At 41.5% G+C, this 64,376-nt stretch overlaps 4 protein-coding genes and 1 long non-coding RNA gene across 5 annotated transcripts; 2 read left to right on the forward strand and 3 right to left on the reverse strand.

Moving 5' to 3' along the window:
* Positions 5,505-7,284, forward strand: LOC8059570 (60S ribosomal protein L35-4). The gene is made up of 4 exons (XM_002452091.2): positions 5,505-5,663; positions 5,760-5,895; positions 5,990-6,146; positions 6,966-7,284. Exons 1-4 carry the CDS (start codon positions 5,660-5,662, stop codon positions 7,038-7,040), a joined length of 372 nt encoding a protein of 123 aa, XP_002452136.1. The 5' UTR covers positions 5,505-5,659; the 3' UTR covers positions 7,041-7,284.
* On the reverse strand, positions 8,841-13,957 carry LOC8056073 (3-oxoacyl-[acyl-carrier-protein] reductase 4). Its single transcript, XM_002453830.2, has 11 exons — positions 13,783-13,957; positions 13,241-13,383; positions 12,982-13,035; positions 11,454-11,534; positions 11,299-11,344; positions 11,123-11,217; positions 11,011-11,043; positions 10,773-10,907; positions 10,596-10,689; positions 9,250-9,332; positions 8,841-9,154 (listed from the first exon to the last, which is right to left on the reverse strand). The coding sequence occupies exons 1-11, from the start codon at positions 13,934-13,936 to the stop codon at positions 9,122-9,124; spliced, it is 951 nt and encodes a 316-aa protein (XP_002453875.1). The 5' UTR covers positions 13,937-13,957; the 3' UTR covers positions 8,841-9,121.
* Positions 42,217-46,094, reverse strand: LOC8059571 (leucine aminopeptidase 2, chloroplastic). The gene is made up of 10 exons (XM_002453831.2): positions 45,971-46,094; positions 45,389-45,818; positions 45,048-45,242; positions 44,665-44,893; positions 44,193-44,319; positions 43,997-44,092; positions 43,760-43,837; positions 43,225-43,285; positions 42,800-42,993; positions 42,217-42,659 (listed from the first exon to the last, which is right to left on the reverse strand). The coding sequence occupies exons 1-10, from the start codon at positions 46,040-46,042 to the stop codon at positions 42,528-42,530; spliced, it is 1,614 nt and encodes a 537-aa protein (XP_002453876.1). The 5' UTR covers positions 46,043-46,094; the 3' UTR covers positions 42,217-42,527.
* LOC110435089 lies at positions 49,692-50,696 on the reverse strand. Its single transcript, XR_002452752.1, has 2 exons — positions 50,149-50,696; positions 49,692-49,973 (listed from the first exon to the last, which is right to left on the reverse strand). It is a non-coding gene; the product is annotated as an uncharacterized LOC110435089 (long non-coding RNA).
* On the forward strand, positions 54,320-59,844 carry LOC110435088. The gene is made up of 7 exons (XM_021460455.1): positions 54,320-54,922; positions 55,039-55,228; positions 55,323-55,403; positions 56,432-56,539; positions 56,626-56,895; positions 57,237-57,320; positions 59,590-59,844. Exons 1-7 carry the CDS (start codon positions 54,405-54,407, stop codon positions 59,599-59,601), a joined length of 1,263 nt encoding a protein of 420 aa, XP_021316130.1. The 5' UTR covers positions 54,320-54,404; the 3' UTR covers positions 59,602-59,844.

The raw sequence follows: 64,376 nt of genomic DNA on the forward strand, positions 1-64,376 counted from the left end.
AAAGACATGCTCAAGAAGTTTGGTATGGATGATGCACAATCAATTAGCACACCAATGGGAACAAATGGAAGCTTAGATAATGATACAAGTGGAAATATGGTGGATCAAAAGTTGTATCGGTCTATGATTGATAGCCTACTCTATGTGACCGCATCAAGACCGGATGTCATGTTTAGTGTATGCATGTGTGCAAGATTCCAAGCCTCACCAAGAGAAAGTCATTTGAAGGCGACAAAGAGAATATTGAGGTACTTGAAGCTTACACAAAATGTTGGTTTGTGGTATCCCAAAGGTGCAAAGTTTGAACTTGTTGGATATTCCGACTCGGACTATGCGGGATGCAAAGTTGAGAGAAGAAGCACATCGGGCACATGCCCACTACTAGGTAGATCACTTGTCTCATGGTCATCCAAGAAGCAAAATAGTGTTGCATTATCAACCGCCGAAGCGGAGTACATTGCGGCCGGTAGTTGTTGTGCACAAATCCTATGGATGAAGGCAACTTTGAAGGACTTTGGAATCAACTTCAAGCAAGTGCCATTGCTATGTGACAATGAAAGTGCCGTGAAGCTCACCAACAATCCAGTTCAACACTCAAGAACAAAGCACATAGATGTCCGCCATCATTTCATAAGAGATCATCAACAAAAAGGGGACATTTGCATTGAGAGTATAGGCACCGATGATCAACTTGCCGATATATTCACCAAGCCACTTGATGAGAAGAGATTTTGCAAGCTAAGGAATGAATTGAACATACTTGACTTCTCAAATATGTGTTGATGCACCCTCACTATATGACATGCCTCTCCTTCGAGCAAAGCAAGGTAAAATTGATTGACATGTCATTCATCCTATGCTAAGGACTTGTTTAGTGCATCTAGTCATTCCTTACATGTCTTAGGCTCATTCATGAAAATCAAATGAATTTGATGCTTGTATGGTACCACTATTGCTTCTATGCTTGACTTGATCTAGTGGTAGCATATAACATGTTTGTGGGCTTGCAATCCTAGTGTTTGATCTAGAATATGAGCTATAAGTGTTTAACTCAACATGGTACAAGATAACCCTTATTTGGAGGTATGAAGAAGCTTGTCCTTGGATCAAACTGAGTTAAATATCTTAGGCAAGTAATCTAGATTGGACCAATTTGGGAAAATGATCTCAGTTCACATGGTTTCACACTAACCTATCTAAAAATTGAGCTCACCTTTTGTGGTCATTGATGACAAAGGGGGAGAGAATTTCCCAAAGATTTGCTAAAGGGGGAGAGAAATCACAAAGAAATACAAAGATAGGGAAGTAACATGATAAAAGAAGGGGATCAATTAAAATTTTTGAATCACACAAGTAGGGGGAGCAAGCTCATAAACTTGCATGTTGCATTTGAATGTGCATCACATATGTTTGCTTGCATTTGCATTAGCTTTAGAAGCTTTCTCTCAAATACCTTGCTTGTGTGGTGTTTGCTAGTTATAGGCTTGTTTGATGAAATGAAGAACTAGCATGCATAGGTAGTGCAACTAGACAATTATTTGTTTCACAAGTGGTACTAGAACCTTGTTTATAATGTTGATCTCACGGGGTGTTCTAGTTTTGTGAATGTCTAGTTACTAATGGTACTAAGGATGGTGTATATTGGCAACTCTGATTGGTATCACGCTTCAAAGGTCCATTTTTTTACACCTTAGCATCATTTGGTAAAAATTGACTCCTATATTTCCTATTCAAGCATATATGCAAGCTTTCAAACCCAAACTCTTAGCCATATGTAGGGGGAGCAATTGCTACCAATTTGGGTTTATGAAACTTGTCCATAACCTTTGCACATGGTAAAATGCTTGGGCAAGCAACATGAATCTAAGAAATTTTTTATTGAAAATCTTTGTAAAAAGGGTTGTCATCAATTACCAAAAAGGGGGAGATTGAAAGCCCTAGCTTGGTTTTGGACAATTGATGAAACCCTAGTACTAACCTCTATACTAAGTGTGTGTAGACTTAATGAGGTTGGTACATGCCAAGTGATGGAGCAAGTGATGATCATGGTGAAGATGGTGATGACCACAAGGTGATCAAGTGCTCAACTTGGAAAAGAAGAAAGAGAAAAACAAAACCCTATGGAGTTCAAGGCAAAGGTATTGCTTAGGGTTTTGGTTTTGGTGATCAAGACACCATAGAGGGTGTGATCACATTAGGATAGATAGCCGTACTATTAAGAGGGGTAATCTCGTTGTGAAAACGGTTATCTAAGTGCCACTAGGTGATTGGATTCCTTGCATATGCATTAGGACCTAGTGAACTAATCAATTAGCCCTTGAAAATGTTTTTGAAAAATGCTAACACACGTGCACAAGTGTTGAGACACTTTGGTGTTGGCACATGGAAGCAAGGGAAGAAAGTGTAGAGCGTTTAGTTGAAAAACAGTTTTCTGTGAGGTCAGACGCGTCCGGTATGAGGTCGGACGTGTCTGAGGTGAGCGTCCGGTGTGAGCTCAGTTTGCCGGACTCTTTGTGTTTGAGTCCGGTGTAAACAGTCCCTGAAAACACTATCTCGAGTAGCTCTCTGAGTTTGCATTCGGTGCATACCGGACGTGTCTGATGTGACACCGGACACGTCCGAGTTAGCGTCCGGCGCAAACTCATCTTGCAGAGTTCTCTGAGTTTTGGTCCAGTGCATACCGGATGCGTCCAGTGTGACACCGGACACGTCCGATGTATGAGTCCGGTGTGGCATCCGGTGTTGACTCAATTTGCAGAGCTCCCTGAGTTTTCGTCCGGTCTCACCCGAGATCATCCGGTGCATCAAAAAGTGAGAGTTTGATGCCTTGTCAGCGTTGAAGGCAACGAATAGTTTTTTTAATGGTCAGGAGCACCGGACACTGGTCTGGTCAATACCGGACGCGTCCGGTGTGAACTAGGACGCGTTCGGTGTGGACCCAGACAGTGGGGTAAGTGGCCAACGACTATTTGATGCTTGGGGCTTCTATATATGTGCATTGGCCGGTTCATGCTCATGCTCTTGACTCTCTAACTTGTTGATACATCTTGTGAGCATACTCCCACACATCCCACTCACCTTGTTCAAGATTTGTTCATCCAAAGTGAGATTGGGAGAGATCCTAGTTGTTTTTGCTTAGAGTTTGAGCATCTAGTGGCACTAGTGATCGTTGAGCAGCGGATTTGCTTGTTACTCTTGGTGGTTGCCGCCACCTAGAAGGCTTGGAGCTACGGAGGAGCTTTGGCACGAGTTGGTGATTGTTCATGGCCATCTCCTGGTGATTGTAAGGGGTTTGTGCCTACCTCGGCGGAGAGCCAAAGGCAACATTAGTGGATTGCTCGTGTCATTGAGCTACCTCACTTGTGGGTAGGTTCTTGTGGTGTCCTAGTGAGGACGAGGTTCGTGCTACACCTCTTAGCCACCGAACCACCAAGTGTTGGTCGACACAACGGGGACGTAGCGTGCCAGCAAGCACGTGAACCTTGGGAGAAAATCGTGTGTCTCCATTGTGATTGTTCTTTGGATTTCTCCCAGTGATTGGTCTTCATATTATTGTGATTGGTTCATCCCCTACACTGCGGTATAAATATCTCTTCCTCTCCTTTTACTTACCGCAAAGTAGTGTAACTAGCTTAGTTGCTAGTCTTGCCGTGTGTAGCTTAGTTCACTAGTGTAGCTTGTAGTGACATAGCTCTTCTGTGCCTAGTGATCATATCAACTAGAGTTGTTGGATAGGTGGCTTGCAATCACCCCTCTAGAGCTAGAGCAAAAAACTTCGCTTTGTTATTTACTAACCTCTTGCTCTAGTGAGTTTGTAGAATTTTTAAATAGGCTATTCACCCCCCCTCTAGCCATATTAGGACCTTTCACTCTCTCACGAGCTGCAGGCTGGGCTTTGGCGGCTTGGGCCGTAGGTGGAGGAGGCGCAAGCGGCCACGCTAGGTCAGACGGGGGTGCGACTAGGCCATGAGAGAGATTCGGGTATGTGGCCAACGCCACTCGGTAGCTGGGCCAAGAGGGGAGAAGGGGCTAGGCTAAGAGAAGGAGGGAGAGAAAAGGAGGGTTCTCGACCTAAGAGAGGAGAAAATAGTTTTTCTATTTATGAATTAAGGAATTTAGGATCGGGTCAAAAGGAGATTGAAAAGAAGTTGCTACAGATTTATGCACTCCAAAATTCGAACAACTCAAGCACAAGACTGACTCAAGAGCCTAGGCACTCTCCTACAAACAATTCTATATGTATGCGATGCTTTGTTAGCGGTTTAGACTTAGGTTTAACCTAAAAACTATATGCTTCGCATAATTACATGAAAATTTAAAAAAAGCTCGTATTTTTGGTTTACACAAAAACTTGGGATGTTATATATACTTCCAGAAGAAGCAATACTATTTCAATAGAAGTCCACAAACTTTGAGTGGATTGCAAGGGAAGTTAACAAGAAATTAATTTATTAGTCACAATGCACGTTTAATGTAGATGGCAGCCTGTAAATTTTAATTTAAACATAGCATCGTATCATTGCATTTTAAGTCATTTTCTTTGCTTTACTCTTGTCTTTCCGGCAATGTTTGGGGAGCGCCAAAAGAAAACAACAAGAAGAAGAAAGAAGAGGAAACCAAAGTATTTTATTTAAGAGGTCACTTGCTACAATTGAAGCTTACCTCCCTGGAGACTTCTTCAGTCTCCTTTGAAGATCGGGTATAATTCACCAAGACCTGCAGTTTAATCACAACTTTCATAAAATTTTGAATATAAAACTATTTTCTCTATAGAAATGCTCGATTTCTATGTTTTTCTAGAGCCTAGCTGCAAGAGGAATCTTGCATGAAGAGAGCCTGGTCCAACAGATACATCAACCAAACAAACTCTTATTCTCGCATATGGAGAGCCTGGCCGAGATGGTAGATGCAGGTAACTAAACACCCCCTAAGCAGCAACAGTGAAATCTTTTTAAAATCTATCTATGGAGGTGTGGCGCATCGCAAGCTGCCGTATGCTCGGCAGTCAACCAAAGACAAATGCTAGGCACAGTGAGTTGTGGCACGTTTTGGACGAGAACCAAACAATGCCCTTAGAGACATCTATGCTGAAATAGCTAATCAAGGTTTAACCCGGTAAAATGTTTTTAAAATCTCCAATGTTTAGATGCGTAGTTCAATTTTCGTCTGAAATTTCACTAGTAAGATCACAAGTCTACTCAAGCAATGAAAAGTTGATAATGGAGGACAGTTCAAAAATCTAACCAAAAAAGGAGACTATAAAATTAAATAATTATCACTGATGCTGCAACTCATGGACACATCATAAACCCGTCTATTATTCAAGAGGAGAGAGCATTGTACAAGATACAACCTCGTGCAAATTTAAAATGAAGAAGAACACGGTCTCAAAAAATCAAAATTGTTCGTTAATAAAAATAATATAAAAGGGGAAAAAGGAAAACTCTTATTGATTCGACGCAATTTAGCCCAGTCGCGTCCCCTTGAGCACAATTAAGCCCAGTCAGCCCACGCTATTCAGCCTAGGGTTTTGTCTCCGCCCCCCACACGCTCCCCTCTCTTATATAAAATCCTCCGCCGCCACCACCGATTCAGCTCGCGCACCGCTCCTCCTCACCCCGCCGCCGCAGCCGTCGCAGCCGCAACTGCCACCGTCGCCATGGGTAAGCCGCCGCCAGGGTTCCATCCTTCGTTGGGATTATCCTCCTTATCTTCGCGCCGATCTGACACCCCTTTTGTTGTATGGCGATGACCGGCAGCCCGGATCAAGGTGCACGAGCTCCGGGGGAAGAGCAAGACGGACCTGCAGGCGCAGCTCAAGGAGCTCAAGTCTGAGCTCTCCCTCCTCCGCGTAGCCAAGGTCACCGGCGGCGCACCCAACAAGCTCTCCAAGATGTGCGTATACCAGCAATCTCTTTTCTCCTGCTATTCTCTGGTCTTCACTGGACTGATCGAATCGAATTGTACCCGCTCCCCTGTGATTCTTCAGTAAGGTGGTGCGCACTTCGATCGCGCGCGTGCTCACGGTGATCTCGCAGAAGCAGAAGTCGGCGCTGCGGGAGGCGTACAAGAAGAAGAAGCTGCTCCCCCTCGACCTCCGCCCCAAGAAGACCCGTGCCATCCGCCGCCGCCTGACCAAGCACCAGGTATACACTGCCGCTCCTAGTGGTTGCACGCCTTTGCTCTTCGTTTTAATTGAGACACTTTAAGATGTTCTGCTGCTACTTTCATTATATACTAACATCATGACTTATTGAAATGAGGTGGAACCTTGAGTATATATTTTTCCAGGGCGCATATTTCTGATAATCTGTTGAGTCGTCAATGTGTGATTTGATTGGTTTATTTGTATATAAGTTGTATTTTCTAGTGGCACTTATTTCTGACAATCTATTGTGCCGTCAATGTGTGATTTGATTGCCTTGTTTGTATATAAGTTTGGTTATATGTTCCTTCCTTGCTGGATATAAATCATTAATTGAGTAACTGATGTTTTCTTTTGAACTTCCTCTTGAGCTACTTGAGCTAATAGATCTTTCAGTATGCAACTTTAGAAAGTGAATTAAGTTTCTTGACTGAATCAAGATGTAGCAGACACGTGCTTTTGTGGTTCATGATGTTTTTCCTTCAATTTGTTCACACATGATATTAGGATGTTTCTTGCTAGAATGTCTTGGTTTAGGTTTTAGGGTTATTAGGTGCCTGCACGCATTAGCCAGTTGTGTGATCTTTCAATTGCTATGACACAGCAGAAATGCAGGTATACAATCAGTTCCTGAAGGTGTGACATGTGAGAGTGTCAATTGAAACACCAACCTGTTTAAAATGTGACACTGCAGTGCCAATCCTTTGATATTCTGTTATCCGTCATCACCTGTTTGTAGCAGAAATTTTGCAGTCGATAATTATTTGAGTTGGGTTTTTAATCATAGATGTCCTGACATTTTGCTCTATTTGTCCTGCAGCTTTCTCTGAAGACGGAGAGGGAAAAGAAGCGTGAGAAGTACTTCCCCATGAGGAAGTATGCTATCAAGGCCTAGGTCAGAACTGTGAGATGCTGTGCTTAGCATATCATCGGCTGTTCCTTTCCCTAGGAAGTGTTTTAAGTTTTGATTTGTATGGACACATGCTGTGGTCGAAAGTAAGATCTGTTTGCTCTGTAACCACAAATGCCTAGATTGGTTTGACTGGCAATTCGTATCGGCTCTCATATTTGGTGTTAATTTCTCTTGGTCAACAATCTTATCGCAAGATGTTTAACGGTCATTATATCTGTGTGACTGACCCAATTGTACTCATGCTGTAATGTTTTTGCCCCTACTGTGACAATCCCGTAGTTGGTAACGCTATCAGAGTGCACGATGCTAGCACATGTCAAGACATCCACCATGGAAGCAGATTATACCAGAGTGAACGGATTTAGTATTTTTCTCTCTTTTAATAAAAGCTTTATATCTTGAACTATAGCAGCACTGTTTATATGAGCTATTTTGCTCTCTTTTGGTAAAATAAAAGCCTCCTGCACCTCATAGTAGTAGAGGTGAAATAGTCTTTTGGCAAAATAAAAGACAGGTGAAATGGTCTTTTAACTTGTTCACTTAGATTGTCTGAGTTAGTTATTTAGTAGTATTTTTCTCTTACAACAAATTAGTGAAGCCATGGCTTGTTCTAAGCAAACAGGCTGTTGGTAAAATGAAAGCCTCTTGCAACTTGTACTATATAGCAGTACTGTTTCTCTCTTTTTGGAAAAATAAAAGACAGGTGAAACGGGTTCATCTCTGGATGAGCAGACTTATGTTCTGCGTGGGCATCGCGTTTGTTGCTCGCTTCAAATTTTGTTCGAACCGAGTAAGGCTGCGTTCGGTTGCCATGGTTTTGGTTAGAAACTATTCCAGCTTATCAAAACTATGTAAATTAATGAAGCAAATCCATCCGGAATCATTCCAGAGACCCAAACCGGATCAACCTAACGAGCCCTAACAGTTCTGCGTGTGCTTCTGAGGCCTGGTTTATATCTAAATTATTTTTTAGATTTTGATATCGTTTGTATTTTATAATTATTGTCCAACCATGAGCTAACTAGACTTAAATTCGTCTTGCAAATTACAGGCAAACTGTATAATTAGTTATTTTTTATCTATATTTAATGCTCTATATATATGCATTAAGATTCAATGTGATGAGGTGGATTTTATGGTGAACTAAACAAGGCCTGAATCTGATTCATGTAGACTTGGCAGGTATTGAGTTAGGCCCTCTTTAGTTTCTAAATTTTTTTCTTTCCGTCCCATACGCATGCATGAAGCATTAACTATAAATAAAAAATTTAACTAATTATACAGTTTGTATGAAAACTGTAAGACGATTTTTTAAAGTCTAATTAGTCAATAATTGGACACTAATTATCAAATACAACGAAAATACTACGCTAAATCTAAAAATTTTCGCGTGTTCGATGCAATCCTCGTGCTGCTGCCGCGGCACCAAATGGGGGGGTGGGGGAACTAGTCTGCCGCAGCAATCTGGTTGCCGGACAATGGTTATCTTCGAGCGTATTTTGTTCAGATCCAACCTAACTCTTGCACAGGTTCAGGTATGAATCTCGTCAGGCTGTCTTCATGAAACTATAAACACGGAGCGAATTGAAAATGTAGAACCAAAATGAAACGAACCCAAGAGAGTAGGGGATGAGTTATGAAAACGAGAAGGGATGTGTGCAAAGCCTACACTGATCTGTGAGACTATGTACCTCGTTCCAAAGTGTTTTCCAAAAGAGCACTTCCTAGTTCAAACTTCAATCTTTGAGCAAGGCGAAGGCAAGTAGGTCCATTACCGGCGGATGCGATATATCAAGGACTTTTTCCAGAAGAAGAAAAGGCATGCCGATATACCAGAAAACATGGCTGGAGCTGGAAGCAATCTGCCAATCGCTCAGAAAGAAAGCTAAATATACGTCTATAAATTTCTAGTATTATCTCTTACAACTGTCCCTTCGAACTAGATAATACAGATCGTTGCACACAAAAGATGACCCGCAAAACTGAATCACATTTTTTTTGACGACACATAATAGAGGCCCGCAGAGGCACAAATTTGAAGCCTGAAGAGTTTACCAAAGCCTTTACATTACCATCCCTCCATCGATGGTGAGGACCTGCATGTTACAACACAAGGCAAAGGAGCTCGGTGAGAACGCTTCAGAAGTTTCAAGGACCAAGAAAAGATAACGCACACCATCTGTAACCAGACCTGTCCAGTGATGTAGCTTGCAGCTGGGCTGAGGGCTAAGAATTCCACCAGACCTGCTACATCCTCTGGCCGACCATATCGCCCTAGGAATTTGTATACACCAATTAGTTCCGGAGAGTGATGCAATGAGATAATATCTCTATTTGTTTCATAAATTCACAAAACTGCATTATCCAACACTCATGTAATCATGTTTATTCATAGATCAGAGCCCTACTAACTAAGCTTGTCAAAGGTGAGCACTACACAGGAACTTGCTATATGGTGAGTCGATCCAATCAGTCACCTTGTTTTCACAATCAGCATGTACTGTAAAATAACTGGAAGGTGGACATAGTGAATCCAGCCACAGAAATCCTCAGTTCCACCATGGGTTCATGACACAATATTTGAATCTGTAGCTGACTTTAATAATGGTGTGTTTCAATTACTTTTCAAGAGAACAAACTATTTTTTTTTTCAAAAAGAGAACAAACTACAGCTAGTAAGCAATGTCGATACATGTTCTTTTGGGCCTTGTTGCTGCTTTCTCTATATACATCTCACTTATCTGCTGTTGCTGATGAACTACATAGTAAATAAATCATCAAAATGACTTTCAACGTGCAAATTTTGTAACTCGCTGGTAAATAAAATTCATAGATACACTTGGACAAGCCTGTTCCCCTCTCCAACTTCAACTGAAGTTGCAGCTTGAAACCTAGCTTATCTAAGGGCTAAAACAAGCCAGTCAGGATTCACTTTGATCCCAAAAGGGCCTACCTATTCAAAATGTTTTAGAAAGTCCAGTATCACTGACATGTACACTTGGACCTTGAACCTATTAAAAAGTTTTAAAAACTCCAGTATGACTGACATGACACTTGGACCTTCCACCTAGCAGTAACAACAATGGATTCTTTGAGATCAAGGTTCAATATTTAGAAAGAGTTTTTTTTTTGTTTGTATGTGTTTCCTATCCTTAATGCTTGAATATGGCACAATGTATGAAGAATGCACGCAGTCAATAACTAATAACCACACTGAAAGTATTTAGCAATAACTAATTAATTAATTATATTGTCATCATCTGTACTATGAAATAATATAAAAACACAAATTTGGCTGACACAGCCTATGTCCCTACATTTTCATAAAACAAATCAAAGGCAGTTAACATGAACTTCACACATGCACTGACTAGTAATAACAAGAAACAATTAAAAAAATACAGACCACATTGCCCAAAAGGAGTGAAAGCAGTAAGGAATGAACAGATTAATGAATGAAGAAACTAACCACATTGAATAGGCACTAAGGAATATTTGGTTACAGCTGAGGATGTGAACATGTAAGTAATATTATACCTAAGGGAATAGCTGACAGAATTTTCTTCTCTAGCTCTTCTCCAAGTTCAGCAGTCATATCTGATGCAATAAAGCCAGGAGCGATAACGTTTGCCTAAATAGAGAAGTTCAGAAATAGTTCACTAACTGCAAAACAGGATGAAAGCTTTGAGATGATGAATCAAAAGGTGTGCTCACATTAATATTTCTGCTGGCATACTCCCTAGCAACTGTTTTCGTGAACCCAATAACCCCAGCCTTGGCAGCAGCGTAATTAGCCTGTCCAGCATTGCCGGTTAAACCAACAACCGATGCTATGTTGATAATTCTTCCCTGCATTGCAGTATAAAAATAAGAGTCTGGTATACAAAGTGAGATATATGCATAATAACAAAAACCAGAAACTATCAGTCTGACAATGAAAAACATTGCCCACCTTTTTCTTCTTCATCATTACTTTTGTTGCAGCCTGCAAAGTGTATGTTGATGTGAGATAGAAAGGATAACTGTTGCAGCAAAATGGGGGGAGAGAGGGGGGGGGGGGGTACCTGCGTGCAAAGGAAAACGCCTGTAAGATTCAAATCAATCACATCTTGCCATTGCGATTTCTTCATTCTCATCAACAATGTGTCCCGTGTGATTCCTATTATCAGTTTTTTGTTCCAATTGTTGGAAGTGAAACAAATGGGAGTAGTTGCAAAACAAAAAATAGATTTGGCAGTACCTGCGTTGTTTACTAGCACATCAATGGTTCCCCATGTATCAACAGCCTGAAAGTGCAAGATTTGCACATGTATATTTGTCAGAATCGAAAAGGAGAAGAATTGATGTAAGAAATAACAAATGGGTAACTCAAAAATTCACTCCCAACTTACCTACCATTTTTATCATAGATTCAACATCAGCCTCTTTGGAAACATCTCCTCCAAAGGTAATGGCCTGGCCTCCGGATGCTTCAATCTGTAAAATATAGAAATATTAGTATGTGTTTAAGTTTGATATAGTTTGGTGTAAAATTAGAGTGAAAAAAAATCTGCTCCCAAAAAAACAAGAAATGAGTTCTCCGTTCAAATAGTACATTCATTGACAATCCCTTGAAACACCAACAGATGTCAATCTATAGTTTACGAATATATGATGGTACGCAGATCTCCTGTGTGTTCAAGAAAAATAGTTTATTAAATATATTTATCTTGTCAACGACCAAAGGATATCGGGCTATATTTGAACTGTGACATCTGAATAAAAAAAGTCTCATTCATACTCCTTATTATTCCCCTAGGACCTGGCACTTGTCCTAATGCCAGATCAGCTACAAGAAATTGATTGGAGTAGATATTGATTATATAAGTAAATATTGAAACATGACCCATACCAATGAAATATTCCATTTTGGTAATTGACAAAAACTCATAAATTACATGCATCAATATGTGTGTATCTTGACATTAGAGGTGGAATGTTATTTATAATTGAGAGAATGCTGAGACATACGGATTGGATAACAGTTGCCCTAATAAAATACATTACTGACATGACATTGTCATCTTAAATGTGTTGGAGATGGAAGAGAAACTAAGGATAACTTTTAGAATGACAGTAGGATCAACGATGTTTAGTGGAATGCAACCGCTATATTAGTGGGGTCTTTTTCTGAGTCGTGGCCTCGTGGGTAATAATTGATCATCAAGCAAACTCATCTACACATGTATTTACGGATAACCTACCATGCAGAAGAGAAAAGAAAATGAGCAGTGAGGTCTCTATTGGTTATTTTTCCATATTAAAGCACTAGTATAGTCAACAATCCTATATCATATATACTTATTTCCTAATGGAAATGTTTGAATGATTTGCTCTAAGAGAAACATAAGGGATAATTCCGGAAGAAGCAGTAAATATTTCAATAGAAGTCCACAAATTTTGAGTGGATTGGAAAGAAACTTAACGAGAAATTAATTTATCAGCCACAATATACATTCAATATAGATGGCAGCCTGGCAAAATTTAATTTAAACATAGCATCCTGCCATTGCATTTTAAGTCTGTTTTCTCTGCTTAGGCCTTGTTTAGTTTCCCATCCAAAAACTTTTCACCCATGACATCGAATCTTTGGACACATGCATGGAGCATTAAATGTAGACGAAAACAAAACTAATTGCACAGTTTGCCTGTAAATCGCAAGAAAAATCTTTTAAGCCTAATTAGTCCATGATTGGACACTAATTGCCAAATAAAACGAAATGCTACAGTAGCCAAATCCAAAAAAACTTTTTCGGAACTAAACAAGGACTTACTCTTATCTTTCAAGCATTGCTTGGGGAGCTCAAAAAGAAAACAACAAGAAGAATAAAGAAGAGGAAACCAAAGTTTATTTAAGACGCCACTTGCCACAATTCAAACTTACCTCCTTTGAGACTTCTTCGGCCTCCTTTGAAGATCGGGCATAATTCACCAAGACCTGCAGTTTAATCACAGCTTTCATAAAATTCTGAAGATAAAACCATTTATCCATTATGCATAGTGGTCCATTTAAATTTACAATCTAACAGCTTGCTCTAGCAATGGCCATTATGGGCTTGAGGCTTCTGCAGAGTTTAAGAGAAGCACCATACACATTCGATAAACTTCTATATATTTATAAACAGATTACTTAAACTGCTAACCTTGCAGCCTGCTTTTCCAAGAGCCAATGCAGTGGCTTTTCCAATCCCCCTGGAAGCACCAGTAACAACAACCACAGGACCTTCCAACTTTGTCTCCCCTTGTACAATAACTTGATCAACAGCCGTAACATGAGTTCTTACACCTGTAAATACAGTTTATTACTTAGTAAAAAAAAGAAAATATGAATTATATTATATGTTGACAAAAAGGAATTGAAATGACGTCATGATCAAACTTCAGTGTTTCCCTATGAATGACCAGGCGAGGGCATCATCATATATGCCTTGGTCACACAAGTAGACCAAATCTACACTCAAATTTGTTACAAAGTAATGATATAGGAAGTTAGGAACGCCGAGGAAGAAGAACGCATTCGCAAGAGCAGGAACCCATTGTTCACCCAAGCTGGTCCAAATTCCAATACTGCCTTAGGTGGAACTTAAAGAGAAATATCGAGGAATCCTTTCAATACTAATCGACAGCAGCTTCCCAAACCACTCCGCACTTCTATCACTCTAGAGGTGGGGTCGGCACGCCGTACCAGGGAGGGCGACGGCGCGGGAGATGCGGTCGGGGCCGGAGCGGAGCGCAGGGGCGAAGCTGACGAGGCCGCGGCGCACCGGCGATGCGCGGATGGCCGCCGGGGAGGCGAGCGCGACGGCGGCGGCGGTGGCAGTGGCAGTGGCAGCGGCCATGAGGGATCGGAGGGCGGCGGTGGGGAGGAGTCGGGGAGCCAGCGAGAGAGCCGTTTGTAGAGGAGGGGGGGTTTGGCACGTTTGGGTGTGCCTGCCTGCGGTTTGCTCGCTTTTGGCTAATTGGCTGCTCCGATGGCGACCGGATGGCTTCTTTTTTGAAACGAACCGGATGGCTTCTGGCGGAAGGCCACGATGTCGATGATGGATGGGAGATCAGGGAAACATGGATTAGCAAAATATATTTGCGTGTCCTAACAGAACGTATAATTTGTTATGCGATGCTTGTAAGGCCTCCCAAAATTTTTCAAGATTCTCTGTCACATCGAATCTTACAACACATGCATGAAGCATTAAATATAGACGAAAATAAAAACTAATTCTACAGTTTATCTGTAAATCGCGAGACGAATCTTTTGATCATAGTTAGTCTATGATTGGATAATATTTGCCACAAACAAACGAAAGTGCTACAGTAGCGAAATCCAAAATTTTTCTCAATCTAAACAAGGCCTAAGTTGTACCAAACTTAACGACCTAGCTATTTTTTGTTGAATCTAATTAGGTTTGGTCTAACCTTAATAAATCAAATAATTCAAGGCTCATGATAAATGCCAATGCAATAAACGATTAATCTCAAATGAGAGATTGACAGAAGATAGACTCAACTTAATGACTTTTGTGTGTGCTTTTATGAGAGTTCAATAAAGGTGGAAAGCCATGCACATGGGCTCGAACGGTCCGGCCATGATGATATGAGTGGTGTGACAGTAACAAAAAAAATTTAGATTTAAACTCAAACAATAAGGTCAAGAGTGAGAGATGACATATTGAGGGTGAAAGATGGAAAAATGTTTTTTAATTTTAGGCATAATTACACGAGATTAATTGTTTATACTAATATAAATTGTCATATGTTCTGTTATATATGCTCTTGTTAGGGTTTTGTGGAGACTTGATTCTCTTGTAAGCCGCCATAAGCGTGTAACCCAAAACTCTTGAGATAGTAAGATTGTTGTCGGTTGGTGCCCGTGGTTTTTCCCCTTCGCATTGAAAGGGGTTTCCACGTAAATCGTGTGTCTTAACTGCGATTGATTTCGTTTACTTCATACTCCTATACGTCGTTCATAACACATTTCCTGCAGTTGTAGGACTAGATTGTAGGCACTCCTCACAGAAAACCCATGTCTTCTCTGAATGTCATGCCAAATAGTCATTCGAGGATCTTGTAAGAAGCTTTAAAGAACCTTTTAGAATGCAGGAATGAGAAAACACAAAAATAAGAAATATAATAGTAATGTAGGAATGCATATGCTAAGAAATTGAATACATAGGAATTATGTAGGATTATGCGTTTAGCTAGGTACAAGAAAAGGTAAGGAATTCTAAAGGAGTCTCATGAACAAATTCATGTTACTTATTTATTCACCTAGGTATCCTGTCTTATTAATCTCTTGCTTGTCCTTGTTCCTTGTGCATAGAAAATTTTGCATGAGGTATAAGTGGATTCTTTTTTCCTGTGATTTTCCTACATAGAATCAAGAGAAGAATTTTTCCTTTAGTTCAATGCAAAAAGTTTTGGCTCTTGTGTTTTTATATGAAAAATAAATTGATTTCTACGAAATTCTTGTGTTCCAAAGGACCCTTAGTTTTATTGTGACCTATTCCTATAAAACAAATGCTGCTGCAGGAACTAAGTCCTTAGGAATCAGAATGCTACATTTTTCATGCGTTTCTCCTCCATTCAATAGCATCAACATTTACAGGGTTAAAAAGACCAACCCTAGAGGACCCTTTCATTAACAATGAAATTGAGGTGATTTTATATGACATTACATAGAATAATAGACCTGAAATCTTTCGTAGACTTCTAATTGGCATGAAATCTTTCACTACTGCAGAATGAGGCATTGGTCGATGCCCAAAATAGCAAAAAACTTCGGCCTTTTTACGGCCCGGGGCTAAAGGCCCCTTTAACACCGGTTCGTAACACGAACCGGTGCTAAAGGGTCCTGCCCAACGGCTACTGACAGGTGCTGTCAGGGCAAGGACCCTTTAGCACCGGTTCGTGTTACCAACCGGTGCTAAAGGGTCCTCTTTAGCACCGGCCAGTGCCATGGGCCGAGGCAAAGCCTTTAGCATCGGTTTGGCACACAAACCGGTGCTAAAGGGTGACCCTTTGGCACCGGTTTTTGCCCTGAACCGGTGCTAAAGCTCCGGTTTATAGGCCCGCCCCCTCCTCCCCTCTGCCCATTTGAAACCGAGAGCACCATTGTTGTTCTTGGAGCTTCTTCTTGCTTGTTCTTCATTTCCGACGCCCATCGTTGATATTCTTCGACTCCGTCATCGTCTCTTCGTGCTTGGAGGTGACTAACTTCAGCATTTCTTGTCTTTTTCATGTTGTTTTTGGCTTGTGATGTTCTCATCATTTTTAGCTCAAATCCACTTTGTTATTTTGAATCATTCACATGAATTAGTATCCATATATATATATATATCATATTTCATGGTTGATCTAGTATTAATGTAGTTTGCAAGAATGAATTATAGTATCTTTTTATGATCTTAGAAAGTAGGATAGTTCAAATTAATTGGTTTGTTAATATCACTTGATTTATTTTTATTACTACATAATGTCTATTGTATAATTTAGAAGATTTGTTGAAGTAACTAGACAAATAAAGGATATTATTAGGTTCTTCTTTAATCATACATGTTTACTAGTAAATATGGAATTTATAATTGTTTAAAAATTGAGTATGGATAGTAGATGGCAACCGTGACCGGGTCTTCGGTCTCTCAACGGGTTCAAAAGCGATACCGGCCGGAACTTCCTCTCATTACTTGTGGCAAGTGTGGGCAGAAGATTGTGATGGAGTACAAAGTGTCGAAAGAGGGAGTAAACAAGGGTCGTATATTCTACAAGTGTCTGGATCGTAATGTGAGTTATTTCCAGACATTTGCTTATATATGTGTATATTTTTTTAAATGATATTAATTAAACTTTTGATTCTCTCTTTTAATTTTAGTGGGATGGTACCAGTGGATGTACAGGTTGGTACAGGAAGGAAGAATACATTGAACACATGTTGATGCAAAACTGATCTGCAAACACAAAGGGCTAATACCCGATTCAAACGTTAAGGCGTGCCAGCCGATTTGACCTTGCTATCGGCAAAGGTGATAACTCGAATACTTTAGTCCTGACAACAGCGATGCGCCCGGATGTCACGGCTAAGAGGTACTCACGCGGAACTTGAGAACACGCCGAGCTTAAGTCGACGAATTCCTAAGAACTCGTAACAAAAGGAAAAAGTATGACGAAGTCGTCGAAAAGTAAATGCTGGAATATGAGTAAAAACGTGTGTTTGATTGATTTCTTTCTATTACAAGGCCCTAGGGTCTATATTTATACCCTGCTCAAAGAGCTACAACCAGACACGATTAGAATTCGAATTCCAAATTACACGGAATCCGTATACAAAACGATGCAAATAATTAAGGAAATAACAAAACTATCCCTCGTGACAAACCGAAACTCCTCCACATAACGACCGGCAGCTTCCAGACTCCTCCTTCGCATCATCGGCAGATCCTTTGCCATAGTCATCGGCAGACTTTCTTATCTAGCCATCGGCACCATATTACTACCTGTGGACTTAGTCACATTCAACTTCTCCCTCATCGGCAACCATCCTCATCGGCAACCCGCTTTGTAAACATCGTACTGCCACCTTATCCTGCCATCCTAGACACTCGCCCAAAAACGGTGTCAACACATGCCCCCCAGTTTCGGAGTATAAAACTATTAATGCTCCGAAATTCTCTGCAGTAATGATGCTTCCTCCCGCAATCAATGCTCCTAATCTGGTAACCGACAACCTCAATCTGGACAACTCTGATCCTAATCCTCCGCAGATTCCTCGAAATCCCCAACTTCCTAAACGGGCATTTTTCTCAGTCGTACATCGGCAACAATACCGTTACAAAGATCTGCCGATGTTCTGACCAGGATATTCGCAAAAACGGTTACTTCCCCTCTATCCGCCCATCGGCAATATGACCGTTATAGAATATCGCCGATGGACCGACCAGGAGATCTCGCACAGTAAAATATCTTCAGATAATGACCGCTTCCCGTCAAATCACCGTGCGAACAGTTACCATATCCACCTGAGTACCCTCGGATTTCTCGGATGCGGCAAAGAGATAAGTCGGATTTGCCCTTGCCCATCTTGTCCTATAAATAGTTCCTTCTTGGGTACTCCTTCCCCATCACACCATTCTACTATCCAACTTTACTTTTCCAGCGGCGGCGCCACCAAAAACTCCTAAGGTCTCTGACAAGTACCCCTCTTCATCAACTCTGGCGCCTTCACACGCTTCCTTCGCAGCAAGATGGCCGTCGGGTTCGTCGTCCCTGAGGTTAAATCTCCACCCCGTCTTCTGTATTTTTCTTCATATCCCTGTTCACTCACAATTCATTTTACTGAACATCTTCCTTTTCTTTCCTTTTTGTATTTCTTTTTACGCCCAAAATCACTAGGAATTGTCCAACAAAATTGTCATCCCCACCGATCAACCACACCTTCAATGCCTCGGCCCTCTAGGGGACCCAGATCCAACTGACCTTATCAACGCAGAAACCAACAGGATCCCCTTCAGAGCCGAAAATTTTTCCTTAGATCTGTGGAAGGACACCTTCCGCTCTTGGCCCAGCCCAACTGTAGGGTGGAAAGACTGGTTCTTGAGGGTCAGCAACTCTAATGAAGTTCAGTGGGGTGAAAGGAATCTAGCCCAATGCATTAGATTGTCCATTACCGATATGCATAGGAACGAGTCACTGCTGATAGCTGCATCCTACTTTTGGTCAGACACCCTCAATGCTTTTGCCTTTGGCCACGGCCCCGCTTCTCCTACTCTTGCCGATGTAGCCATGCTTACTGGTCTAGATATATCTTCTGCCGATAGCACCCACTTTTTTGATACTGCCCCTAGTGCCAAAGTGGAGACTCGCGCTATCGGCGGTTGGTCGGGGTACATTCAGAAGTACCGTGGGAAAGGATCTGTCACCATAAAGGAACAAACCACCTTTCTGAATATGTGGCTGGACAAGTTTGTATTCTGTGGTCGATCGGCAGGACCGACTTCTGTCTACCTATCGGCAGCAGAAAGACTGGCTAACGGTGGCCGATTCCCTCTCGGCCGATACTTGCTTGGCGCTGCTTACCACCTTCTCCATCAAGTAGCCCAGAAACTTCTGCTCGGCCAATCCATTGGCAACTTGGGAGGCCCCTGGTGGTTTGTCAACATGTGGCTCAATCTGCATCTGCACAAGCGTCTCAACTTCAACCTGTTCACACAGCGTTTCCCAAGAGATATAGCTGAAAACCATGTATTGGGTGAAGAGGAATCGGCAACACGCGCCCCCTTAAACTTTGGCGAAGCTGTCATAGTTCTGCCTGGTTCAGGGGGTAATCCAGATCAGATCGGCCGATTCTTCCAGACTCTGTATGAGGGTTTGACCAGAGACGAACGACCATGGTTGGCTTATGATGACCCAGATAGCATGCTCCCTCTGACCTTCAATCCATTTGATGAAGCCCTCGACAGGGACAATGAGGTGATGATGGCAATTGTGACTCCCAGAATCATTCCAGTGAATTTCTTTGGTAGCACAAAAACCTCCCCTCAAACTTACGAATTTTACAATCCATCGGCATTAGCTCGCCAGTTAGCTTTCGGCCAGTTGCCGATTGCACTTCCTTATGCCGATGTGATAAAACCCAGAGAAACTATCAACAACCTTCTTGAGTGGACTCGAGCAGCCCAACTACCACCAAACGCCGATATAGATGTAAATCTGTCAGAATGGGTTCCGGCTGCTTTTATCACTCAGGCATACAAGTTATGGTGGGCAGAATAGAAAGAGCATCTATTCTGCAGATCGACACTTTCATACCGCGGCATGATTGACTCCGAATACGAAGTTCCCGATGACACTGTAAGTAACTCAAACCAACGTTTCATTTTCTCAATATTACCCCCATCGGCAGCTTACCCTTGTATTCCTTTTGCAGGTTGACAATATTCCTCCATCGGTTAGCAGGAGTGGCAGGCCGATCGACTTGTTTCCATCAGGCCCGATTTCCTCAATCGGCCACAATGCTCCCACTCTAGCTTCCATCGTGCATCGGGGTGTACGCCTCAGGAAAGTCACCACCAGAAGAACTCAGACATCACCAACGGTTGCTGCTCCCACTCTTGCGCGGGCTTTCAAGGCAATCTGTCAAATCTTTTCCTTTATGCTGACTATCTTTATATCGGCTATATTTATGCTTATAAACTCTTGTTCATTATTGCAGCAAACCGGCGCATCGGCGAAAGCCAGGTGTGAGAGTACCGATGCCCCCCAGTCTAGCCAACCCAAGAGAAAGGGCACCATGGGTGCTAAGACTGGAACAAAGCGCCAGAAGGTAGCAACTCCCCCTCATCCTCCGGTATCTCCAATTCCGGTGGAGTCTTCTCCTTCTTCTCCAGAAGCCCAGCCACAGCAAGCACCATCTCCCCCACCTATGCAGGAAGCACCACAGATAGAAGAACCCCAACAGGAAGGATCTCAAACAGAAGATACATCAGCTGACACGGGCGAACAAACAACTGGCCCGGTGGGTCCAGTTATACCATCGGCAGTTCTCCCGATTCAGACAACCGTTGTCCCTCCTCCAGGTAACATACTTTAACAATATCGCTACCGATGAACTTATTCTTATCTAGCCTCATAACTCCTTTTGTCTTCTTTCAGTTGATATCGTTTCATCGGCAGTCTCAGCCGATCAACCTGTAGCTCCATCGGCATCTTTCAGTCAAGGACAAGAGATCGCCTTGAAGCAAGTAAGTCACCGTTTACCGTTAGCACTATTTGCCGATTCTCTAAGTATGAGCTAATTTTGCTTTCCCTCCCAGGAACAAGATTCTCCTGATAGCTTGTTCTCCTTCGCCATTGATCTCTCTGAAGAAGAAGGTGAAGAAGCAAGCACTTCTCAGACGGTTGGCATCACATCGGCAGAGGTCAGGGTCAGGCTGGAAGAATTGTCAGCTCTTCTTCACCAGGACACAGCGCAATTGGTTGATGATTCCGACCCTACCAAGACCCTGTTCAGAACTCTCAGAGGCCAAATCCCAGCCGATGTTGAAGAAATCCTGTTCCAAGCCGCTCATCTGGAGAGTCGCCAGCTGCAGTACCAAAGAGCTTCTCGGCGGCTTGCCGATAGAGCCGCTCAGACTCAACTCTCCGATGAAATGAGGAAAGAGAAGCTTTTCACCGATGAGAAGCACAAGAACATCGGTATCCTGAGATCTTCTGGAGACGCGCTGAAGCAGAAGATATCCGATCTATCGGCAAGAAAAGAGTCCCTGTTGGCGGAGCTCAAGGAAGTAGAGAACGCTCTGTCCCAAGCCCAACAGGAGGAGAGCCAATTGCCAGAGACCATCAGGCTTCTTGAGCGCGAGCGAAATGCTCATGGTCGCAAAGCACTCCAACTGAAGAAGAAGCTGAAGCCGATAGAAGGTTCTGGCGATGATGACATCAAAGAGATAGAAGCAGCCAACCAAATTCGGCTACGCGCTATATCGGCAATCCAGACGCTGCTTAACACATAGAGTTTCCATCGGCATTGTATCTGCGCTTTCCTGCTTCCTCAGCTTTTAGTCTAGCCGATAGGACTCTTATCGGCGCCTAAACTTTTGAAACACCAAGTCTTGTCCCCAAGCATTTGGATCCAGCCGATAGGAGTGTTATCGGCACCTAAACTTCTATGCATCGACCCATATACTGGGGTAGTACTTCTTTAAATATTTGCCGTTTAATGCTCTGGGAAATTCAATTCCTTCGAGGGTTTCTAGAATGTAGGCATTACCAGGAACCGATCGACTTATCCGATAAGGACCCTCCCAATTAGGAGACCACTTTCCAAACTTCGAACTTTTGGTCCCAATTGGTAAAATTAATTTCCATACCAAATCCCCATCGGCAAACTCTTTAGCCTTCACCTTCTTATCATACCATCTAGCAACTCTCTTCTTATTTTCTTCTATACTCATTAAAGCTTTTAACCGATGCCCTGCTAGATCGTCCAATTCATCGGTCATCAAAGTGGCATAACCATCGGAAGTTAATTGATCTTGAAAAGATAATCGCCTAGATCCAGCCTTAATTTCCCAAGGCAACACTGCATCATGTCCATACACCAATTGATAGGGTGATACCTTGGTCGATCCATGACAAGCCATTCGATAAGACCACAATGCTTCATTTAATAATGTATGCCACCGCTTAGGATTTTCTTCAATCTTTCATTTAATAAGCTTGATAATTCCTTTGTTAGACGCTTCGGCCTGCCCATTGGCTTGAGCATAATAAGGAGAAGAATTCAACACTTTAATTCCCATACCGATTGCGAATTCATCGAACTCCCCCGATGTGAACATGGTGCCCTGATCGGTAGTAATCGTTTGGGGAATCCCAAATCGGTAAATAATATGCTCCTTCACAAAATCAATCATATTGGCCGATGTGACTTTCTTCAAAGGAATAGCTTCAACCCACTTAGTGAAATAGTCAGTGGCAACTAGAATGAACTTATGCCCTTTGCTAGATGGTGGATAAATCTGGCCGATCAGATCGATGGCCCATCCCCGGAACGGCCAAGGCTTTATTATAGGATTCATAGCCGATGCGGGTGCTCTCTGGATATTACCAAACTTTTGACAACCTTGACATCCCTTGAAATATTTAAAACAATCTTCAAGTATGGTTGGCCAAAAATATCCATTCCTTCGAATCATCCACTTCATCTTAAAAGCTGACTGATGCGCTCCACACACTCCTTCATGGATTTCCCCCATCAAACTTCTAGCTTCATCATCACCCAAGCATCGGAGAAGAATTCCGTCGATAGTTCGATAATACAATTCATTTTCAAGGAGCACATACTTGGTTGCTTGAAATCGAACCCGTCTTTCAACTTTTTTGGATGGATCTTTTAGATAGTCAATAATTTCTTTCCTCCAATCACCGGCACCGACTGCCGATGTCGCATTAATCATTGGCTGATATCCCGAGGCATGCTGAGCTAACCGATTAGCGTCTTCATTATACAATCGGGGAACATGCTCCAATTGGAAATCCTTGAATTCCTTTAACAGTTGCATACTTCTCTCGAAATAAGTTATGAGAACTTCACTTCGGCATTCATAGCTTCCGGCCAATTGATTTATAACCAACATAGAAACTCCGAATATTTCAACAGCATCAGCACGAACTTCTCTTAACAACTCCAATCCCTTGATCAGAGCCTGATTATTTGTTGATGTGGCAACAATCGGCAAGGAAAACTCATACTTCCTCCCCTTAGGGGAAACTAATACAATGCTGATTCCTGCCCCCCGGTCACAGGTAGATCCATCAAAGAAGAGCGTCCAGGGTACAATTTCCAAGGTTTCCACTAGACCGCAATGCTGAGTCACAAAATCGGCCATAATCTGCCCTTTGACTGCCTTAGCCGATTCGTAACGCAAATCAAACTCCGATAGCGCTAAAATCCATTTACCGATCCTACCACTCATAATCGGCATAGATAGCATGTATCGGACCACGTCATCTTTGCAAACAACAGTGCATTCGGCCGATAACAGGTAATGTCTCAGCTTGATACATGAAAAATATAAGCATAAGCATAGTTTCTCAATGGCCGAATACCTGGTTTCAGCATCAATCAACCTCCTACTCAAATAATAAATTACCCTTTCTTTCCCTTCAAATTCTTGAACTAAAGCTGAACCGATAACCGATCCATCGGTAGATAAATACAATCTGAAGGGCTTCCCTTGTTGAGGTGGAACTAGAACTGGAGGATTTACTAGATACTTCTTGATTTCATCCAGAGCCAACTGCTGTTCTTCTCCCCAAATAAACTCTTGATCGGCTTTCAATTTAAGAAGAGGACTGAAAGCACGAATCCTACCAGACAAATTCGATATAAATCTCCTGATAAAATTTACCTTGCCGATCAAGGATTGGAGCTCGGTTTTGTTGGTAGGGGCCACTATTTTATTGATGGCATCAATAGATCTTCGACTAATTTCAATACCCCTCTGATGTACCATGAAACCAAGAAACTGCCCTGCCGATACACCAAATGCACACTTGTTGGGATTCATCTTCAATCCATGCTTCCTTGTGCACTCTAACACTTTTTGTAAATCGGCAAGATGCTTTGAGAAATCTCCAGACTTAACCACCACATCATCAATATAAATCTCTACGAGCTTGCCGATGAACTCATGAAATATAAAATTCATAGCCCTTTGATAAGTAGCACCAGCATTCTTCAACCCAAAAGTCATGACTATCCATTCAAATAGCCCAACATGACCGGGACACCTGAATGCGGTTTTTGGAATATCTTCCTCCGCCATGAATATTTGATTGTAACCTGCATTACCATCCATGAAGCTGATGACCTGATGACCAGCCGAAGCATCAACCAGTAGATCGGCGACAGGCATTGGGTATCCATCCATCGGCGTAGCTTTATTGAGATTCCTGAAATCAATGCACACCCGAAGCTTCCCGTTCTTCTTGTAAACTGGAACAACATTGGAAATCCACTCGGCATACCGACACTGCCGAATAAACTTGGCTTCAATAAGTTTGGTGATTTCGGCCTTAATATCAGGTAGAATGTTAGGATTGCATCGGCGGGCTGGTTGCTGATGTGGCCGAAATCCAGACTTGATGGGTAACCGATGTTCAACAATTGATCGGTCTAAACCAGGCATCTCGGTATAATCCCAAGCAAAGCAATCTTTATATTCCTTTAACAAACTAGTCAATTGTTGCTTACTCTCAGGATCTAATTTAGCACTAATAAAAGTAGGCCTAGGCTTATCACCACTACCTATATCTATTTCTACCAAATCATCGGCCGATGTGAATCCCTGGCCTAATTTTCCATCATCGGCGAATCTATCCATTAAAAACCGTCGTCAGAACCGACTGCTTGGATCGGTGGAATCTCATAATCGGCAACTTTGAGAAAATCTTTCTCCCAAACTTCTCCTGAAATGCACCTGGTCCTTTCGTAAGTATCCGCTTCTACCGATGCGATAACATAAGAAGAATCTCCTGGGACAATCTCAATCTTGTCACCTACCCACTGAACCAAGCATTGATGCATTGTAGATGGGATACAACAATTGGCATGAATCCAATCTCTTCCCAATAATAAGTTGTAAGCACCTTTTTCGCTGATCACGAAAAAAGTTGTCGGCAAGGTTTTGCTGCCGATGGTCAACTCTGCACATATCGCCCCCTTGACTGGAGACACGTTTCCTTCAAAGTCTTTGAGCATCATATCGGTCTTGGTCAAATCTTGATCCCCTTTCCCAAGCTTCCGATATACTGCATACGGCATAATATTAATAGCAGCTCCACCATCAACTAGGATCTTGGTCATTGGCTGCCCATCAACCCTTCCTTTGAGGAACAGAGCTTTAAGATGCTGCCTCTCGTCATCGGCAGGTTTCTCAAAGATAGCCGTCATCGGATCCAGAGCCAACTGAGCTATCTGATCAGAAAATTCCAACTCATCATCACTGGCTGGTGCAAGAAACTCCATCGGCAACATGAAGACCATGTTGACGCCTGCCGATGGACCTTCCCTCTTAGTGTCTGACGGCTGCCGACTTCCAGAGTTCTCTCCCTTGTTTAGCTCTTCTTGCCTTTCACGTTGCAATCTCCTTTTCTGTGTCTTGGTTAATCCTCCAGGGCACCATGGAGGAAGTGGCCTTTGCCTTGCCGTCGGGCGTCGGTTCTCCCTTGACTCCATACGATGCGTGTTAGCATCCCTACAAAATATGAATTCATCGGGAACCCGCGCATCAGCCATTCCCTCGAGCTCTTCTTGGTTCCTGGGAAAATACTGGACACGGTCACTAAGTCTGTCGTGCCCGCTATATCTGCCCCCCAGCCGGTCATGAACTGACACCCTTCCTCTGATCGGCCCATTAAATCGCCGTTCATCATTATGATAATGCCGATCGATCCTATCGTACCGATCATAGCCGTTGCACTCAGGGCAGTCTCTGACAGTAGAAAGCTTGATATTTTCCTCCCAACAATGGATGAAGAATGGACAATTCCAATGATCCCTGTGCCGATTCCACTCCTGTCGGCGTCTTTCTTCTTCCCGTCGATAATCTTCCTGCTGGCGCCGATACCGATCTTCCCGTTGTTGCCATTTTTCTCGAGGCCTTCTATGAGTTATGACGATACCAGATCGAGGAAGCCTTCCTGAGCTAGTTCCTTCCTGGACCAAGCCCTTACTTCTTGCATCGGCAGTAGTAACTTGATGCTGAGGATCTACCGATGCACTCTTCTCAGCTGTCTCCGATGTTAAGACCTTAGCCTTCCCCTTAGCATCCAACATGTTTGTCGGGAAAGGATGTTGGTCTATCTTCATCGGCTTCTGGGCTTTGGAACTGTCAAACTTGATTCTCCCTGACTCTGTAGCCGATTGCAGCTGCTGTTTGAATACTTTGCACTCGTTGGTGTCATGGGAAGTTGCATTATGCCACTTGCAATATCTCATCCTCTTCAACTCTTCTGCCGATGGGATCACATGGTTAGGTGACAGTTTGATCTGACCTTCCTGAAGTAGAAAGTCAAATATCCTATCAGCCTTAGCGGTGTCAAAAGCAAACTTCTCTGGTTCCTTCTGCCCAAAAGGACAAGACATCGGCTTCTTGTTTTTTACCCACTCTGCCAAACCGATTACTGGTTCTTCATCAGAATCTGAGCTTGTTGCTTCATCAACAAATGACACTTTCTTATTCCATGCTCTCTTAGGCTCGAAAGGCTTGATGTCTTGATCAGAAATCCTCTGCACCAAATGACTTAAACTTTCGAACTCCTGAGAGGCATACTTATCCCTGATATGTGGCAACAAACCCTGGAAAGCCAAATCGGCTAGCTGCCGATCATCCAGAACCAGGCTATAGCATTTATTCTTGACCTCTCGTATCCTCTGCACAAATCCCTCAACCGACTCATCATTACGTTGCCTCAACTTGACCAAGTCGGTGATCTTCTTCTCATGAACCCCCGAGAAGAAGTATTTGTGGAATTGCTTCTCTAGATCGGCCCAAGTAATTACTGAGTTGGGAGGTAACGATATGAACCAAGTAAAGGCCGATCCAGACAATGATGACGAAAATAGACGAACCCTCAATTCGTCCCTGCTACCAGCCTCTCCACATTGAATAATGAACCTGTTGACATGCTCCATGGTTGACGTGTCGTCCTGTCCGGAAAACTTTGTAAAATCCGGTACCTTGTACCGATATGGAAGCGGGATCAAATCATACGCGGGAGGATACGGTGTCCGATAAGAATAAGTGTTGACTTTGGGTTTTATCCCAAATTGTTCCCTCATTACTTCAGCAATCTTATCGGCCCAATATGCATCGGCATCTTGCCGATGAGGCGGCTGCGGATCTGGCACTTGGTGGCGAACCTCCACGTGTCTGTTCGGGACGTGATCTGCACGGAACATTGTATTGATCACCTGTCCTCCAATCTGCGGACCACCAAACTGCTGTCCACCGATTGGCTGTCCTCCGAGTTGCTGTCCAAAATTCATTGGCTGGTTGGGAATCCCCTGACCTTGGAACCCGGGATAGACCTGCCCTTGCTGGAACCCTGTAGTCTGGTAACTCTGCTGGGGCGATTGTGGAAAGGCTTGCTGTCCAAGCCATCCATTATTAGCGTTCATCGGCATAGGTGCTGCCGATGATTGGTAATTGGGTACCGTCGTTGAATTGACATACCCCGACTGGGCCATAGGCCTCTGTTGCATCAGCATTGACTCTGCTGATGCGTTGGGCATCTGGAACATTGAATCTTGAGGATTTCCAGTGTGAGGCCTTGCAGTAGTAGTTGTGGTATACCGAGGACTCTGGTTCACCGGCGCATTGGGAGGTGCCGATGTCATAGGAGTTTTGCCCCTCATGTCAGTTATTTGTGATGTTCCCGGCGTCAACTCTGGAGGCATACCGTAACCCCACCAGTTGGGAGGAAGAGTCAACCCTGACATTGCCGATGCCAACATATCTGTTGTCAGTTTATGCTGCCCAACTGAAATTTGTGGGTTGGTTGCCATCGGCATAGATAGTGCACCAGTAGTCCCCGATGTACTTGAAGGGACTGCAGATTGTGCACTTGCATTCGTCAAGGCAGCCGATGGAGCCGTGACCTCTGGTGCCGTTGGCTGATGATGGGAGGGGCCCACATAATCTGGTGGGATTTGTCCTTCCTTGAAAGTTCTTGCCACGGCATTGAAAACCGTATTAGACAGTACACCAGCTTGGTTAATCAACGCTCGATTGATGGCATTGTCAACCATATCTTGAAGCTTGCCAGGATTGGCGTCAAAGGTAACCTGCCGTGGTGCCGGCAGTGCATCTTTCTGGACCACTTCGCCGCTCCTGTTTATGCTGAAAGACCTCAGGCATTGCTGCTTGAACTCTTCCATGGCTTGGGCAATAGCTTGCTTCTGCTCATCCTTGAGGTTGGCCTCCGTCACGGGGATGACGTTCTCTTGATCGAGGTCAGAGATCGACATGTTGATCTTGATCTTGAATCTGGTCCCACCGGGCGTGCCAAAAGATGTGTTGATGCAAAACTGATCTGCAAACACAAAGGGCTAATACCCGATTCAAACGTTAAGGCGTGCGAGCCGATTTGACCTTGCTATCGGCAAAGGTGATAACTCGAATACTTTAGTCCTGACAACAGCGATGCGCCCGGATGTCACGGCTAAGAGGTACTCACGCGGAACTTGAGAACACGCCGAGCTTAAGTCGACGAATTCCTAAGAACTCGTAACAAAAGGAAAAAGTATGACGAAGTCGTTGAAAAGTAAATGCTGGAATATGAGTAAAAACGTGTGTTTGATTGATTTCTTTCTATTACAAGGCCCTAGGGTCTATATTTATACCCTGCTCAAAGAGCTACAACCAGACACGATTAGAATTCGAATTCCAAATTACACGGAATCCGTATACAAAACGATGCAAATAATTAAGGAAATAACAAAACTATCCATCGTGACAAACCGAAACTCCTCCACATAACGACCGGCAGCTTCCAGACTCCTCCTTCGCATCATCGGCAGATCCTTTGCCATAGTCATCGGCAGACTTTCTTATCTAGCCATCGGCACCATATTACTGTCTGTGGACTTAGTCACATTCAACTTCTCCCTCATCGGCAACCATCCTCATCGGCAACCCGCTTTGTAAACATCGTACTGCCACCTTATCCTGCCATCTTAGACACGCGCCCAAAAACGGTGTCAACAACACATTAATAAATCTTTTGCACAGCTGGTTGAAGCTGAAGGTGGTGAGGCAGTGAGCCGACAAAAGGAGTTCAATGATGTTGATCAAGCGAATGATCTATCTATTATAGTTGGGATCGGACGCGAACTAATTATGTTGCTTAAGTGCATTTTAATTTTGGTTTTTTTAGTGCTAGTTGCGATTGTATTTGTTGTAGCCAAGCTTTTCTGAATTAATCAACTATGTATCTTAGACATGTTGTGCAATAAGATGAGAAACTATATGTGTGCATGGTTTTTATAATATATATGTTATATTTAATGCAGATGGTAACACGTAATTGGATGTATAATGCCGATCGGCGCTCCGAAGAGTTCATTAATGGCGTGCACTATTTCTTAAGTGTGGCCAAGACAAATAAGAGTGACGGTTTCATGTGCTGTCCATGTGCCGTGTGCAAGAATTTGACGGAATATTCTAACTCAAGAACTCTTCATTCGCACTTATTAAAGTCTGGTTTCGTACCAAACTATATTTGTTGGACCAAACATGGAGAAAGCGGGATTATAATGGATGAAGGTGAAGAAGAAGAAGAAGAAGAAGAAGAAGAAGAAGAAGAAGAATTAGACCATGCCAATATTATTGCTCAGTACGGTGGCTTCAATGATGTTGCAATGGGAGAAGATAATGAAGAAGAGTTAGCGGCAGAAGATGATCGGAGCGATGATGCTTTTGGTGATGCCATCCGTGATGCACAAAGAGAATGTGAAAGTGATAAATAGAAAGCCAAGTTCGAGCGCATGCTAGAGGACCACAGGAAATCGCTATATCCCACCGCTGAAGAGGGGCAAAAAAAGCTGGGTACCACATTGGAATTGCTGCAATGGAATGCAAAGAATGGTACATCTGACAAGGCATTTGGGCAGTTATTGAAGATCATAAAAAGATGCTTCCGAAAGGGAACGAATTGCCCACCACTATGTATGAAGCAAAACATGTTGTTTGCCCTTTGGGATTAGAAATCCAGAAGATACACGCATGTCCTAATGACCGCATCCTCTACCGTGGGGAGGAATACGAGAATTTGGATGCATGTCCAGTATGTAAAGCATCACGGTATAAGATTAGACGAGATGATCCTGGCGATGTTGAGGGTGAAGAACGTCATAGGAAGAAAATTCCTGCCAAGGTTATGTGGTATGCTCCTATAATACCACGATTAAAACATCTGTTCAGAAATAAGGACAATGCAAAGTTGTTGCGGTGGCATAAAGAAGACCGTAAGATAGACAATATGCTGAGACACCCTGCCGATGGATCCCAGTAGAGAGCGATAGACAGAGAATTCCTAGATTTTGCAGATGATGCTAGAAACTTGCGGTTCGCCTTAAGTACAGATGGTATGAATCCTTTCGGTGAGCAGAGCAGTAGTCACAGCACTTGGCCAGTTACTCTATGTATCTACAATCTTCCTCCATGGCTATGCATGAAAGCGGAAGTTTATTATGATGCCGGTGCTTATCCAAGGACCGAAGCAACCTGGCAATGACATAGATGTCTACCTAAGGCCATTAGTTGAGGAACTTCAACTTTTATGGAGCAAACCAGGAGTTTGCGTGTGGGATGAGTACAAACAAGAGCACTTTGACCTGCGAGCATTGCTGTTTGTAACAATCAATGATTGACCAGCTCTGAGTAATCATTCAGGCTAGTCAAACAAGGGATATAATGCATGCACACATTGTTATGAAGACCTTGACTGTGTATTTTTGAAAAAATATCGAAAGGTCGTGTATCTTGGCTACACTCTGAGCAAAGAAGAGAAGGAAAGCATGTTTGAATGTCTTAGCAGCATCAAGGTCCCATCTGGATTCTCCTCCAATATCAAGGGAATAATTAATGTGCCAGAGAAGAAATTCCTAAACTTGAAGTCCCATGACTGTCACGTTCTAATGACGCAATTGCTGCCGGTGGTTTTAAGAGGAATTTTACCTCCACACGTACGTCTAGCCACCGTAAAGCTATGTGCATTCCTCAATGCAATTTCTCAGAAGGCAATCAATCCAGAGCAACTAGCTACTCTGCAGAATGATGTCGTTCAATGTCTCGTCAGCTTTGAGTTGGTGTTCCCTCCATCCTTCTTCGATATCATGACACACCTCTTAGTTCATCTGATCAAAGAGATTCGTATTCTCGGTCCTGTGTTTACACAACATGTTCCCCTTCGAGAGATTCATGGGTGTCCTAAAGAAATATGTCTATAGTCGTTCTCGGCCAGAAGGAAGCATTGCCAACGGCTACGGAACAGAGGAGGTCATAGAGTTCTGTGTTGACTTTATTCCAGACCTTGACCCAATTGGCATTTCTGAATCTCGACACGAGGGCAGACTCAGCGGAAAGGGAACACTTGGGAAGAAAACATATATTGGTACGGGAGATGATTACTTCAATAAAGCACACTACACAGTTCTCCAGAACTCCTCATTGGTGGAACCATATGTTGAGGTACACAAAGATTTCCTACGGTCCCAGTGGCCCGGGAAGAATGAAGCTTGGATAATGCGTCAGCACATGGAAACTTTTTGCGATTGGTTGCGTAAAAAATGTCAAGGTGATGAAAACATTGATGAGCAGCTTTATTTGTTGGTCAGGCAACCATCATGGCATGTCCTCACGTACAAAGGGTACGAGATAAATGGTAACACATTTTACACAGTTGGCCAAGATAAAAGGAGCACCAACCAAAATAGTGGTGTACGCGTGGATGCCACGGATCCAAATGGGAACAGACAAACATACTATGGACGCATAGAAGACATATGAGAACTAGTCTATGCAGCTAATTTTTAAAGTTCCTTTGTTCCGGTGCCAATGGGTGAAGATGACCGGAGGTGGGGTAACAGTCGACAAGGAGTATGGGATGACAACCGTGGACCTTAACAATAGTGGGTTCAAAGACGAACCATTCGTCCTTGCTGCAGACGTGAGTCAGGTGTTCTGTGTCAAAGATATGTCTACGAAACCAAAGAGAGGAAAAAATGATGACCACTCAATCATCAATGAGCCAAAGCGCCACATTGTCCTTTCTGGGAAAAGAAACATTGTCGGAATTGAGGACAAGTCAGACATGTCAGGCGATTACGAAAGGGATGATCGAATTCCGCCCTTCATAGTCAACAAAGACCCAAGCATTCTGTTAAACAATGAGGATACTCCATGGTTACGGCAGGATCATAACCAAGAGTCATACGTCAAGAAGAAGTTCATTGTTGTGTCCGCTTGACTTTTTATGAAACTATATTTGAAAATTGTGAATTTTGATGAGTGTAACAAACTTTGTATTCATGACTTTTCCATTTGGGGCCATCTAGAGTTCGGTCAAAGAGTGTTTTTCTAAAAACCATTGCTTTGACTTTGGTCAAACTTGGTCAAATGATAAACTAAATTACTTAAAATGAAAAACTTTTGAACACCAAGTTGTTAGATATCATCAAGATCTAAACTTTTTATATACACAAATTTTCCATTTGAGAAAGTTTAAGTTAACAATACCCACCAAATCTTGAATCTCACACAAACTATATGAAACTATATGTGTTAATTGTGGATTTTCAACTACACCTTTCCAAAACTTTGTCAAATGCAAAAATGGTCTATATATGAAATGTAGATTTTGATGAGTGGAACAATATTGGTATTCATGACTTTTCCATTCGAGACCATCTAGGGTTCTGAAACCGCTGCGTGGCTATGAATTCTCTGAAAATTTAAAATTCAGTGGTTCAAACTGTTCCAAAAGAAAAGTTGACCATTAGACAAAATGTAGAACTTGATGAGTGTAACAAACTTTGTATTCATGACTTTTCCATTTGGGACAATCTAGGGTTCGGTCAAAGGGTGTTTTTGTAAAAACCAATGCTGTGACTTTGGTCAAACTTGATCAAATGGCCCATTTGATGACTTAAAATGAAAAAAATTTGAATAAAAAGTTGTTAGAGATCATCAAGATCTACATTTTATATATTGTCCATTTTTCCATTTGGATAATTTTGAGCCAATCCTAATCACATTTCTATAAAATCCAAGACGGGTTTTGGTCAAACTTGGTCAAATGACAAACTAAATTACTTAAAATGAAAAAATTTTAATACCAAGTTGTTAGATATCATCAAGATCTAAACTTTTTATATACATAACTTTTCCATTTGAGAAAGTTTAAGTTAACAATATCCACCAATTCTTGAATCTCACACAAACTATATGAAACTCTATGTGTCAATTGTGGATTTTCAACTACACCTTTCCAAAACTTTATCAAATGCAAAAATGGTCTATATATGAAATGTAGATTTTGATGAGTGGAACAATATTGGTATTCATGAAAAATTTTCATGTGTACATTAAAAAAAATTACAATATATGTCACTGTTTAAAAAATATTATGCAAAATATTTAATTTACTATACAATTTATAATATAAACTGTATATATAAACAATTGAAAAACCCTAAAGTAAAAAACAGGGCCTTTAGCACCGGCCCATAGTGGGAACCAGTGCTAAAGGGTCCTAAAAATTTTCAGGACCCCGCCCGAGCCCGCCTAGGACCCTTTAGCACCGATCCGTGGGTGGAACCGGTGCTAAAGGGTCCCTTTAACACCGGCTAGTGTTACGCGCCGGTGTTAAAGGGTCACCCTTTAACACCGGCTCGTGTTACCAGCCGGTGTTAAAGACCCTTTAGCACCGGTTCCAGCCACAGACCGGTGCTAAAGGGTCCGTCCCTATATAAGCCACATATGCCTTGGATCTGAGCAGTTGCCTTCGTCTTCGTCGAGAGTTGAGCCGCCGCCTTCGTCTCCATCAGCGCCACCGCCGTTTCATCTTCGTGCTCGCGTCGTCGTCCAGCGCCGCCGTTCGATCTCCAGCGCCGCCGCCGCCGTCTCCAGCGCCGCCGCACCGGCCATCTCCACCAGCGCCGGCCGCCACCATCTCCACCGATCGAACTCCGGCCAGCCATCTACATCCTCTACGTATACTAAATCGATCTATATGAATGCCAACAGTTTATATATATAATCTACAAAATGATGAATGAATGTATATTAGTTTTTAGTATAATATATATATATATATATATATATATATATATATATATATATATATATATATATTAGTTTTTAGTATATTAGTATAAGTGTAGGGTTGACCTGTTATAAATTATATTATGCTAATATATATTTGTAATATATTGATTTTATTCTTGTATTATTTTTTAGTATATTATTTGTTGTAGTATTTTTTAGTATATATTTGTAGTATATTATTCTTGTATTATTCTTGTATCATATTTTATTTTCTAGTGTTTTGTATATATTATTGTTTGTACTATTATTCTAGTATTGTTTTTAGTATATTATTCTAGTGTATTACTTGGCTTAAAAGATTCTAGTATTATTTTTAGAGCACTCCAACATTTTCATTTGTAGTAGTATATAAGTCTCTAATATATATTCTAGTAGTGTTTACCCACCAAATTTATTCTAGTAGTGTTTTGTACATATTATTGTTTGTACTATTATTCTAGTATTGTTTTTTAGTATATTATTCTAGTGTATTACTTGGCTTAAAAGATTCTAGTATTATTTTTAGAGCACTCCAACACTTTCATTTGTAGTAGTATATAAGTCTCTAATATATATTCTAGTAGTGTTTACCCACCAAATTTATTCTAGTAGTGTTTTGTATATATTATTGTTTGTATTATTATTCTAGTATTGTTTTTAGTATATTACTCTAGTGTATTACTTGGCTTAAAAGATTCTAGTATTATTTTTAGAGCACTCCAACACTTTCATTTGTAGTAGTACTAGTAGTAGTATATAAGTCTCTAATATATATTCTAGTAGTGTTTACCCACCAAATTTATTCTAGTAGTGTTTTGTATATATTATTGTTTGTACTATTATTCTAGTATTGTTTTTAGTATATTATTCTAGTGTATTTGTTATCTTATATAGAATATATATATATATATATGTATGGTTGCAGACATAGAAATGGCTGACCGTCCTCATGATGATCCTGATTATATGAAAGATGTCATTCAAAATATGATCGACGACGGTAGTCAGTACTTTATTAATTACCACGAGATCATGCAAGGTAATCCGACTGAGCAACAAGAGGGCAATGCATCTGAGCAACAACTTGTCTTGCAACAAGAAGAAAATACTAGCGAGGTATGTAAATGTAAACATATATAATTAATGCATCTCTTACATTAGGTTTTAGACTTACTTGGTTATTAATTTAGTATTTTTGTTTCTATATCTACGTGTAGCCTTCTGGATCGACCTCTACGGGGAGAAGCGTACCTCCACGAGGGCCAAAGTAGCCGTTGGAGGGCCACTATGTAATCTCTGAGTTTGAGATAGCTACAGGCAGACCACTTGGTGAACATGCAAATAAATATGTTAGTCACTGTGGATATCTTGTGAGAGATCAAATACCGATTAGTGCTCGTGAATGGAGAGAGAAGCGAGGTGCTCCTGAGATCAGTTTTGTCTCTGATCGTGACAAGGAGTTAGTTTGGAAAGCCGTCACAGACGTTTTCACCTTCGACACCAACGATGAAGAGTTGAAGGTGCGAATTTATGACTGGACTATGAAGAAGATGGCAGTACTGTTCCAGAATTGGAAGAAGACTTTATACAATAAATTTGTCAAGAAAAATGAGACTCTAAATTTCAACCTCAAGCAATATGTAAAGCTGAGGGCCTTCTGGGATGACTTCGTGCAGTACAAAACATCAGAAGAGGGCGAGGAGCGAGCCATTAGAAACAAAGAGAATGCAAGTAAAAAGACATACCACCATCATATGGGATCAGGTGGTTATAAGAGTGTTGTTCCCAAGTGGGACCGAATGGAACAGGAGATGCTTGCTAGGGGGTCACACCCGAGATAATAGCAAAGAATTGGAGCGTGCGCTCCAAGTATTGGTTCTACGGTCATGGAGGAAGCGTGGACCCAGACACCGGGGCGCTAGTTTGGGGCCAAGAAATATCTAGAGCAGCAGAGAGACTAGTCCGTGCACGAGAGGCGATTCAGTCTGGTGAGTTCAGGCCTAACAGGGAGAAGGATGAACTCACCTATGCGCTTGAAAATCCTAAGCACGGTGGGAGTACGAGAGGCTATGGGGCAGTTCCGTGGCTGCAATCATTCCAAGCCGATCAAGATACCTACAGAAGCCGCCAGAGAAAGAAGGATGAGGAGGCTGAGCGGATCCGCCGCCTGGAAGCTTTTGTTCTGCAATCAGAAGAGCGCGAGAAAGCTCGTGAAGAATGGATGCAGGCGGAGATTCAAAGGCAAGTGCAAGCAGCACTTAGTCAAATGATGAAAGGGCAAGGTACATCACAGCCTGAGGTCAACGTTAGCCCCCCAGGCCAGTTGAAAAGCAGCTGCGTATCCACAGAAGTACCAACCATTCAGGATGACACGAAGCTACACTTCCCCGTGGATGATGTCACAGAGGCTTTTACTACCTGTGAGCTGCATGTACCAGATGGGAATGCAACAAAAAAGGTGGCTATCGCTGTTGTCAACCCTATCGACCGAACGAGAACTCCAAAAATCCATAATCGACCAGTACCTGGTGGATATGCTAGCGTCTCGGTTGATAGGGTTGACAAAGGTTGTGGCAATGTGCCTCTAGACATAGAAGGGGGAGACGGAGAGAAGACCTCAGGTGAAGCTGAGAAGACATTTATTTGTTGGCGCAAGCGCTTCATAATTATTCCTCAACATAGGTTTGTGTGTGATTTTACTTCTTATATTATTTATTATGTATTGAAATTAAAAAAAGTTTGCTCACAAAACTTGTAATTGTTTTCTTTGCAGGACTCCTCCAACCTAAGTCCAGTTCTCTTCCCAGCGCATCATAGTGCTGCGGGCGGTGACAATGCTGGATCTCCTCCAACACCTACGGCGGCCACACCGACTCTGCCACCGCCTCCACCACGGTCTCCAACTCCTCCGCCGAGGTCTCCAACTCCTCCACCGCGTTCTCCAACACCGAAAAGATTGGCCCCACCGCCACCACCGCCTGCACCGCCCTCTCCAAAGAGTACACGGTCGGTCCCCTCGCCTCCAAAGCGAGTTAGTCAGAAGCGGTCCGCCCAAGAACGACCGAAGTCATCGGTCCCACCTCTAAAGAAGGCTGCCTCAGCAAAGAGAGCTAAGACACCAGAAAAATTACCTTACGAAAAGAGTGAAGAGGAGATAATTGCTGCATCCAAAGCTGAGGTGAAACAATTTTTGATAAATTGAAGGAGGATAGAAAAAAACGGCTAAACCTAGAAAAGCCGTACTTTTATGTAAAGCCATCGGAGCTGAGGCAGAAGGTGGCGGACCAGCAAAAGAAGCAACACGAAGCTCAGAAAAAGCCAGCACTTTCGGACTATGAGCGGTCTCTGGTCAAGTCTTCACAGCCTAGAAAGAGAGTAGGAAAGGGGGTCCCACAGCTCGGAGAAGTATCAAAACCAGTGCCCCCTTTGATTGTGCCAAATCAATACGGCTCAAATGAAGACTTGATGCCAAAGAAATCCTTAACGTTGTCCGAGCTAGACTCGCTTGAGCGTTACTTTGGACAGAGCGGTTTAAATATGGAAGAAATTGCCGCCATTCTTAGATGCCAAACATTTGAAAAAGCTGAGGTAGTTGATCAATGGAGGGTAAGATATGAACCGGGCAGGAGTCTATTCGACCCTCAGCGTTTACATGAGCTCGGCACACAAATGTTTGCAATAAACAAATAGTGTATTGAGGCGTCTAAAAGGGGAGAGAATTGGATTTTTGTTCGTATTAGACAACATCACTACTTCCGTGGAGATGACCTCATATACGTGCAGTTCGAAGAATTGCACCAATTATGTCACCTCGACGCTCTCGACAAATCTTTTGTCAGCTGCTTTTGTCTGTAAGTATTTTTTTCTTTTTATTATACTTCTAACTTCTTTAATTACATGTATATAATCCTTACACACTTAGGATTTGTATGTATATATGCAGGCACCAAATGAGAGAGCTCAGAATCAGAAATGACAATAGTATTGGGTTCGTTGACCATTATATTGTTTTCAAAGCTCCGCACGCAGTGTGGACAGCAGCTCATGAGACAGAAGTCTGCACCAATCTTATGAGGTTCTTTGTGAACCAAAAAGAAAAACAAAAAATACTCTTCTCTTTCAACTTCGAGTGAGTTATATAGTTATTAAGTGCATGCATATTTTATTTTAATAATTATTACTCGAGACAAGTTTTATATAGTTATATATAGGCCTGACTATATTTATGTGTGTGTAAACAGCTTTCACTGGATATTCATGGTCATTGAAATTTCCAAAAACCGGTTGATAATCTTTGACTCAATGAGAAAACCACAAGAAAATTATCAATAAATGGTAAACATTATTTAGGTACGTAATGTCGATCTCAGCTAGAAGAATATCATAATATGACTCTGTAATTATTAGTTCACGATCCACAATGGCTGTGTGTAGGGTTTGGGAAAGATTCATTGACCGTGAACATCTCAGTGGATGTAAAGCACCGCTTAACATAATACATCCACAAGTAAGTTCTACTAGCTAGCAAACTTTCGCTAACTTTTAGCCTTCTTATTGTCGTGGTCGTGAATATTTTTTATATATATATCGTACAGTGGTGTTTAAGACAAAAAGGGGGAACAATCTATGTGCATATTACGTGTGCAAATTCACGATGGCACAAGTCAATCAAACACCCACAGAGACGCTCAGAGTACGTTTCATGTCTCTTTTCATTATCTCCTGAATTATATTGAATAACTTAGATAACTAATACCTTTTTTATTTATTTTAAATTATAGACGGAATGGTCGAGAGAAAAAGTCATAAAAAAAGACCGAATCAAAGCTATCCAAGAGACGATAGCAGGATTTCTCCGCGAGCAAGTGATCAATCCAAACGGCGAGTTTCACTTCAACGGCAACGAAACTCTTATTCCAAACAACGATGATCATTTGTATCGTTTGTAGACATTGGGAGAAAAAACTCTATGTATATATGTGTCACGAATTTTGTACATATAAAACTATATATATATAAAGCTTTTTACATATCTATTTAATTTTTGATGTGGCCTATTCATTTTATTATAGACAAAGCTTAATTATAAAGCTAAGCCTATAATTTTTATTTATATATGCTTAATATGCGTGTAATATAAATATACTATTGTATCAGCAAAAACATGTATTGAAAAACCTATTATTATTAAATAAAAACAATAAACAGAACCGAAGAAGTGAACAAAAAAAGAAACCCTTTAACACCGGTTGGTAAATGTTAAAGGGTCCTTCAACTTGGCAGCCCTGGCAGGACTCTTTAACACCGGTTGGTATTACGAACCGGTGTTAAAGGGGGGCTTTAGCCCCGGTTCCCCGAACTGGGATTAAAGGGTGAGCCTTTAGTCCTGGAAGAGCAGCACCGGCTCGGGAATTGAGGCAACAGGCCCTTCCCGACCGGTGCTAATGCCCGATCGTCCAGCAGTGTTTTAGAGGCTCTAGAAGGGATACCTTTGATATAAGCACAATAGATGGATCATTTACCGCATGATGTCTGTCATATTTTTTTCGAAACCCAGGTACAATATCTTTCTTTAGGTGTTTTAATGAAATGGACAAGGTATGCATCTGGCCAGGGGCCTTTAGCGGCCCAATTTGAAAGAGGATGGCCATCTAGTTAGACTAGTTCCCCTAAAAATAAATAAATCTAGATACACTAGTGAAACTTTACAAAATGGTCAGTGCAGTCCATCGACAAGCTACGACGTGTGTTCATTTGGTGTGGCGCCAACACAGCCATTGGTGAAAGATGCAAGGTTGCATGGGAAACGGTATGCTGCTCTAGGGACCTTGGTGAATTGGGCGTCTCCGACCTCCGTCGTGTTGGGATCGCCCTTCGTGTTCAGTGGGAGTGGCTAGCAAAGCACCAAACTTCGTCCTAAGCTACGATCAGGTGAGTGTGCCGTCGTTGCTGTGTTCCAAGGGGCCACAATTTTCACGTTGGGGAATAGTGAGTCCACTTACTTCTGGACTGACCGTTGGCTCAGATGCAGTAGCATTGAGTTCACTGCACCGGCGGTCTTTGCGGCTATGCCACCTAGGAGGCGAAAGGTAACTGTCGCTGACGCCCTCCATAATGATGCCTGGATCAGACACATCAATAGTCCGATAAAGGTGCAAGTACTTATTTAGGTTGATCTGCTTTGCGATCTGCTGGATGAGGTGCAGCTATCCTCGCAGCCGGATACTTTTACATGGAGACTCACTGCGAACCAAAATTACTCAGCCGCCTCGGCATATGGCGCTATATTCATTGGTTCATCATCACCTTTCGGTGCCAAATAGATTTGGAAGACATTTGTGCCACCCAAGATCAAAATTTTCTTTTGGTTGATTATGCATGGCAGATATTGGACGGCGGACAGGCGATTTCGCCATGGATTGCAAGACTCAAACACTTTGCGTCATCTGCAATCAGGCCGTTGAGACAATAGATCACATACTGCTCGGCTCGGCTGTGTTTTCAGTCGCGAGGCTTGGGATTGCTGGATCAGGAAGCTGAACCTTCAACATGACATCGTAGTCGATGACTCACCGACAATCCAATGGTGGCTACGCAGCAGAAAAGCACTGCCAAGGATGTGGCGACGTGGCTTCCACTCCATCTTCTTCCTCGTCAACTGGGCCATTTGGAAGGAGCACAACACAAGGACCTTCAATGGAGTTTCGACATCCGCACAATGCCTTGTGCTGCAGACGGAAGATGAAGCTGAAGCCTGGTAGCAGGGACGAAGCCAGAAAAAAATTTAGGAGGAGCTGAAAAAGTTCTACATCAACTTAACTCTACTATTACTCCTCGTAAATATAGATTAATGATGAAATTCACAAAATATATCTAAAAAATAAAGTGTTCAGCCCACTCGTCTAAAATTAGAAAGAAAACACTAAAAATTCCACTGGACCAGCAGCGGTAGGGAGGGCTGGAGCGCCCCTAGCCCCACTGCTAGCTTCGTCGCTGCCTGGTACCGTGCAGGGCACCGGTAGCTGGGGCCCTGCTGGGCCCTCTTGAGTGTTCCTATTTAGTTGCTTTAGTTTTGCTTCCTGTAATCGTTTGCTCTCTTCCTTTTCTTATTTTCTTAGCTTAAGGCTGCTCGCCTTGTGAAGGGTAGTGTTTGGTAACCCCGAATTACCAGCGTCGCTACCCTTTTAACTTAACTTAACTCTTCCTGTTTAATAAAAAACATGCTTTGACATGATCGCGAAAAAACTTTACAAAAACACTCATGTTTTGATAAAAAGAACACAAAATTAGTAAAAAGAACTATGTAGTTAATACTCAATATCACTTTTTCAAAAAGTCCAATGATCTTTTGACTAATATAAAAGGTACTAATATTCATAATACAAAATAATTCACTAAATTATTATGAAATATGTTTTTTAATAAAGCTAGTAGCAAACATAAAAACTTAAACTTGATCAAAGTTATGATAGTTTGACTTGTCAAATCATATAATTGTTTTTTAGACAGAGGAAGTACATAGCGAAATTACATGAAAACTTCAATTTCTAGAATCCGTGTTAGTCAATTTTTTTAAGTTTGACTAACTTTATAGAAAAGAACATCAATATCTATCACATAAAATGAGTATCTTATGAAAATATATTCTATGACAAATTTAATATCAATAGTTTGATACTATAAATCTTAGTGTTTTTTCTAAAAGTTTGATTAAAGTTTAAAAAATTTGACTTAGGATTTTAGGAATTGAAGCTTTCAGAGGGAGTAACATAATTCATTTCACAACATTGTCTGTAAGACTTTAGCAATATTGACAATGGCTACTTGTGCCGATGCATGGCAGCATTCACCGATGATGTTCAATTATTTCTTTGCTTTATTCTATTACAGTGTCATCATGCAACGTATGCTTTGGGCTTACAACTTGCGACTTCTGACTAAACACTGAACACCACAATATATCGCCGTGCTCTTTTGTTCTTTGCTTGATCCTGTCTTTTTGAACAAAGGATGGGAGGGGATTTGAATTTTTGAAGAAAGGATCGGAGGGGATTTTGAAGGGTTTGTTCGATCAGGATGACGAGTTGTTGAGAACCCACTCCACCAATGTGGTGACTCCGAAGCCAGTACCCGCCCGCTTCTTGTTGCTCCAGACTGTGCCGGCCATGTCGATGTGCATCCACTGAACCTTCTCATCAACAAACTGTGCAAAACGTATATGTACACAGAACAGACACATCAGTTAATTGTTTTGTTTCTACGAACATCTGATCCAATTTATTATATGGGTGCAGGCAAAATAAACCATAATAAGCAACTAAAAAAAATGGTTGCTGTAGGTACATGTTTCAGGAACAATGCGGCAGTGATAGCGCCGGCCTTGGGCTGCAAAGGGCCGGCGGCGAGCATATCAGCGATGCTGGACTCCATGGACTCCCAGTAGCTCTCCTCCATCGGCAGCCTCCAGAACTTCTCTCCGGAGACCTCATAGGCGGCCGCAAATTCCTCGGCTAGCTCATCGTTTGGTGTTAAAATCCCTGTGTATATATGGAAAGCGGTGTTAAATCCCTATGGTTACTACTATGTGCAAAAACATGCATTCTCATGTTCTGAACCCACCGAGCATACTTATCTGATGCTGCATTGTTTTGGACACATGCATAGACCATGCTGTAAAACTTATTGTTATCTTTTTAGATTAGATGCTACTAGTAAAACTTATTAGTGGAGGCCAGGAGTGGAGCACCGGTCAAGGTTAGTCATATTACCAGCAATGCTAGGCCCAAGTGCAACACGGATGGCACCCGTTAACGTTGCCAGATCAATAATCTGCATACCATGGTTTCAATGGTCAATAGATCAAGCATGACACTCACAAGATACAATTGTTTATATACTTGCATAGTCTTCCACAAACACACAGAAAATTAACAACCTATGAATCCAATGAATAGTGTGATGGAAGTGAAATCTACTTCTGTTTTGTCCATTCAGCTTGATCATCTGCATTTTAGTATCTTATTTCCACACAAACTGACAAGCACAGCTGAATCACTAAATAAAGAATGAATCCATCATCACCTGAACAATTTTTCTGCTCCAATGGAACAGAGAAAACCATGTTTCTCTAAATGATTGGCCTACAAGTCCATGATGCTAAGGAATTTGTATAGGAACTGGCATCATGAAAATGCATTTAGCAATTGACATGCATGATGTATAGAAGAACATGCAAATGATAATTGTTTGAACTAACGAGCAGACCATATCATCTGCACAAGACAAAGTAAAGCTACTCGTTACCTTGTCAACACCTTGATTACAGGCATAGACCAAAGCGTCAGCAAGCGTAAGCCTCCCCTCTGCATCCGTGTTATCTACCTGAAGAAGAAGAAGCATATATTTATATTTACATATGTAGTACTACAGAGTAGGATATATGTAGTCATCACAACACTACTAGTCTAGTACTATGTTTCGTGGATCACGCGGAATCAGAAAATTTGAAACACATTATTATTACAAGAGATATATATATACCTCGATTGTCTTTCCGTTAGAAGCAGTCACGATGTCACCGGGTCTCATGCCTGTGCCACTAATCATATTTTCAGACGCAGCAGATATGAAATGAACCTGTCAGTCACAAGGGATTGAGGCCATCAGAAAAATACACTAAAACGTGAAGGCTACACACTCGAAACTAGCTAGCTACTAGTAACTGAATCTGAAGTACCTCAACTCCAGGAGGCTTGATCTGGCCCAAAACTTTTGCTGCACCAAACACAGCCGCTGCACCTCCCATGTCCTTCTTCATAAGCTCAATGGTGGCGACTGGTACGGCCTTAATGTTGTAGCCACCACTGGAGACAGACGACATAAGTGCGATCAAGCATTCAAAATCACTTAGAGCACTCACAATACAAGACTCTATCACAGAGTCCAAGATAATTAATTACATATTATTTATGGTATTTTGCTGATGTTGCAGTATATTTATTGAAGAAAGAGGTAGAAAAAATAAGACTCCAAGTCTTATTTAGACTCTAAGTCCACATTGTTCGAGGTAATAAATAACTTTAGACTCTATAATAGAGTCTGCATTGTGAGTGCCCTTATATAGCTATCATGACATTAATTCATTGCTGAATTCCAGTAGTAAAAAGAACAGCAATTATTCAGTGTTGAAAGTAGTAATATATAAAAACCTGTCAAATGTTATGCCCTTCCCAATAAGAGCCAGCTTTGTCTTGACATTACCACCAGGGGGTTTGTAACACAGGTGGATAAAGTAAGGTGGGTTTGTTTCAGAAGCCGCTGCAACTGCCAAGTAGGAGCCCATCTTCAGTTCTTTGCATTTCTCCGCATCTAGTATTGTGGCTGTGAACACATCGCTGTATGTGGAAGCAATCTTCGCCGCCTCCTCCGCAAGAGCAGCTGGAATGAATGATTAAGGACGAATGAGTACTGCTCTTCTGACAATTAATATGCCAAACATGTGTACCACAACAAAGGATCTTTGTACCACTATCCTACTAATGTTCACTGAATATTGAGGCCAACTCTAGTGAGTAGTGAGTACTGTACTGACCCGGTGTAAGGACATTGGCAGGAGAGTTCACAAGATCTCTCGCAAGCATGACGCCCGTTGAAAGATGGTTACCATGGTGAAGTTTCTGATCCACCTCCGGGCCACATCCCAGCCCAATTAGGTCTACCTGTTTCAGATGCACCTTTTTCCATTCAGACTTGTATCTGCTGTCCTCGTACAGTCCAAGCACAGCTCCTGCAATATACAGTTCAAATTCAAATTCAAATTAAACACAACAGACAGAAAATTAACTAATCCTGCAAGCATGACGAAGCCAATTCGATCATTCCAGTCTTCCAGGAGCACAGCCGGACAAATAATAATAATATTCTACACAGTACCAGAAGCAATTGCCGCGGCCGCATTCAGCTTCAACTCTTGTCGGATCACAGCGGGGGCGGCGACAAGGATGGCGGCGCTGGTAGCCTGAGCAGCCCTGGCAAGTGACGCGACGGATTCACCTAGGCCCTGCAGGCAACCGGCGCTGCGGGCAACGAAGCCGACGAGAGCCACCCTCTTGAACCGCTGCCCCTGCACGCGGATCACCACCGACTGCCCGGGCTTGCCGGTGAACTCCTCCTCCGCCGCTGCGGCCCGCAGCAGGCCGCCGAGCTGGCCGTCGAGCTTCTTGAGGACGGCGTTCTCGAACAGCGACTTGGAGTTGGAGTCCAAGGCTTGCTGCTGCGGCTGCACATCCTTCTCGGTCACGGCGACCGCGAGTATGTCGCCATGCCAGTCCGAGAATTCGATGTCTTTGGCTGCAAAACTAATCTGAAACAACAGGGAGGATCGACGGTAACACTGTCACTCGATGGTGTGCTAGTGCTAAGCAGATGATCGAATCGATTCCACGGGAATCCAAATCAAAACAATTAACAGACCGATCCTGAGTCAAGTTATATATGGAAACAAAACAGGCGCACCTGAGGCAATTCGAGGGCGGCGTTGGGCCTGGTGAGGCCGAGAGTCGGGGCGGCGGTAGCGGTGTCACCCATCGGAGAGAGCAGGAAATGTGCCGGCCGGAATGTGAGAGGCGTGCGGTGCGGCCACCACTAATTAACAACGTTCAGCCCGTACGTGAACCAGCCAACCATCCGACAACTGCAAGTTTTCCAAGAAACTCGTTCCCGCCTGTTTCCTTTTTGATAACCTGATTTGTATGGACTTTTTTTTAGAACGGGACATACACATCTCTCTTTCTCTTTTTGCGCACTTTGACACACATAACGTTATATTTTTTTCTAAAAAACAGGTAACATTTTATATTAACATTCATTTGTAATATTTTCTTTTTAAAAAAAAAGCGTGCGCACATAACTTACACTAACTAAATTACACAACATAACTTTAAGGAATAAGTTAAGCATACTAAGTTATACAACATTACTTTTTCTTTTCCGCTGCGCACATAACTTACACTAAGTTACACAATATAACTTTAAGAAATAAGTTGAGCATACTAAGTTATACAACATTACTTTTTATTTTTCGCAAATTTAAACTTCCACCTAATTTAAATTTTGAGAACAACTGTGAGAGTAACATTCCCTTTTAGATTCATCGGTATTTTTTTGTTTTAGAAACTAATTATTTTGGAAACGTAGAAAAATAATTCATGCCTATTTTCTTTTTTAGATGATAAAATCACACGCCATACTCAATTCATTTTCTATGCGCTTCCTAATACTGTTGATGTGATAAAATGGTATAACTTTTAAATGGTATATCTCTTTTTAATTATGTTCATATCAGTGTGTTTTATGCGATAAGCCAAATAAAACTAGATCCCACTTTTATATGTTTTGAAAATAAAATTTTTAGTAACAATTTATGTGTATAACATATAATTTATAACATATAGTTTATAAGTATAACTTATAAATATAACTTACAACATATAATTTATAAATATAACTTATAACATATAGCTTATACGAAAACCTTACAAGCTCAAGAGTTATGAAATCTAACTTATTTACAAAAAATTATTAAACAGAAATGAGCAAATTAACTTACAACTTATGCTAAAACTTGCAAACTTAAAACTTATTAACACACAAAGCAACAAACTAAGTTATAACTTATACTAAAGTTATATAAAAAATTATCAAACATAACTTACGTACATAAGTTATTCAATATAACTTGTGTAAGTTATAAGTTGTGTAAGTTAATATACATAAATTGGTACCAGTAGAAAAATAATTTTGTTAAACTACATGTAAATGAGATCTAGTTTTATTCGTCTCATCGCGTAGAACACATCCGTACAGACGTAATGTAAAACAAATATATCACTTAGAAATTATAGTATTTTAAAATAAATATTTTATTTTTTAATAACAACAACGACATGGGAAGCGTGTGGGGAGATCTAGAGAGAAGTGGTTCACAGGTGCAGACACCGATCGTTCACTGCAGTGACAAGCACGTGGGGACCGAGACCATGTTGGACCGAGACCATGTTGGACCGGATCGGATTGTTCGCGGGATTTAAAATGAGTGAACGTCAGTTGGAATAGAATAGTGGTGCGGTGAGCCGGTGAGAGCTAGCGTAGCGTAACGAGGACTGTAGGTTGGGCAATTCGGTCCATGCCTGCTGCTGCTCACTGTGGATTTCATCACTCGCTAGATGACGGGGACGAGGCTTAGAAAAATGTTGGCAGGAGGAAGAAATTTCCAACCCTTTGGCGGTGGCGGCTAACTCATTCATCCAAAACGTCGGGAGCGGGCCCCGCAACGACGGATGGTTGCCGATCCTAACCAGTATTGACTAAGGGCCTGTTTAGATTGGGAATCAAAATTTTTGGGGTGTCACATCGGATGTGTCGGAAGGATGTCGGGAGGGATTTTTAGAAACTAATAAAAAAACAAATTACATAGCTCGTCAGGAAACTGCAAGACAAATTTATTAAGCATAATTAACCTGTTATTAGCATATGTGGGTTACTGTAGCACTTAAGGCTAATCATGGAGTAACTAGGCTTAAAAGATTCGTCTCGCGATTCTTAACTAAACTGTGTAATTAGTTTATTTTTTTATCTACATTTAATGTTCCATACATGTGTCCAAAGATTCGATGGGATGGATGAAAAAATTTTAGGTGGGGAACTAAACAGGGCCTAAAGCATCTCTACGACGGATAAAAAGACTAGTCAAATTTACTTTACTCTCTAAAATAAACTTGACAAAAAATATTAGAGTACTCTAACAGACTCTGTAAAGAATGGTTAATGAGATAGGCTAAAGTAGAGAGCGAATAAGGTAAGATAGAAAGCTAATAAATTTAGAGTCATTTACATAGTCTGTTGGAAATGTTTTTCCTTTAATAATAGCTAAATTTATCTTTAAAATGATTTGGTTAATCTCTTGGAGATGTTCAATCCCAATGGAGATTTTATAGAAGTTTTATGCATATTAAATATATTGATGTAGTAGTATATTGATGAAGAGAGATGATGGGGATGAAACTATTTTGCACTATTTTCCAAAATACAAGTGTCTTGGAAACTAGGTCATAGAACCCCCATTGAGACTAGCCTAAGGGCACTCCTAATGCTAGAAACTACATGTAGTTTCTATACCTATTAATTTCTATAGACACTATATATAGAAACTATGATCCCAATGGATAGTTTTTATAGAATAATTTTTTATCCAATCACATTCATTCTCTCTCCATTCTCAAACAATCATATCACTTCATGTCTTGGATCTCGTGTAGATATGGTTTCTAACTTAGACCTGATTTCTATGATTTTTGCTCTCTAATAACTACCTTATCACATCAGCAAAATGTTTAAGTGCCACTGCAATTAATATCTATAGAAACTATGATAGTTTCTGCATTGGGAGTGCCCTAAGACCTTGTTTAGTTCCTTCGGTGAAAAGTTTTTGGGTAGTGTAGCATTTTCGTTGTATTTGGTAATTATTATCCAACCATGGATTAACTAGGCTCAAAAGATCCGTCTCGCAAATTACAAGTAAACTATGTAATTAGTTATTTTTACCTATATTTAATGTTCCACACATGTGTCATAAGATTTGATGTGATGGGGAATCTCGAAAAGTTTTTGGATTTTGGGTGTAACTAAACAAAGCCTAAGGGTGTGTTTAGTTTCCTATGGAATGCAAAATATAAAATATTAACTGCTTTTGAATAATAAAATGCTAAATTTTTTATAAGTGTGATTAGTTCCATTCAAAATGTCAAAATTTTCAGAGTCCAAAATACATGGAACTGCTCTTTTGGGATTTTTCTAGGCTCTTGAGATCAAAATCCAGAATGCAAAATGGCAACCATTTTGCCAAAATTTTTTTGGATAGTGTTTAAGGTGTGTTTAGTTCCCCATGGAATACAAAACACAAAATAAGAAGTACTTTGGAATGATAAAATACAAAATGCTAATTTTTTATGAGCATGTTTAGTTTCATATAAAAATACCAAAATTTTCAGGGTCCAAAATACAATAGGCTGCTCCTTGGGGGGGGGGGGGGTTTAGCTCTTGGGGCCAAAATCCACAATGCAAAATGTCAAGTATTTTATCCAAAAAAATTAGATACTATTTAATTCCATTCCGCAGAATAGTGAGCCAAAACCTAAATTTGCTTAGTCCAAATGAGGGAGCATCTTCAAGAGTTTGCTATCTTAACTTGGTATTCATAAATTTTTAGCAAAACATAAAAAAACATTCTCCAACAATTTGGTATCTCAACTTGCTAAAAGTAAGAACTTGGCATATTTCTTCTCCTAGCGCGCAAAGATACGCGCGCGTATCAGACTTGGCATCGCGAAGTCCGACGTCGCCTCTTCCCACGCCTCGTGTGTCCTCTTTCCGTGCTCTGATTGGACAGCTGATGCTGCATTCCCGTGCTCAGATTGGACAGCTGCTGCTCATCTGCGAGAATCTGCATGACTCCTCTCATCTGCGAGAATCCCCGAAATCCAAAAATTTTTCAAGATTCCCTGTCACATCGAATCTTGCGGCACATGCATGAAGCATTAAATATAGACAAAAACAAAAACTAATCACACAGTTTGACTGTAAATCACGAGATGAATCTTTTGATCCTAGTTAGTATATGATTGGACAATATTTACCACAAATAAACGAAAGTGCTACAGTTCTGAAAACTTTTCAGTTTTCGGAACTAAACAAGGCCTGACTCCTCCTGCTGCTGTGTTGAAAATGACATGGGAATTGATTGCACTGTTGCGAGCACCGCTGCTGAGCACTGCTGATGCTGAGCACTGCCACTCTCAAATAGAAACAGTACATGTGGAATAAGATTAGTTTGTAGGTCTTTTTTTTAATTTTGCCAAGCCAAAATTGCCAAACTCTTGGAGATAGACTGATTTTTTACTTGGCATATGTTTTAGGAAAATTTAGCAAACTCTTGAAGATGCTAAACAAGCCCTTAATTTCATTCTGCAGGACGGTAGGCCAAAATCTTTTTTTTTGGCCCAAATAGAAAACTAAACAGACCTAAGTGAGCACTCAACAGTCACCACTCAGCTCCGACCTTCTATGGCTTTCTATTCCTTGACTGATGTTTTAGGTCTCAATTTTATAATTAATCTTATTAAGGTATTTAACATGTCCTTTTCGGTGTTTTCCTTTTTTTCGAAGTCCATCACCTTGTACACTCGCATCGTTGAGAATTGAGACTAAATTATGCTGCAACTGCAAAGTATAATACATAGGCCTTGTTTACTTCCAAAAATTTTTGCAAAATAGGAATAGTAGCATTTTCGTTTGTATTTGAAAAAATATTGTTCAATTATAGACTAACTAGGCTCAAAAGATTTGTCTCGTCAATTCTGACCAAACTGTGCAATTAGTTTTTATTTTCATCTATATTTAATACTCCATGCATACGTCTAAAGATTCGATGTGACAGAGAATCTGAAAAATTCTGCAAAATTTTTTGGGAACTAAACAAGGCCATAATGTACTAAACTATTTTATCCTGTCCCAAGCAGCAGATAACGGGATTTTCTAAAGAACCTTCCAAGTAGCTCGACCCCCATTCGACAGTTGCCAACTACCATTCTGTCCAAATAAGGGTACCTCCATTGCTAAATATCAACGATCACAAAGGCAGTTTCATAAAATGTCATGTAGAAATATCTATGACGTGATAAAAAATGAATGTGAGAGAATGGTTGTTTCGTAAACAACCTCATAAGCAAAAATTTAGCACTGTGAAGCCAACTATTACACCATTATGCGATTTAGTGTTTATCATGCATCCATAAACTTTTCTTCGTTGATTACGCACATCAAAGAGAGTTAATAAGACAAGACAAAATTACTATAAAAGAACTTACAAGAATCATTGGTTGTTCAATCATCTCATGAGATTACGTGGTACTACTACATTTTTATATGATCATCTATGAAACAAATGTACTTGTCCTAACTCATAAGGATAGGAATGGATTGACCCGGGCCTAGCTTTAGATCTAGCCCTGTAAGGCCAATTTCATAGGCTATAGACTAACCCATTTCATCTAAATTCTATAACTCTCTAACCTAATATCGGTCCAAATATTTTTGCTATCATAATCATGACTATCAATACTTCAAGAAAGATGTAAGATTTTAAAATATCATGATAGCGAATTAAGGTTATCAGCAATGCATTGCATTAAATAAATTTGCAAGTGAACACGATTTTAATTCTATCTATTTTTATTTTCGAAACATTAGTTCTCGATCTACTTCCAACCATGCGTATTCGAAGAAACAAAGAAGACCAAAGATTAAAAAAATGTTGTTATGTAACAAAAAGGTGAAGCCATTTTACTTATTGAATCCATAATTCGGCGAATTTCTATGGCTCATTGTCTTGTTTTGTGGTTTGGGGTTAAGTACCAATTAATGAATTGGCCTTGCTCGTTTCTATCCCTCTCTTTAACTAATCTTACTAAAATAGTATCATTAAAGGAACCGTTTATATCCAATTACACATAAAGATTTGGTAAAAGTTTTAATGATGCATAAAGATTTTTCTAAAAAAATAAATGTAGCACATAACCGAGAATGATATTTTTAGACAGAGGGTATCATTGTTAGACTAGTCTTAGTTAAATGTTTTATGTCGTAGATTTCAAGACTCCAAGTGTTGAAAACAATATAGGTGAGTTTTAAAACTCATTTCATCCTATGGAAAACTTTTATCATCTATATCATCATCTATTACATACTATGTCAACTTAGGCCTTGTTTAGTTCCGAATTTTTTTTGGTTTTAGGTACTATAGCATTTTATTTTTATTTGGCAAATATTGTCCGATCATAGACTAACTAGACTCAAAAGTTTCATCTCACGATTTACAGACAAATTGTACAATTAGTTCTTATTTTTGTCTATATTTAATGCTCCATACATGTGCCGCAAGATTCGATGTGATGAGAAATCTTAAAAAGTTTTTAATTTTTTGCTAAACAATGCCTTATTTAATGTCTCAAAATTCTTAAGCTTTTGGTAAAACTGGCTCTATATATAAAAACCGGCCCCATGCAAATTTTTGATAGGGCACCCCGGCCTGTTCACTTGATAATCAGCTCTGTTTTTTCTCTTACAATAAATTAAATAATAATATTTTTAATAAGGATTTTTCAGCAGACAGAACAGACCTATTTAATATTTGGATTAAGTCCACTTTTAGCCCCTCAACTATTGGCCGAGTTTAATTTTAGCCCTCAACTATAAAACTGTCTGTTTTTCACCCTCAACTATCAAAACCGATCACTTTTAGCACCCGGAGAGAGGACAGGGCGGTTTTGAGCCACTTTGAGCGGTTTTTTCTTTTTCTTTTTTTATGGTTAAATCTGTGAATTTCATAGTGAATTGTTTGAGCATGGTAAATTCATAAATTTTTTGGGTAGCCTTGTCATGATGTTCTCTATGTAGAAAAAATGTGAAACTATGAAAGTAAGTATTTTTTGGATGCTAAAAAATTAGCTCTTTTAATTAATAAATACATGTTCTATGATTTTTGTACGATAATATATATGTCCTATGATCATGAAACTTTTTGCGTAACTGTTTTATACTAAGATAGACCTTCAAAAAAGTTTAAGATTAATTTAATGATGTTTGCTTGTGTCCCTAATTTATATGTAATTAATAAAGCATATAAATTAGGGATATAAGCAAACATCATCAAATTAATCTTAACTTTTTATGAAGGTCTATCTTAGTATAAAACAGTTATGCAAAAAGTTTCATGATCATAGGATATTATATTATCCTTAAAAAATCAGAACATATATTTATTAATTAAAAGAGCTACTTTTTTAGCATAAAAACACTACTTATTTTTATAGTTTCATATTTTTCCTTCATAGAAAACATCATGACAAGGCTACCCAAAAAATTTGATGAATTTACCATACTCAAACAATTCACTATGAAATTCACAGGTTTAACCATAGAAAAGAAAAAGGAAAAACCGCTCAAAGTGGCTCAAAACCGCTGTGTCCTCCCTCCAGGTGCTAAAAGTGACCGGTTTTGATAGTTGAGGGTGAAAACATACGGTTTTGTAGTTGAGGGCTAAAATTAAACTCAGCCAATAGTTGAGGGGCTAAAAGTGGACTTAATCCTATATATATATCCTATATATATCCTATGATCATGAAACTTTTTGCATAACTGTTTTATACTAAGATAGACCTTCATAAAAAGTTTGAGATTAATTTGATGATGTTTGCTTATATTCCTAATTTATATGCTTCATTAAGAAAATATCATTAAATTAATCTTAAACTTTTTTTAAGGTCTATCTTAGTATAAAACAGTTACACAAAAAGTTTCATGATCATAGGATATATATATTATCCTACAAAAATCATAGAACATGTATTTATTAATTAAAAGAGTTAAATTTTTAGCATCCAAAAAATACTTACTTTCATAGTTTCACATTTTTATGCATAGAGAACATCATGACAAGGCTATCTAAAAAAATTGATGAATTTACCATGCTTAAACAATTTACTATGAAATTCACATGTTTAAACATAGAAAAGAAAAAAGGAAAAACCGCTTAAAGTGGCTCAAAACCGCCCTATCCTCCCTCCGGATACTAAAAGTGACCGGTTTTGATAGTTGAAGATGAAAAACAGACAGTTTTATAGTTGAAGGCTAAAATTAAACTCGACCAATAGTTGAGAATCCTTAATATTTTTTAACGAGTGGTAACGAAAGACGTGAATGCAAAAAAAAAAAAAACCAATAAATCCTTCTTCCCCTGGTATTCCACCAACTTCCGTTTCTTTCCTCTTGTCCACCGCGTTCTCCAAAACCTCTTTGACGCCGCACCCGCACAGCACGCCGGCGGGCGGCGGCCATGGCGTACCTCCCTCCCCACAAGCGCCACTCCAGCACCACAGCCTCCACGCCCACCCCCGCGCCCAACCCGCCACCTCCGTCCCTCTCCTCCTCCCTCCGCTCCCTCTCCCTCTCCTCCCCGCGAGGCCGCGGCCGCGGCGCCGGCGGACGCCACCCGCGCGCTTCTACTTCTACAAAGATCATCCACGCCGCCGGATGCATCTCCCGTTGGTCCCCGCTACCGCCCTTCTCCCCTGGCGGCGACGGCGAGGAGTACACCCTCCGCCTCGAGCCCTTCGCTTGCGCCCCCATCGAGCACAGGACCGGCGCCAAACCCCTTGCCCTCGTCGTCGCCTCCACCCCAGGAGAAGGCTCCTCCGGATCCACTACGGCGGCGGTCACTGCCATCGCCGAGAGGTTCCTTCCCGATCTCCTTGCCGCTGCGGAGAGGACCAAGGTAGAGGGCGCGCCTAAGGATGAGTTGGTTAAGCTGAGTCTCGTGGCAAGGCTGGGAAAGGTGCTCTTCGAGTGCCAGCCGTGAGTCCTTTCTCCTCTTCTTGTTTTGCATCCCACTTACATTTCTGGGACCTATGCTTCGCGCGATCTTGTGGTGAATGCTGAGTTCGACGATTTACTGTGAATGATGTCTTCAGCGGTGGATCGCCCGTCTCACTGGACACACTCCGCCAGGCAGCAAAAGCAGGGGAAGATGGTTCCAAGAGCCAGTTGCGTAAATCGTTCTACACCAGTATGCCTAGTGAGTGTCTGGATGATATGGAGCGATCCATGGTGAAGAGTATGGGGCTGGATTTTGATTCGTCCAAGGAGCACTACCATGTGAAGGTTTGGTCTTCTAATGCTCCAGTGCAATGTGAACTACAGTTTGTGTTTGCCTCAGATGAGTACATGGGTTTAATGGCCTGCAATTTTGTGATAGGTGTTTGACAAGAATCAAAGTGATTCTACAATATCTTGCAAATGCACCATGGAGGAAGATGGTAGCCTTGCTATCCAGAAGGTTAGTGTACCATTAACCAGTTTTTTCTTTGTTTTGTTACAGCGATTTAAGCTACCGGATTCCCTCATCCACTTTGAGGCAGCGGCATGTCTTGATTTTTGTCTAATATCAAAATTGCTGTCTAATATCAAAAGTGTCGATTTCTGTCTAGTATAATTGTTGTCTCCACAAAGTCATGATTCCTCAGGATATTAGACAAATTTAATAGTTTTAGCACTTTATGATTAGGCACCTCTAATTACATAAATAACTGGTCCACAAAATCATGATGCTTTCCCATAACTCAGATTTCAGCTATTCTAAATTTGTAATGCCATGTTCTGTAGGAATACTTGATAGCTGACACATTTTGAGATGTAAAGACATGAACATGTTTACCTCAGACATTGTTATGCGCGGGCTGTTTACTTCTTACCATTGAAAATCTCTGAACTTCCTTATTGTTGCTTGACTTGTTTAGCTGATGTCTCCTTGATGAGTTGTGTGTCTGCCCAAGCTGTATATCCTTGAGTAGAAATTCCCGTGCATTACTTTATATATCTGGATAATTTGATCATTCGATGTATTTTAGCTGTACTTTCAGATTTGCAGAAAACAGTTTATGCTACTTTCCGCTGTTTTGATAATGGATTGCCATAGATCAATTATCTTCATATGATTCCTGATGTTCTTTGTTTTGTTAATTCAAAACTAGGAGTGACAATTCGAACTCCACTGTCCGCATCTATTGCTTAGCCTTATTTTAAAAGGATAGGAAAGGATGGAAGCAGTAGGTAGTTGCTTGTCATTGCACTTCATTTCCCCCAATGAGTGCTACCGCATGTTATATTGGTGTTATATTGTATTGCAGTAGGTAGATGGAAAAAAGTATGTGTGAATTTCTGGATTAACTTGTGATAGTTAGATTATAGGATGTGGTGTACTCCACATACTATGTGCTTTGTTGTGTTCTTCAAATGTAATTAATTTCAACCAGCTATTCAAACAATACTTCAGATTCTAATTCTTCATTGCTGCCAATGATGCAGGTTGAATTGAATCAGGTACGCCACTTGGTGGAAGACATATCCTGTCTTTTCAAAGGTCTTGATCTAAGGCTGATGTTGTGTAAGAAAAGGATCCTGAAAAACTTAGATGTAAGTTCTTATTGGGAACACCTTGTTCCTTTCTGTTATTATCATTTCTTTATAAAGAATATAGACTTATTTGATGTCAATTGCAGTCTGAAGTGGAAAATGCTGTAAAGAGCTTGGTGTCTGCTGCTATTATTGATCCTAATGTGAAAGGGGGGATTAGATGGCCACTTGGAAAGGAGTCAATTGGTGAGAGGTTCAGCATAGTTGGGGTGTGGCACACAAACTACAAAGCTTTCAGAAATGAAACCATGAGGCTCAAGCTAAGGCATGCTGACAGATTCGATCACCGGAGCTCGACTGGGGAAGTTTCAAATGAAGTTACATTCAAACTAACTGCCATTTCTCGCAAACTGGAGGTTAGCGAAATCTACTTGAAAGATTGTTGTGTTCTACTCTTCTGTAGCCACTTACTATTTAGGCTGTTAGGTTGCATATTTGTGTTTTTGTGCTAATTTTGCTTGTGCAATATTTTCTCTATTGAAATAACTAGAAAGTGAGGAAAACACAAGTCTGAATCCGGTTGCAGTTTTTCTCCTTTTTTTTTTTGGAGTAACTCCTTTTGTTAACATAGGGGTACTCATAACTGTATTGTGGCCATTGTGATTTCTTCTAATTGTTAGTACAGTTTGTGCCATCACAATTCAGTTTAACATTGAAGTAGACTGCACCCTGACCAGGCCTTTTGTTAATTTCCCAGGAAGATGACCCGGTGGAGAACTCTGTGAAGGAGATGCTGGAGTCTGCGGTCCAAATGATTTGGGACAATGCGCTGAACTACCAGATCGTACCTTGAGCTTGGCTATGCAGACAATAGTTCTTCCTTGGAGATGCAACACGCGAGTTGATTTCTTTGAGCGCCTCTGTATATAGCGTCCGTTTTGTCATGATCTGTCACCTGCGATGGTTAGACCTGAGTGCTAAAATATGGGATTTGGTTGTTTGGCAAGTTCTACTTGCTCCAAAAATCTGACCAGTGGCCACAATAAATTGGAGTTGATTTCAGCACAACTTGTTGATTGCTTTGCTTGCGGTCGTATGTTTGGTATTGGGCTATTGTAAACGGGCAGTGAACTCTCCTTGGGGTTAGTTTTTCAGAAATGCTATATCACACGTGTGTTTTATTTGTTGTTGGCACACAAATTTTATAGCCGCTCGATGAAGAAGGTAGCGCTTGATTTGCTCCGATATGTGCTGGTTGCATTGTCACGCTGACGTGCAGGGCCTACTCAAGTGTTACTGGTTGAAATAGGGAGTCACGTCTGTCTATTTCTGGTTCATCCATTTCCCCGTCGTCTTCCTGCGAGAGGGGAAAAGCATCATCCTGGCGATTGTCTCGGCGTCACGCCATTCTACCAACAGTGACCTCGCCGCTCCGCGCCCTCCCTGTCTGGTCGACCTCGACCTCGCCGCTCCGCGCCCTCCCTGTCTGGTCGACCTCGCTCGTTCTTGTCTGCCATTGCTGGAGCTCTGGAGGTACGTGAGTTCTCCGCTTGCTCCATTGAGTAGATCTGAGGGAGGTTGAGGTCAAACCCAGTCCCACCACCGTCTGATTAGCCCCCATCGTCTTCTTACCTGCGAGAGGGGAAAGGTGTTCGTTCCCAGCGATTTCACCTGTGACCTCGCCGCTCCGCGTGTCCCCGTCTCTGCGTGCGGCCTCTACAGGTACTAGTTCAACCCCTGCTCTCGTTTGTTGTGGCTCTCGCCTCTGTCATTGTTTTGTGGCTTCGCAGAGTCGAGGTCCTGCCTGATGAGAAAGTGAGTCGCTCGATTTGTTGTGAGCTTTTGTTGTCAGTTTATTGTTCCTTTGGTGATGAGTTCATTTTTTGCAGTAGGTATGCTATTTCAGAGACAAGAGCTTCTCTGACGCTTGCTTTTGCTGAGAATGAAGACTTGTTAGCTAGCCAACAGGCTGCCAGGGCCCATGGGCTGAAAGTTCGGCCCAGTTATCTTTATAAGTTTAATTATCTTTGTATTTGCAATTTATATTAGTCCCAAATAGGTTATTTAGCAAAAGAGGTGAAGTAGAAGGGACATAAATATCTGTAGACTCTATTGATATAATCAAGCAATGAATTATGAAGAAACAATTCTAGTCTCCCTCAATCTCTTAAGCTCTTGGCAAAGCATAAGGCCTAGTTATCCCAAAGCTCTTGGCAAAGCATAAGGCCTAGTTATCTATCCAAAATACCCATCACGTTCATAACATCTGGTATCTAGAGTCCAGCGATCCTCTTCCATCAGCCGGATCCTCCAGCACCTCCGATCCTCCATCAGTCGTTTCAAAAAAAAGAAAAGATATTGATCCAGATCGCCGCGTCGCCTACCTCATCCATCGTGCCGCGCCGCCACAGCAACGCCACCAGCCGCCGCCGCACCCCCATCACCACTGCCGCCGCGCCGCAGCCTCATCATCTCCTCCTGCCGCCGCCGCCCACCCTCATCGTCACGCCGACCACCCTTGTCGTCGCGCTGACCACTCCAGCAAGGGGCTCGGGCAAGAGCTTCCAGCAGTCGACCTCCAGGGCGACCAGTTGGCTGCTCGTCTCTTCCTATGGGATCCAGGACGCTCTCGGCACCTTCCTCGACCACTATCACTGCAGCTCGAGGACGAGCTGGTCCTCAAGGGAGGCGGAGATGTCATGGGTAGCCAACAGGCTGCCAGGGCCATGGGCTGAAAGTTCGGTCCAGTTATCTTTATAAGTTTAATTATTTTTGTATTTGCAATTTATATTAGTCTCAAATAGGTTATTTAGCAAAAGAGGTGAAGTAGAAGGGACATAAATAACTGTAGACTCTATTGATATAATCAAGCAATGAATTATGAAGAAATAATTCTTGTCTCCCTCAATCTCTCAAGCTCTTGGCAAAGCATAAGGCCTAGTTATCCAAAGCTCTTGGTAAAGCATGAAGCCTAGTTATCCCAAAGCTCTTGGCAAAGCATAAGGCCTAGTTATCTATCCAAAATACCCATCACGTTCGTAACAGCACCCTGACCAGGCCTTTTGTTAATTTCCCAGGAAGATGACCCGGACAATGCGCTGAACTACCAGATCGTACCTTGAGCTTGGCTATGCAGACAATAGTTCTTCCTTGGAGATGCAACACGCGAGTTGATTTCTTTGAGCGCCTCTGTATATAGCGTCCGTTTTGTCATGATCTGTCACCTGCGATGGTTAGACCTGAGTGCTGAAATATGGGATTTGGTTGTTTGGCAAGTTCTACTTGCTCCAAGAATCTGACCAGTGGCCACAATAAATTGGAGTTGATTTCAGCACAACTTGTTGATTGCTTTGCTTGCGGTCGTATGTTTGGTATTGGGCTATTGTAAACAGGCAGTGAACTCTCCTTGGGGTTAGTTTTTCAGAAATGCTATATCACACATGTGTGTTTTATTTGTTGTTGGCACACAAATTTTATAGCCGCTCGATGAAGAAGGTAGCGCTTGATTTGCTCCGATATGTGCTGGTTGCATTGTCACGCTGACGTGCAGGGCCCACTCAAGTGTTACTGTTTGAAATGGGGAGTCACGTCTGTCTATTTCTGGTTCATCCATTTCCCCCGTCGTCTTCCTGCGAGAGGGGAAAAGCATCATCCCGGCGATTGTCTCGGCGTCACGCCATTCTACCAACAGTGACCTCGCCGCTCCGCGCCCTCCCCGTCTGGTCGACCTCGCTCGTTCTCGTCTGCCATTGATGGAGCTCTGGAGGTACGTGAGTTCTCCGCTTGCTCCATTGAGTAGATCTGAGGGAGGTTGAGGTCAAACCTAGTCCCACCACCGTCTGATTAGCCCCCATCGTCTTCTTACCTGCGAGAGGGGAAAGGTGTTCGTTCCCAGCGATTTCACCGGTGACCTCGCCGCTCCGCGTGTCCCCGTCTCTGCGTGCAGCCTCTACAGGTACTAGTTCAACCCTTGCTCTTGTTTGTTGTGGCTCTCGCCTCTGTCATTGTTTTGTGGCTTCGCAAAGTCGAGGTCCTGTAAAGTGAGTCGCTCGATTTGTTGTGAGCTTTTGTTGTCAGTTTATTGTTCCTTTGGTGATGAGTTCATTTTTTGCAGTAGGTATGCTATTTCAGAGACAAGAGCTTCTCTGACGCTTGCTTTTGCTGAGAATGAAGACTTGTTTGCTATTATGTAGTGGTCTGGGTTGAAATGCTTTGTATGGATGGTGCTTGGCTAGAGGCGTTGGAGTCCGTGAGTTGTTCTGGAAGCTGCTCGGTGTTTGGGGTATAGCTCGTTGTCATATGCACTTACTCTACTGGGTGGATAAGAGGGCTATGTCTGTGCATATAAGTCCGTTGAGCATCTTTTTCCTCTGTTTTGTGCGTGGCAATAACTTTTCCTCAGAGGGAGGGAAGGAAGGAGGGAGAGGAACCAGCCTCGGGCATCCAATGATTTGTAGCAAGTAATGATGATATTGGCATTCTTCTGTTTTGTTCATGGTTGTCTCTGTTCTGTGCGTGCTTGCCTCCTCGCATTTCCTCCTGATCCATATAAGTTGAAAACAGTTAGATTGATTTGGGGGCCATAAAAAGCTAAGTTTGATTAGTGAGTACTACTATCTGCATGACTTCTGGTAAGTTTTATTTCTATAATGCCAGTGCCATTCCTCCCTTTTTCGTTTCCTTTGTTTGAGATGAAACAATTTGTAGTGCCCTTCTACTAAGTCTGCACTGTTCCAATAGCACTAGCAGTCTAGCACTGCAAAACGTCCTCCCTAGGCGCCTGAATTTCCAGACATTTTTCAGTTTTAGTCTTGTTGTGGAGGTTCAGTTTAGTTTTGTAACCCGCATTAGAGTTTCAGTGAATTAAATTTTAGTTTCTTCGTGTAGCCGAAGGTCAGGTCTCTATATTGTAGTTTAAGTTCAGGTTCAATCACGTAGAATCTTGGTTCTCAGTTCAATATTTGAGTCTCATGTTAGTATGGTTGTGCCCATATCTGCTTCATTATTTTTGAAATTTTGGTTTCAGGTTCAGGATTGTTAGTTTTTTTAGTTTTATAATTCTAGGTTTCTAGTTCCTAGACTTTAGTTTCAGGTTCAGGATTGTTATTAGTTGAGTCTTAGTTAGTATTTTATCTTTAATTCCACCACGGCAGTCTTCATTTTTTCAGTATCCTAATTTTAATTTCAGTAACTCAGCTCCATCATATTTCAGGTACTAAGTTTTAGTAAATTCGTACAACAGCTGTAAGTTGCCTTTAGTCTGAATCAATGCAGCCTGATTGCTTGATTTAGTGAGTGGAACTAGCTGTAATTTGGCAGTAGTAGCAGTGGCATTTTTGTATTGCAGAGACAATACCTCGGTCTAGCTTATAGGTTTTGCATTGTCACTCCTAACAAGTCAATGTGTATTCAGTTTGTGAGCCATGTCATTTTCGTACTATATTTCCATATTGATCCTTAGTCTATAGCTTTGGTTAATTTCTTTGCAACTCAATTTATTGTGGTTCAGTGAGTTTTAGAAAATTCGGAGCAGTAGCTAACTGAGATGAATGTGGTTTCATTTCTCGTGCAATGTCACTTTCAAGATACAACAATGTCACTTTCAGGTTTGCAATGAGTTTTTTTTTGTTTCTTCCTTCTATTAGTCTCCTTTTAGATTTCGTTGTTTTAATGCTTGGCCCATTGGCGAATGGATAGCTGCAGGTCAGTTTTTATTTTCAATGTCTTGTCTTAAATCAATGTGGATTTGGCTAGTTGGTAGAGGCATCTCTTGCAACACTAGTCTCATTTGCATATCTAGGGTAACTATAAGCTCTAAAGATTAGGAATGCTGAGTAGAGAGCATGAGATCCTCTTGCTGAGTCTTCTACAGTTACGGGAAGGATGATGGGTGGAGAATAGTCTAGTAGTATAATTAGATCTGAAATAGTAGTTCTTAGAGACAAGTTGCAGAGCTACTTCGGTTTCATACAACATAATTTTGTTTATAGTTTGTTTAGTCTTAACTTGAGCCTCCTGGTCTCAGCTCAAATATATAGAAACACCAGCTTAGTTTAATATTCAGGTTTGCAATGCAGACCTATTCAGAGCTCTAGGCAAATGTGAACAGATTTTTTGTGCAATGTCCTTTTATCGTACAGTGATCCTTTTGAGCAATCATTGCACACATCTTTTTAGTGTTTGTTTATTCCATGACTATTAGTCTCCTACGGTTAGTTTAAATCTTTCTAGCTTTTGCATAGATGCATGGCCGATGGATAGCAGTAGGATAAATGGTCATTGGTTTGTAGCAGCTTAACGGGTCAGTTTTAGTGTTCTCTTTTCTGGCAGTTCAGTAGATGTCCATAAAGGCAGCAGCAGTCTTCATTTCAATTTCAATGTTGAACCTCGCTTCTGTTCCCAGTTGCCGGCACCCGCAGACCGCACCGCAGTTGCAATGCCCGGGACGTTGCATGGCCGCTGGGAGCAGCCACTTCACGTTTTTTGTGGAGCACCAATTCAGATATGACGGAGAGCGTTAATGAAGATTATACCAAGATTTGCCATGGAGCCAGACAGCTGCGGTGAAGGTCCATCTTCCACAGAATTCACTTACATCTACATGCCGTAGCTCCTGCCACCACCACACTAGCGCACCAGGTGGTCGACGAAATGCCGAAGAAAGCATCCATGATCTATGGCATTGCATTGCATCAGGTGTATGTCAATTCTAGCATCTGCAGACTGCTGCCTGGGCGCTGGCTGGCCCACCAACAGCCTAGACGCCAAGCACCATCGCACATCGGTTGCTACCGCTCACCGATCTGGTATGTCCAATGTCACTCTCAGGTTATCATCTCTGTAAGATACAAGATACATGTCTGTGGCGTGTTGTTTTGCTGTTTAGTCCTCGATCTCTAGGATCTGTATAATTCGCGTCCAGGAAGATGGTAAATGGAGGGTTTGTTTTAGTAGTACTAGTAGTGTTATATTCTAGCAGTACTCTCAGACGGTTCAAAGCGACGTGACTCAGACGGCTTCAATTCGGTAAACGGTCATGATCCGTCACCATCAGTAAGCCACTAGTGGATATAATTAGCAAAGGAAATGAAAGGTCCTAATATGGCTAGAGGGGGTGAATAGCCTATTTAAAAAATCTACAAGGCACTAGAGCAAAGGATTAATATAACAAAAGGCGTAAAGCAATTTTGCTCTAGCTCTACAAGGGTTGCAAGCCACCTATCCAACAATTCTAGTTGCTATGATTTCTAGGCACAAGCAATGGCTATGTCACTACTCTCTACAACTAGTTACAACTAGCTAAAACTACTAGTTACAACTAATTTGCAAGAAAGTAAAGAGATGAGAGATAATTATACCGATGTGTAGAGGATGAACCAATCACAATGTATATCAATATATTCACCGAGAGAATACCAATCACAATATTGACACCAATATTTTTCTCCCGAGGTTCACGTGCTTGCCGGCACGCTAGTCCCCGTTGTGTCGACCAACACTTGGTGGTTCGGTGGCTAATAGGTGTTTCACAAACCTAGCCCAACAAATGGGCACCGCAAGAACCTACCCACAAGTGAGGTAGCTCAATGACACGAGCAATCCACTAGAGTGGCTTTTGGCACTCCGCCGGGGAATAAGCCCAAGAACCCCTCACAAATAGCACCTTGATTGGGGGCGGACACAATCACCAAATTCCCTCACCAATCAACAAATCCACAACCGTCTAGGTGACGGCAATCACCAAGAGTAATAATAAATCCACAATTGCAAACACAACCTAGTGCCACAAGAATAAAATCACAAATGCACAACATTAGGGTTTCCCTCAAATCCTCTCTTGGATGAGCACCAAGCTTGGACACTAGAGGAGAGGGAGGAGATGCTCTTCAAGCTCACA

The sequence above is a fragment of the Sorghum bicolor genome, chromosome 4, assembly GCF_000003195.3.
Source record: "Sorghum bicolor cultivar BTx623 chromosome 4, Sorghum_bicolor_NCBIv3, whole genome shotgun sequence".
Lineage (NCBI taxonomy): Eukaryota > Viridiplantae > Streptophyta > Magnoliopsida > Poales > Poaceae > Sorghum > Sorghum bicolor.

Coding starts and splice junctions, on each gene's coding strand:
- LOC8059570 (XM_002452091.2), top strand. Junction 5,896..5,989: donor CCCAACAAGCTCTCCAAGAT/GTGCGTATACCA, acceptor GTGATTCTTCAG/TAAGGTGGTGCGCACTTCGA. Junction 6,147..6,965: donor GCCGCCTGACCAAGCACCAG/GTATACACTGCC, acceptor TTTGTCCTGCAG/CTTTCTCTGAAGACGGAGAG.
- LOC8056073 (XM_002453830.2), bottom strand. CDS start 13,936: ATGGCCGCTGCCACTGCCACTGCCACCGCCGCCGCCGTCGCGCTCGCC. Junction 13,384..13,782: donor CCGCGCCGTCGCCCTCCCTG/GTACGGCGTGCC, acceptor CTGTATTTACAG/GTGTAAGAACTCATGTTACG. Junction 10,908..11,010: donor TAATGATGAAGAAGAAAAAG/GTGGGCAATGTT, acceptor ACTGCAATGCAG/GGAAGAATTATCAACATAGC.
- LOC8059571 (XM_002453831.2), bottom strand. CDS start 46,042: ATGGGTGACACCGCTACCGCCGCCCCGACTCTCGGCCTCACCAGGCCC. Junction 44,320..44,664: donor AAGGGCATAACATTTGACAG/GTTTTTATATAT, acceptor GTCTGTCTCCAG/TGGTGGCTACAACATTAAGG. Junction 43,286..43,759: donor GTAATCAAGGTGTTGACAAG/GTAACGAGTAGC, acceptor CATGGTATGCAG/ATTATTGATCTGGCAACGTT.
- LOC110435088 (XM_021460455.1), top strand. CDS start 54,405: ATGGCGTACCTCCCTCCCCACAAGCGCCACTCCAGCACCACAGCCTCC. Junction 54,923..55,038: donor GTGCTCTTCGAGTGCCAGCC/GTGAGTCCTTTC, acceptor TGATGTCTTCAG/CGGTGGATCGCCCGTCTCAC. Junction 55,404..56,431: donor GTAGCCTTGCTATCCAGAAG/GTTAGTGTACCA, acceptor CCAATGATGCAG/GTTGAATTGAATCAGGTACG.